This window comes from Malaya genurostris, chromosome 2 (genome assembly GCF_030247185.1).
Source record: "Malaya genurostris strain Urasoe2022 chromosome 2, Malgen_1.1, whole genome shotgun sequence".
Classification (NCBI taxonomy): Eukaryota; Metazoa; Arthropoda; class Insecta; order Diptera; family Culicidae; genus Malaya; species Malaya genurostris.
Genome location: NC_080571.1, coordinates 351,187,047 through 351,259,135, shown reverse-complemented (window position 1 = coordinate 351,259,135; position 72,089 = coordinate 351,187,047). Strand labels below are relative to the sequence as shown.

At 40.5% G+C, this 72,089-nt stretch overlaps 1 protein-coding gene and 1 long non-coding RNA gene across 3 annotated transcripts; one reads left to right on the top strand and one right to left on the bottom strand.

Moving 5' to 3' along the window:
• Positions 1 to 50,910: 50,910 nt before the first annotated feature.
• Positions 50,911 to 53,577, top strand: LOC131429399 (uncharacterized). Its single transcript, XM_058593477.1, has one exon. It carries the CDS (start codon positions 50,911 to 50,913, stop codon positions 53,575 to 53,577), a length of 2,667 nt encoding a protein of 888 aa, XP_058449460.1.
• A 159-nt stretch (positions 53,578 to 53,736) lies between these two features.
• Positions 53,737 to 56,715, bottom strand: LOC131432123 (uncharacterized). 2 transcript variants are annotated; one of them, XR_009229789.1, is made up of 6 exons: positions 56,004 to 56,715; positions 55,511 to 55,944; positions 55,174 to 55,426; positions 54,977 to 55,102; positions 54,371 to 54,862; positions 53,737 to 53,877 (listed from the first exon to the last, which is right to left on the bottom strand). It is a non-coding gene; the product is annotated as an uncharacterized LOC131432123 (long non-coding RNA). The 2 variants fall into 2 exon arrangements; XR_009229790.1 differs by having other exon boundaries at positions 55,511 to 55,797.
• Positions 56,716 to 72,089: the final 15,374 nt, after the last annotated feature.

Sequence of the window (72,089 nt, the reverse complement as noted above, 5' to 3'; positions counted from 1 at the left end):
TATAAACCAAAAGCTGGTGCGATTTTCGGTTGGACTTAGCCGTAAAGTGGATCTCAATCGTGTATCAAAAAGATAATTCCATCACCTCGGCCGGAATCGTTGGCAAATCGCAGTAGCGTAGCGAATTATCCTGACGACGCGAAAAATCACCTCGCCTACTCGTACCGTTGCTAGTCAGTCGAAAAGTGTCGTTCCATTTCAGTGTTCGATTGCACTGGCATTGGCTTCTCGGAATTTCCGCCCGTTTGTGTCGTGGCAAACATCGTGAAGGGCGTTTAATCCATCTGGCTTCGTACGATTCCCGTTTATTTCCGGAGCTCAACTGTTTGAATTTAACGCACCAGTAAAGGAGGTGATCAACAAGTGCGTTGCCTGTTTGCAGCTGGGTTCGAGGATGAAAGGAAGTCCCCCTGCCACCTTTCGCTATCAATCGTTTTGCGTTAGGTCGGGGAGAGAGAGTTGGCCATCGGTTCCGACCAATATAGAATTCCTTTGGCTTTGGGTATTAGCCAACCATCCAACCAACCAACCAACCCCCTTTTGGGTCCACACCTGTTTGAAATTTTCCCTCCTCTCGTCTACAGACGATTTTTCTCTCCGGCTACTATGATCACCCTCGTAACAAACCATACTTCACTGGCGACTATTTGATGGACGGACGCCACCCGCACTTTGGCACCCACTCATTCATTTTCCAAACTCGACCAGTCAAAGGGAAATCAAAAAGGCAAACGAATAAATATTGGGAAAAGCTATGCATTGAGGGATAAATGGTTCTGTGTGAATTTGTGACTAGACGTCAGTCTCGGTAGTGTCCTTTGTTGGAGTTAAAGGCTCGCCTCTAAATGTGTGCTCGACTGTGCAAATGGATGTTCATTAATGGAGGAGCTATTCACTCAAAAGGGACAGTGTCCTGTCCCGTTTCCAATGATCAGAAAAGGGTTGCAACGAGTCACTCCACCAAACGACGTGTGCGCTTTGGTTCACTGAATTGAATTTTATTGTCTTTAAATTAATTGTGCGTACCGCGCTTCGTTTCGCCCGATCTGTGTGTGTGTGTGATATTACTGAAGTACCCGCTCCAGCACGACCCTGACCCCAATACTACGCATATGGACGGGAAATCCATTCGCTTCCATGGTACAACCATCGTAGCAGGCCTTGTATTCTCTGCACTTTCTATGTCGACTCGACAAACGCCCACCAGAGAAACGCACCGTAGCAGGCGTGTTTGAAATCCTGCCATGGCAGCACGGCAGGAAAAGGAGAAAAAAAAAGTAAGTGTAGCCGGCGGAAAGGGATATTCCAAATTAAACGGCGGTAATTCAAAATCGCTTTGAAACAAATAGGGCCTGACACTTTTACAACCGGGCGCTAGATTGATTGCGAGGAACCGCTCCATTCATCATGTTCTAACTCTCGGATTTTGGCCCGATGTCCGATTCTGTTTGGACTGTAAGTCGGTTGGAAATTTGGCGGGAATTAAATTGTCGGATTTAGAATATCGATTGGTGTTGTTCTTTCTTTTTGTTTGTTTCTGTTTGTTTGTCTGGCCGCCTGTGCGTTCGTTCGGCAACGATTAAAAGCCGTACGGGCGATTGCCGGAATACTGACTGTTTCGGACTCGTGTTCCGTGTTGAGCATGATTTATCCTAAAATCTAACCATCATATCATGCGGCAAACAGGGCGGTGGCTTTATTTACGACTTTTGTAAACACGTATTGCAAGATGTACTTTGAAATCTCGAAAACATAGAAATTGCGTGTTTATTATCGGTAGAGAGAATAATGTCGACTCTACCAATGCCTTGCCGTCTTGGCTTGTTGTTGGGTCCTGCTGGGGACCGGACGTGGTCGGAGGATCGCGGCAAATTGAAAACGCGTGCGATCACTGATCCGGAGAAATCTTTATGACTGCAATCACATATCGACGGGCAGGCGTGCTTCTCAGATGCGATTGTTATGCGTCGTTAGGGATGCCAATCTTGAAAATCTCGGAAAAGTTCGTTTTAAAATAATCCCGAATATTCCAGGTGTTAGCAATTTTTTTATGATGTTGAAAAGTGGAAATGTCACATATGCTATCAAATTTTATGGTTAAAGGATTCAAATGAACTTAGCAGTAAAACTCATAAACTAGAAATAATTAATTACCGCTAAAATATTTAATAAACGTCACCCGATTGCTGTGAATTGTCAACAATAAATAAAATGCACACTCAAATATTTCATCTTCCACTTGATAAGAGATTCAAAACCATTTTTTTTGCTTATAAAGTGCTCTGAAGAGATCAATCATCTACCAACAATAGACTTTTGCTTGCTGCTTAGGGCAAATAGAAACTTAATTCCAGTTCTCCCCTTTTATCGGTTCAAGCTAATCTAATAAATGCTTTTTTTGTGTAGCTAATTTGAAATTCCTCTCTTTTTATAGGTTACACACGGTTAACTCATTTACTATGACCGGATGAAATAGGGGAAGGTCATCAATCTTACGATTGAGCTGTTACATCTGTTTGGAATTCTTATAGTAATATCATTTTACTGCAATGATGGTAACGATGTTACAATATTATTGATGAATAACGGTTTCGAATGGTGTTGTGAGCAATAAGTCAATTTTCAAATAAAAAAAATGATATTTGTTTCATGACTTTGTTTTTATCCCAGTGCAGGCAGAATAATGTTGGAGCTGGTGAAGAAACTTGTCGAACGAATATTGTTTACTATGGAGGAATGTAGGTAAACGTTATTAACATTTAAAAACCACACAATAAATTCAATTAGTTACATGGCCGAGGACCTACTAGTTAACACTCGTCGAATGAGCTATCAATGAAATCAAAATATTAAATAGAAAAAACAATCAAATCAGCATCCACGACTTTGAATTAAATTATTCGGTCCTTCTAAGGACCAACTAATTGATCCCAATGAATTGATTAGGGGAGACCTGGGCCGAGATTTTCTTTCGGAATTTTTTTATTCTTTCTGGTTAGACTTTTTGCTCTGTCATGGAGATACACCTTTTGAGCACATATGTGAATTTTCTCATTCCTGAAAAAAATCAGGGAAATAGTTTTTGACAATCAAATGCGGCTGGGGTAGGTTGGCCGAGTTTGCTAAAATATGAGAAACACATAAAATACATCAATGGAAAACGTTTATTTGTGAATGAAAAGTTTGCATGCACGATTTTGTATTATGTGGGTACGTAAAAAAATTATTTATAATATCATTTATTTATACTTGGTTTCAACTATTAGTTGACGTTCGACGGGTTTCTAACCAGCGTACATTTACGTTTGGTTTCATAATGCGTTTTGTTTTCTTGCTGCTCGGTCAAAATTGCGATCAATCTCGCTCCTCCGAGTCAGACGCCTTTGGGAGAGATCTGACGGCTTTAGGAAGGCTTACATCTTCTGCAGATTCTATTCTGATTCTATAGTTTTGTTTGGGATTGGGTCGATCAGAGACGAATTCTGTCAGGAACTCTAAATGCTAAAAATTGTAATGGCATTTTAATAATACATTATTGGTATCATCTTTTTGATCGACAATTTTCAACTTTCAATGATTCTAATCTGTTATTTATACATTTCTATTTGTAAATAATTTTAAATAATAAATAATTTTCAGGGGGACGGGTACAGCGTTATGGGTAAGTTGATACCTTTCACGCAACCCGCCTGGGTTCGGTTCCCAAACCCGCGCATAGGGTCAGAAAGTTTTTCTAACCCGCAGAAGCGCTCATTCGCCTTATAATCATCAATATTAGTATAATATCAAATTCCGTTCAAAAAACGGTTAACATTTTACGAATATCCATCTGCCACTTGCTCTATGCTAAAATTACATTTCGGACAACCTACCCCAATGAATGTTTTTGCGTACAATTTCGGTTCACAGACAATGAAACTAAGGTTAAACTGGAGAACGTTATACCATTATGTAGGGCTTTGAATACCCCTTCCAATGTACAGTGGTCCGAAACGGGAAATTAGCGTGACAAAAATATTTTCACTATTAAATATTATTTTTTTGTAGTTGGTGTCTTCACAAAAGTTGTTTGTAATCAAATTATTTAGATTGAAATCTGAAATCTAACTTTCTTAATTGAACTCAAAAACGATTTTGTTGTACAACAAAGTTGTAGGAAATTTTACTTTGAGCAACTTTGCTGAAAAAAACACCTCTCTAGCTTTTCATTTGATCGAGTTACATCAATTTTCCCGAATAAAAGTAGGATGGCTCCTGAAAAAGCACTTTTTTGTTCTAACTTTTTTATGAAACGTTCCACTGAAAAGTTGTCATTAGAAGCGTTGTTGAACTAATCATTGCGCATAATTTTGCTCAACCAAGCTTTTTCATATGAGCTACCAGTAAAAAGTTATGATTGTTTTTTCATAAAAAAACTAGTCATGCTTCAAATATCAATATTCATTAGATGCCAGATCGATAAAAATGTATCCTATGCGGTTCCTGAAAGGTCATAAATTAAGTAAAAATTTAAGAGAAAATTGGAAGAGTGTTATTTTTTAAAATTTTTTAAATTAGTTTTATAAATACCTTCAAAAAACTCAAAAACATTGCATAACTGTAGACTAGCTGACGCACCTTCTAGCGAACGTTCATCTTTAAATTCCGTACAGACTTCTTGGCGACAAGTTTTGACACTTTTTTCCAATCTTTTTCGAACTGTTGAATGGTTTCGGCTGCCGAGACTTGTTTCCTAAGATGTGCCTTCGTTAATGCCCAAAATTCGTCAATTGGTCGAAGTTGTGGGGAATTTGGTGGATTCATGTCTTTTGGGACGAAAGTGACATTTTTCTTAGTATACCATTTTACCGTTGATTTCGAGTAGTGGCAAGAAGCAAGATCTGGCCAGAAGACAACTTAGCTTCGAATCATGGGTAGAAGTAGTTTTTTTTAAACATTCCTTGATGTATATTTCGCTGTTCATTGAAGCAGTGGTGATGAAGGGTTTCGAAATCTTACCGCAGCTACAAATTGCTTGCCAGAACATAGCTTTCTTACCAAATTTATCGACTTCAATCGATGTCTCGGACTGGTTTAACACTTGCTCTTCTCGCACCGTATAATATTGTGTTCCCGGCAAGGATTTGTAATCGAGTTTCACGTAGGTTTCGTCGTCCATGATTATGCAGTTCAAATTTCCAGCAAGAATCGTATTGTACAGCTTTCGAACCCTCGGCCTGATCGATGCGTTCAGTGCACCATTTGTACACAATTTTTCGACGTTGTTCTGCTGAAAGTCCACGCATTTCGAAACAAACTAATGAAAACGAATAAAGAACTGCACAAGTGGTTAGAGAAGAGTGTAAACAACAGGACGCAGCCATTCTAAACCATTGCGAAATGGCAGCGGTTTTTGGTTGCGTCCATACTTTCTGGGACAGTCTTTATGTTCAAATAACAAAAATTGGGAATCTTATCAGGTCTTCTTAAATGGTTGGTATGTTATCTAACAAATCGTCAACAAATTGTAAAATTTAAGGGTAAAAAGTCGAGCCCCATTCACGTCAGTTTCGGGGTCCCCCAGGGATCTCATTTAGGTCCTCTTTTATTTATTTTATTTGTTAACGACATTTCCTTTGTTTAAAAAAAATAAAAATTCTAATATACACAGACGATATAAAACTATTTTAAGAAATAGAGAAAAGTGAGGATGCCTACGTTTATCAAGAAGAAATTCTTTCTTTTTATACCGTTTGCTGTAAATTCTGGAATACCTCGAGGAAGTCACTTAGGACCGTGTATATTTTTACTCTACCCTAATGATCTGCTCTTCTTACTCAAATGTTTCAAACTATCATTTGCGGATGACTTCAAACTCTACCATCTGATCAAAGAACAAGAAGACTTTTTGCAAGCTCAATTGAATACATTCGTTGAATGGTGTCACTCCAATAAGATGGTATTGAACGCCTCTAAATGCTCCGTCATATCATTTTCCCGCAGGCACTCAGTAATAAGATATGACTACAATCTTTCGCAAAATGTTCTTAAGCGTGAATCGTTTGTGAAAGATTTAGGAGTTATTCTTGATTTTAAGAATCACATTGACTACGTGATTTCGAAGGCATCGAATCTCTTAGGCTTCATATTTCGAATTACCAAAAATTTACACTGCTTGAAAACTCTTTATTGTGCACTAGTTCGATCATCGCTTGAATATGGTCGTTTGGTCACCTCATTATCAAACTGATATTGATTGTATTGAAGCTGTTCAACGCAAATTCATTTGGTTTGCTCTCCGAAATCTACCATGGAGAGTCCCATTAAACCTTCCAAGTTATAATGATCGTTGCCGACTGATCGAACTGGATCCGCTGTGTATTCGTAGAAACGTCTACAAGGCTGTTTTCATCGCTGATTTAATACAATCACATATTGATTGCCCTGATCTCCTACGATTGGTCAACTTTGACATCCATCGTCGCAATCTTAGTTCACATCCAATCCCTCGTGCTAGAACTAACTACGGATATAATGAACCATTTCTCAGTATGAGTCGTTTGTTTAACAGTTGCTCACAGGTCTTTGAATTTTCATCTCTCGCGTAATGCGATAAAACGCTTACTCAACGATTCCTTAACTATCCAGTAAATAAATGTGCACCATCTTCATTGGAAACTAATCAACTCCCTCTCATTTTCTCCGTCTTCCACCATCTTTTAGATCACTAACTAGATCTACATGCCGGTTCTAATCCCGTCGTTCGTCCACGCTCACTCACTGCTCCCTCAACTAACCTTCTTCTTCCATCTTTATATCCGCTTTTCTCTTATATCTCGCCTTTCAAGGAAGCTGCTCTGTAATGCTGTAATATTATGTCATCAACTAGTTACAGCGTTAGTGGTTTAGCTTTAACTGTTAGTTTTAATTGTTAATTTTAAACGTAAATGTATCTGTTGGATCATTGTAATCTGTTGATACAAAAGATGAGGAGGTTTTATGCCTGCTAAAGAGATAGAGAGATTGTTATATTTTTTCATAATTAATCCTATGGTTTACTCTTGATTGAAGACAAATAAATAAAAGTTATATACAATATATTATTTTCATATTCAGTTTTCATACATATTATAAAACTGTCTTTCTAACTACTGGTATTAAGAGCAGTTTATGCAAGTTGTATTTCAGAAAGTTTGACTACTTTTTCCGATATCGGAATGGAAAAGTAAATAAATAAGGCCCTAAACTAACAAGACCCATAATTTGGAGCCATATTTAGCACAGTTCCACATCGTCACAGTTTTCACATCGTCGCCACAAATGATAGCTTGAAATTTATATAGCACTCAGCTCTAACTACTACGATTCTAAAGTCGGGTTTCGCAGTGATTGCATAACCTTACTGTATGAGAAATACAAAATGATTTTCGTACTTAAAAAAAAACATTTTGCAAGGCAAAAGATGAATATGTTGGTTTTTTTTTTTAATTCAAGAATATAATGTTTAAGGCACACTGCTTAAGCTCTAAGATGCCAAGGGCTTTTACTAATTTAAAATTTACGACTAACTTAAAACTAGGGTTGTATCATTAAGTAATGTCATATTTGGGTCGCAGTGGTTGACTTTGGCAGATCCAGCCTTCATGTGGTGATCGGCCGGTGAATTGAATATTTCATGAGAGTCTTCCATATGGCGTTGGTGAATATTCATGTTGGCCGCATTCTTCGGTCCGTGTGGGTCCGCGGGAAACACCCCCAGGTTACGAATACCCGGCGGGTGGCCCGCATGCTGTTGATAAGTTTCCGTGGGCGATGATGGTGTTGTTACAAAAGAAAATGAAAAAAAAAAAATATAGCGAAGTAAATATTGCGGAAAACGGAGTAAAAAGGGGATATGGGAATGAAATGACTAAAACGACAGAGATCTAATTAGTTGACATCGAGATGGTGAAGAGACGGGGAGGGGGGAAGCGAAGGTTAGTGACAGCAAAAAGATCTTGTTAGTTCCGATGAAGATGGTGGACAGATGAGGAATCGGAATAATCGGCGGAAGTTAGTGTCGAACCTGCAGTTGAGAAATAATTCTTAGCCACAGTTGAAACAACGTCGATAAATAGGAGGAACTTTCTAAGCCAGATGTAACAGATTACACTTGTATATTAATGTGTTTGAGAAACTGGTATATGAGAAGCATATATGAACTATCGACTCGCCAACACATCCCGAACCGGAACCTCAGTCGGTCTACCTCGGGCCCTGAGGGATTCCAATAGCTCCGATCTGGCGTCGCGATACTCTACGCACGACCACACGACATGCTCGATGTCCTGATAACCGTCGCCACAGGTGCAGAGCCCGTTCTCCACGATCCCGATACGCCGGAGATGTGCGTTGAATGTATAGTGATTTGACATGAGTCGTGTCATAACGCGAATGAAATCACGACTCATGTTCATCCCCTTGAACCAAGGTTTCGTCGATACCTTAGGGATAATGGAGTGTAGCCATCGTCCCAGTTCGTCATTGCTCCATGAAGTTTGCCAACTTTCGAGAGTTTTCTGACGAGAGATACTGAAAAATTCATTGAAGCAGATTGGTCTTTCATAAATATCACCTTCTAATGCGCCCACTTTAGCCAATGAGTCTGCCTTTTCATTGCCCGGAATGGAACAATGCGAAGGGACCCAGACTAACGATATTAAATAAGACCGTTCAGATAAAGTACTCAAATATTCCCGTATTTTCCCCAGGAAATATGGGGGATACTTTCCTGGCTTCATTGCCCGGAGAGCTTCTATTGAGCTTAGACTGTCCGTGACAATGAAGTAATGGTCTTTGGGCAACGTTTCAATGATCTCGAGGGTGTACTGAATAGCAGCTAATTCTGCGACGTAAACTGAAGCCGGATCACTGAGTTTGTAAGAAGCGGTGATGTTTTGATTGAAGATGCCGAAGCCTGTGGACTCGTTGATGTTTGATCCGTCAGTGTAAAACACCTTTTCACAGTTGACTGTTCTAAATTTATTATAAAAAATATTTGGGGCCACTTGAGGGCGCACGTGAGCCGGAATTCCACGAATTTCTTCTCTCATGGATGTGTCGAAAAACACAGTAGAATCAGAAGTATCCAAGAAATGAGCACGGTTGGAAACAAACAAAGAAGGATTAATATTCTGAGCAATGTAATCAAAATACAAGGACATAAAACGGGTTTGAGAATTAAGCTCAACTAACCTTTCGAAATTTTCAATCACCAGAGGATTTAAAATGTCGCATCGAATGAGCAAACGATATGAGATATCCCAGAACCGGTTTTTCAATGGGAGAACACCCGCCAGCACTTCGAGGCTCATCGTATGAGTCGATTGCATGCAACCCAAGGCAATACGCAAACAACGATACTGAATTCTTTCCAGCATGATGAAATGAGTGTTCGCCGCGGATCGGAAGCAAAAGCATCCGTACTCCATCACGGACAATATCGTTGTTTGGTACAGCCTGATCAGGTCTCCTGGATGGGCACCCCACCACGACCCGGTTATTGTACGAAGAAAGTTGATTCTTTGTTGGCATTTTCTTTTCAGATACCTAATGTGACATCCCCAGGTGCCTTTGGAGTCGAACCAGACCCCGAGATATTTAAATGTGAAGACCTGAGCTATGGTTTCACCCCCTAGTTGAAGCTGTAATTGTGCTGGTTCTCGCTTTCTCGAAAATACAACCAGCTCAGTTTTCTCCGTAGAGAATTCGATACCCATTTGAAGAGCCCATGTGGATAAGTTGACAAGAGTATCTTGTAACGGCCCTTGCAGATCGCCAGCTTTGGGTCCTATAATAGACACAACGCTGTCGTCGGCAAGTTGTCTTAGCGTGCAAGATGTGTTGATACATTTATCGATGTCGTTTACGTAAAAATTGTATAGAAGGGGGCTTAAGCATGAGCCCTGAGGAAGACCCATGTAACTGAATCGTATTGTCGACAAATCACCATGCGCGAAATACATATGTTTCTCAGACAATAGATTATGTAAAAAGTTGTTCAAAACTGGCGAAAGACCATGCTGATGCAGCTTCTCAGATAGGATATTTATAGAAACTGAGTCAAAAGCCCCCTTAATGTCTAGGAAAACTGACGCCATTTGTTCTTTACGAGCAAATGCCATTTGAATTTCTGTTGAGAGCAACGCAAGACAATCGTTCGTTCCTTTGCCCCTGCGGAAACCAAATTGTGTATCTGAAAGTAAACCATTAGTTTCGACCCAATTGTCTAGACGAAACAGAATCATTTTTTCGAACAATTTCCGGATACAGGAAAGCATAGCAATCGGCCGATACGAATTGTGATCGGAGGCTGATTTTCCTGGTTTTTGAATGGCGATCACTTTCACTTGTCTCCAGTCATGTGGAACAATGTTGTCCTCAAGGAACTTATTGAATAAACTCAACAAGCGCCTTTTGGCGGGGTCTGGCAGATTTTTCAACAAGTTGAATTTTATTCTGTCTAATCCCGGGGCTTTATTGTTACATGACAAGAGTGCAAGTGAGAGCTCTACCATCGAAAACGGTGTTTCGTTTGTATTTGGTGTCGCGGCGCGGGTGATCTTCTGTTCCGGAACAGAGTCTGGGCATACTTTTTTAGCGAAATCGAATATCCAGCGGTTGGAATATTCCTCGCTTTCATTCGTGGTGTTATGATTGCGCATTCGTCGGGCTGTGTTCCAAAGAGTACTCATAGATGTTTCTTTCGTTAAGCCGTCTATAAACCGACGCCAGTAACCGCGTTTCTTAGCTCTAATCAAGTTTTTAATTTTAACGTCTAACGCCGCGTAATTCCGGTAATTATCAGGTGTTCCATTTTTTCTGAATATTTTGTACGCGGAGGCTCTCTCCGCGTTTAAATTTGTGCACTCTTTGTCCCACCACGGGTTGGGAGGACGGATGTTAGTTTTCGCGCCGGGTACACGTTTCGTCTGAGCTTGAGTCGCGGTGTCGAGAATCAAGCCAGCCAAAAACGTGTACTCTTCCTCCGGAGGAAGTTGTTGAGTTCTTTCAAGTTTCTCAGATATCGAGGTCGCATAGCTATTCCAATCAATATTTCGTGTGAGGTCATACGAAACATTGATTGTCTTCGATGGTTTTGAGCCGCTGGTGATTGATATTACGATCGGTAGATGATCGCTACCGTGGGGATCAGGAATTACCTCCCACGTGCAATCCAACCGTAGCGATGTCGAGCAAAGGGATAAATCCAGCGCACTTGGTCTTGCTGGTGGTGCAGGAATCCGTGTCATTTCTCCCGTATTCAAGATTGTCATATTGAAGTTGTCGCAGATATCATGGATCATAGTTGATCTGTTATCATCGTGAAGACAGCCCCATCCCGTACCGTGTGAGTTAAAGTCTCCTAAAACCAACTTCGGTGCAGGAAGGAGCTCTACGATATCACTGAGCCACCGATGCCCAACCGAGGCTCTTGGGGGAATGTAGATGGAAGCAATGCAAAGGTCCTTACCTTTGATTGTAACATGACATGCGACAACTTCAATACCTGGTATCGAGGGGAGGTTAATGCGATGGAAAGAATAGCACTTTTTGATCCCCAAAAGTACTCCTCCATAGGGATTATCTCGATCCAGACGAATAATGTTAAAATCGTGAAAGTTTAAGGGTATTTCAGAAGTTAGCCAAGTTTCGCACAATGCAAATGCGTCACATTTCAGATTGTTTACTAGAAATTTAAATGAATCTATTTTTGGGATAATACTTCTGCAATTCCACTGTAAAACAGTGATTAGATCCGTGACCTCGGTGGATGATTTAGCCATCGAAAGATACAATCGCTGAAAGAAGGGGCCAATTTGCAGTCAACTGCTTCAAATATGTTTTTACTGTTGGCATGAAAGCAATTAAAATGCTTCTAAGAGGGTCTGAAATATTGAAAGTTGTAAAAATCCAGTCCACAACATCAGAGAACTTTATAAGTCCAGCACCTAGTTGGTTCTCTGGTGGATTTTCAGGGACGCTTGGGGATTTTTTAGTCCCTGGAAGCGGTGGGAATTCCATCTCGGAATTGAGTTTTCCGAGACCAGGAGCTTTTTGCTTCGGTGATTTTTCCCGATTCCCGTTAGCTGTAACTTTTCGAAGCCCTTCGGAAGACACCTTCGAACCCTTACTAGGTAGCTTATGAGAAGATTTATTCATTCTTTTCCTACAGCTATGAGGGACCGCTGAAGATGGACCTTCCAAAGGGTCGTCAGAATCGCTCTCGTCAGTTGACAAGCAGGCATATGGATTCGTTGCATGTTTAGGAGGGGTGGCACTCTTAACCATCTCGGCAAAGGAACGCTTGGAGTGTTCCTTCAGGGAACGCTTCATCCGATCTCCTCGCAGTTTGTAAGCGGGACAGTCAGAGAGGTCATGCGGACCCTCCTTACAGTAGAGACACTTTTCAGCATCCTTACCGCAAGAGCCGTCCGCATGAGCTTCCCCACAGTTAGCACAACGTGGCTTATTGCTGCAATGAGTAGCTGTATGCCCCAGTTGTTTGCAATTGGTACAATTCATTATCCGGGGTACAAATAAACGAACAGGCAAACGAACCCGGTCCAAGAGGATGTAGTTGGGCAAAGCAGTGCCGGCGAAGGTCACACGATAAGAGTCTGATTGGGGATAAGACTTTGTTCCATCCCCGGCGATCGATACTGAATGCAATCGCTTGCAATCCAGTATCTTGACATTCTTAAGTGAGGGGTCTTTAAAACAACCCGCCCCGTACTTAAGAATATCCTCGCAAGTCAAACTCGAATCGGTGACCACACCGTCGATTTCGACTTCACGAGCTGGCACGTAGACGCGGTACTCCAGCGTAAAAGGATCCTTTTGAACAAGCTCATTAGCCTGTTTTGAGCTGGTAAACAGGACCCTGAGCTTGTCTGGCCGTATTCTATCTATACTTTTTATGGTATTATATCGCGAATTCAGGTCCCGCGATATTTTTAAAATATTCAGTTTTTTTTCCTTTGATTTGGTCCGGAAATAGACCGCGTAAGGCCCGGCCGGTAGTGCGAGCCCATCAGGATAGCTCTTTATGCGGGACTTTTTACTGACAAGGGAAGTCTCCATTTGAACATCGGGAGCGGGGGGGGCAGGATTTAAAATAGGCATAGCGGAACTACTTCCGCGCAAAAACAAATGATTCGGGGGGAAATATAATGGTCAAATAAAGAAATAAAAATAAACGACGTAAAGGTACTTAACTAAGATCCAACGGGGGACACCAAGCTGGACTTCGTCGATCGGCGTATCGCCGCTTTGATGGTGTGCAAAAAACCTCCGAGAGGAAAAGGCACACTTATTTATAATCCTCACACAATGGCCGCTTGTTTATAATCCTCACACTTGGCCTTGATCGGCGAAACAATAATCGGCTAACGGTACCGTTTCGATCGACCGCTCGCAATAAGGCACTGTTCTATTATGATGAATATGTTGGTGTTCATGCCCCTTTAGATTAAACCGTGAAGTACTGGTTTTTATTCTGCAGATAGAAAACATATCCTGCTGCTGAGTGCTAAAACATGCATAGTCAGGACTAAAAATAAAAACGCGAGCACACCTCGGATACATTTTCGGTTATGGTGATTAGATTCGGTTGAATATTCGTTGTCGGTTGGATTGGATTGTTGACGAAACCAGGATCCATTATTATACGCCAGGGAACAGAAATATTACCCGATAATGGACTGACGTCGGCATGAGTGCTCCGATACGGTCCAGGGAGACTGAATAGAAAAGTACCATATTGAAACCCGAAAAAATGTTTTTTTTTTCGGAGACTATGCGCCGGTATACAAATGGATCGCCTGAGTTCCTTTCTTAAGTTCTGACCGCTACTTTCGGAACCGGAAACCAGAATGTGGTAAGGTAAGTATGTATGACCATCAACTAATATGGCCAACAAATTATAATTATTTTGATGCTCGTTAAGAAGACTTTTTCTGTTCTTCGCGAGTCAAAACATGGGAGCCACTTCGGACCACTCCTTCTAATGCTATTCGTGAATGATCTACACAGTGAATTATCGTCATTTGAAGTAGTGTATGCAGAAAACTTCAAAAAATATCGCATCATCGTAGACCTTGTGGGTTGTGGTACTCTACAAATGGTTTCAGGTTTGTTTTTGTTACAGCGAAAGCCTGTGAATTTTTATGACTTCAACGATGTGTATTGTTTCTATAATGTTTATATTCAGTATTCTTGCGTTCTTGAATACGGAGCTACAATTACTCTTATCAACCAACATGTTTCGAAAAATGGATAATTATTTCTTCAATAGCTCTTTGTTCTATTGGGAAAATTAACGTTCTGGATAAATCAGTTTGTAGAGTGAACTTTTCTTCGAAGTTATCGCATACGATGCGGCCATGACAATCTCATGGACATTCGATGACACTACATTTCATGTACTTTGATACATTGATGTCTAGTCCTATCCGCTTGGCCACAGCTTTTAGTCCGATGTATGTGTCTTCCATCTTCTCAAAGTTGCGTACTATAATGTCAATATCATCAGCGAAACCAAGTAGCTGGACGGACTTTCTGAAAATCGTGCCACTCGTGTCTATCCTCGCTCTTCTTATCACACCCTCCAAAGCAATGTTGAATAGCAGACACGAAAGGTCATCACCTTGCCGTAGCCCTCTGCGAGTTTCGAAGGAACTCGAGTTTAACCCCGTTACTCGAACAACGCACATCACTCGATCCATCGTAGCCTCGACCAATCGTATCAGTTTGTCCGGGAGTTCGTAGTCTCCGTAGGCTATTCGGTACGATTACCAGTCGATACATTGCCTTCCTTCCTGTCTAGACATTAATGTCGCTGATGACGATTTTAACGGCTCTACGTGTGTTGCCATCATAAGCTTGTTTCAACTGCACTGTAGAACGCTTTATTCTCATCATAGGGTCTCCATTCGTGTGGGCAGTGCACGTTAATGATGCTGTAGTCGAAAAAACGACCTTTCGTTCTCAATTAACTCATATATTTTTCTATTTTAATATAACACGTGGAATTTTCGAGAAATGATTTTTTGATGTTTCGCGTTCACAAAAAGAGCCGGTTTTCAACAGCCTCTACTGAAGAATCTAAGAAATATAGCATAATTTGTCCTAGACTTGAAATGTATGCTTTCTTCTTAGCTTTCAAATAATTGATTCCAGAAAGTAACCCTATTTATTTATTAAATGAAAATAGGTTAAAAATTCTTAAATAAATAAATAATTTGCAAACTTGGGTCTATTTTTTTTAGTTGAAAATAGAGGGGTTGGACTCAATCCTGGCAAATTTTCATAGTAATACTATGTAGTGAATGTAGTGAATTTTCTAAACGCGAGTCGCACGCACGGAGCGTATCGCAGCGCGACTCGCTCGGATTTGAGCAGTTTTGTATTCATTAACATTTCGACTACCAAACCTAAAAAACAATCGGAAGGTATTTTCAAATGGCTGTATCTTCGTTGGTACTGGACCGATTTGCATGAGTTTTGCATCAATTGTTTTTTTTTGAGTATTGAGAAAAAAATGAAAATGCTGGAGCAAGTACTGTAAAATGACCTATGCAAGAGATGTTGAGAAACTTAACATCTATCGCGATAAGCTATGTTTTTTTCAATTTCAAATCATTCATTTCGAAACTGTTTTTTTTTATGAAGATATGTTTATTAAGGTACACCACATAAGTTTTTCGATGCCAAGGGCATTTCTTATAGATATTTGAAACTAGGATAAGATGCTGGAAAATCTGACACCCAGCTGGTGTTCTTCCGTGACTGGTAGATGGGATCGCGTGGAACTGTTCAGGCGACGTTGGAACATTCGATGGTGGCCCGCACGTTGGTTATCGACTGGAGCGGCTCTCCCTGGGTGATGTATTTTGTGCTAGAGAAGAAAGGAATATTGAAACTGGTGATAAGTTATCAGATATTGATTTGAATTGTGACATCCAAAGAATCAAATATTTTCACAAAATTACAAGTTATTCATAAAATTTCGACATTTTATTATAAATTTTTTTTTTCAATAATTCATTACTACTAACACATTTATTGCTCTCGGTAGCCGGCTACCGAGAATACATTGCAATTGTATCGTGTTTTTTTTATTAATATGTGTTTCCAACTAAAATACGAAATTTTTTCCAAAACTCGTGAGGTTAGCTATCAATTCATACATTTAATTCATTGAATGCTGTTTTTTTTCAATAGACAGTCGTAATACTGGCAATGTATCACTCGATCACCATCAATCGAATAACAACGCTCTACGCGATACGAAGTAATGTCGATATCTACTCCCTAGCCAAAATAATAAAATACCAAATGGATCCTCATCGCAGTCTAAACTATATTTACATACGTCGTTATTAAGTACGGTCGCAAGAAATATCTGCCCGATTATAAACTACACGCACGCGTCTTAAAATTGGCGTTTAACCCGGAGTAAAATGGATCCATTGATCAAACGTTTCCCGAAATATCGACGGAGTTTAGTTTAGACCCGATTTTTAGTAAGGAAAAATATAATATGACATTTTAAATAAGATAAATGTTAAATATCTCTAATGTTTCTCAACTACTAAAAAAAATGAAATAAACACTACCGGATGGGTTTGCTGCAGATCAATTTTGGATTTGCTGCTTAAACGATTGACTTGTAAATTTTCACACACTCCGTATAAATCTGATAACACCGACAATGATATGCAGATGGCGCTTCGATCGGTTGATATAGTTTAATCTAGAGCGGTGAATTCGCAGTATCCGTCGCTTGAGAATTTTTTAGTTTTTCGAATCAGTATTATTAAATACGAGTAAATAACACTTTTCACTACGATTTATTAATTTTAGTTGGTTTGACGTAAAGCCGCCAGTCCAGCCAGCGACTGGCACCAGTAAAGATGGTGACAAGAGATTGTAAATACACTCTCCTACTCAGTGCTTGAGCGGAAGATAGGTATAAAGCGAGAAGACTAGTGTTTGATGGACAGAGAAGATGTTTGGACGTAGGTATCGTTCGGGTGACGGCCAGGATGTAGACCATGTTCGATGTACGTTCTACCATGTCTGACTGCGTTTTAGAGTGTTTTTTAACAATGTTCAGAGTGGCGAAATGGTAGCGCGTTTGCACGTAATGCATAGTTCGAATTAGCCGTAGTCCGGATTGGCAGACCTTGTCCAGTACTTTTTTTGTAATATCAAACAAAATAAACATTTATTTAAGTCGAACTCATTCAAACTCTTCAAATTAAGTCCACATAGCCAGAGCCCGGAACGAAATCAAGATTGTACTTATAATAATGTTGAAAATGTAACCGTGATTCTCAATTTGGTGCGGAGATTGACCTTCTGTTTCGGTAGAATTCGAGTGCGGTCTACGATGTAGAGGAAGATGGGGAAAATGCTTCCCTTGTTTTTCTCAGGTGCTACTAATCTTTTGAAGGAAAATGGCAAGTGAAAGTTTAATTTATAAAACATAGTTATAAAATTGTTAATTAAAAATAAAATAGAATTATACTCGATTTTCATGGATTTTGAAACATATTTCAGTTATGTAACCGAAGAATTCCTTTGTCAATCTTCCGTTTCTTATAATATAAGGAGTGTATCGATAAGTAGTTAGCAACATTCAAACAGTTATTACTCTGAAATGGCTTAATTTTTTGCGGTGACATGTTTGTTTACATGTCAATAACAGCTGCGCAATCGATTGGTTTCGGTACGGTTTATAGTTTCAATGATGAGTCGAATTGATCCGGAAACGCGAAAGAAAATTCTGCACACTTGGTGCTCAGAAAGTGGTGTCACGTACAACGAAATTGCAAAACGGGTGAAAGTGCACCACACCAGTGTCAAAAATATTATCGAGAAGTTCGGTAAGACCCTTTCCATTAAGGATTTGCCCCGATCCGGTAGGAAAACGGGTCCCAGCCAGCCTGGCCGGGACTTAAAAGTGGTTGAGTACATCAGGAAAAACCCATCGGCGTCGACGCGGGATTTGGCCAAGCAGTTCAACACCAACATCGGACTGATTCAACGGATCAAAGTTCGGAACTCCCTGAAAACGTACAAGAAACAGAAGGTGCCGAAAAAGTCCCTGGTACAGCAAGTTCAGGCCAAAACAAGAGCGCGAAAACTGTATAACCGGATTCTACAGAATAAAGACGGAAACATCCTGATCGACGACGAAGCCTACGTCAAGGAAGACTCTCGAGCGCTGCCCGGACCGCAATATTATACGAAATCGGTCTACCAGGACCTGGACGACGCTGACACCACGGTGGCGATGGAAAAGTTTGGGCCGAAGGTGTTGGTCTGGCAAGCAATTTGTACCTGTGGTTTGCGGTCGTCGATTATCTTCACGAAGGGCACAATTAACGCCAAGGTGTACGAGGAAGAATGTTTGAAGAAGAGAATGCTGCCACTGTACAGAAAGCATAAGGCTCCTACTCTCTTCTGGCCGGATTTGGCTTCAGCCCACTACACCAACTCCGTTCTACAGTGGTTGCCAAAAAATGATGTACAATTCGTAGAAAAGGACATCAACCCACCGAACTGCCCGGATCTTTGGCCAATTGAAAGGTATTGGGCAATTGTCAGCTGCCACCAGGAAAGTTACAAAAGTAACTGTGCAGAATTTAAAGAAGAAAGTCAAGTGCGAACGTTTCACAGAAACTAGGATTTTCTTCAATATAATCAGTGAAATGCATAAAAATGTAATTTTTCTACAATATATCGAAAACTGATGTCAAAATATGTTTTTGTTTCGCTTTTTTAGTCAATAATCAATGTTGCTAACTACTTTTCGATAGACTCCTTAGATCACTTATGCCCCATGACTAGTAGTCAATTGAAAGAAATGTGTTTATAGAACGTCATTTTTCAGGTAACATTTGATAAATCGGTCCTGTGAAAATAACCACATTTGATGCATTCTATTATTACACGGAAAATTAATAATGCAAATTACATAGTAAAGAAACGATAAACCGTGTTAGAATAAGAACAATACCCCGTGATCATGTTACTTGTGCGAGCTCACAATGAATAATTATTCGTTTAACTGCTATGTTGTTAAAATGCCAAATGATTTTCCCTGGCCCATTCTTCATGTCCGGCTTACTATAATTGATTGAGATATCATCGTCTCTGTTTGCTGCTAGTATCATTCAAATTGAACTCTCCCCCGTGTGCAACGGAACAGCAAACCGAGAAAAAAAACATGACATCCCCACTCAGCACACTTGGCACTTGGTATTCGTATTCGAACACCATCGCTAGCGCACAGTGGTCCAAAATCAGTACGCAGGTGGACAAACTCGTTCTTTAAATCTACTTTCTAACCATTCTGAGTCAAATCGCTAAATTTACTCCATTTCCAGTATCCTCCGTCTCTATCAATCAAAGTAAACGATTAAGGTAAGGATAGAGAGAAAATGTTGATACTTTACCTATTTAACGGAAGGACACCGACTCATTAGACATTTTCACAGATGTCACCAATGTTTCGTCTTCTTTTCAATGACCTACCGATGAACCACTGTGCAGTGCACGGAATCAACTCGATCAGAACGAGTGCAGATGGAACTGCGAGGGAATAAATTTCGTTTATTTCATGCGTGCAGAAAATTCTTGCCTACCATCGCATCAAAGGGCATTTAATCGTGGTCAATTGGAAAGAAAACTCGAACCATTCTCGAAGTGCATTGCCGATGGTTGAGGTGAAAAAGTAAATAGTGGCAGCGAAGCGGTATTCGGTTTTCAGCACTCACGTGTTAGCGCAGAAATATGCACACTCAGTGGTCTCGGCGGCTGGTCTAAAGTGCATTGGGAGGGCAGAGCAGAAAAAAAACAGGTAAAAAGGTAGCATATTTCATGAAATTACATTTCTACGCCGGGATAAATGTGAAGGGCATAAGCAAATAATATTTCATGCAGCTAATTGCTCTTTCGATCCGTGCTCAAAAAACAGCGAATGTGTGTTCGAACTATAATTTTTTTGTTCTGTTCTGCTGATGTATTAAACAGTTAGTGTTTAATCAATACGCAGCTTGATTTATGTTGCAATTGTTGATCTGGTTCTGGTGTAGGTCGGGTAGGAATTAAATACGCACTTCCGGCTGTGTGAACTGGCAAGTTGGCAATCGGCGCATAGCCGGAAATGAGCTCGCAAAGTTGTTCCGTAAACTATTTTATTGTATTGCTGTTGTGGGTGCAATCGTAAGCACATTTCGCGTAACCTTTTGCACTCATTATCGTTCTGATGAGTGAGCGCGTTCCTAGGTGTAGCCGTAATTTTTTTTTTCAATTTGGTGCAACAGAACATGTAAAACACGCGAAAGCCAACTGCCATGTAAACGTGCGCAAATCGGTAAGTTTTGCTATGCTAGCTTTACCGTGCGTTTGCAACAATGTAGCGATCCTGGGAAAGGCAACGAAGCGGAAGGATCAATAACGGACAGTACAGTGAAGTCTTGTACAGTGCGATGTTCGTTCTTACATATAAAAAAGAGCCACAAAAATTAACTCCAAATGGCTCAACGTGAAAATTGTGCACATAAGGAGTGTATCGAAAATAAGCAATCCACATACTTTTGTGTTGTACGCATGTATTTGTGATGGTTTTTTATGCTCAGATCACAGCATGCTGTGCGTTTGGCTATCAGCTTTCGTTTGTTTACTTGTTTGTGCAGTTGAAATTCTGTGTTTTCAAAATATCGCATATTGAAAAGGAAGTGAAAATTAAGGTTCTGGACACATGGCTAAATGAGAAGGATATTACTATGCGAAAATTGGCGAAGCGGGTCGGAATTCATCATGCCAGTGTTAAAACCATCATTAATAAGTTTGGGGAACACTATTCTTTGGATGAGCTACCAGGAAGAGGCATAAAACCCGGTTCTTTCAACCCGAAACTGGACCAGAAAGTGGTATCTCTAATCATGAAAAACAAATGAATGTTAATACATGATTTGGCCAAAAAAGCAGGAACAAGTGTCGGAATGATCCAGCGAATCAAGAGGCAAAATCACCTGAAGACCTACAAGAAGCAGAAAATCTCGAAACAAAGTTTAGAACAGAAGAAGCGAGCAGCAATAAGGGCCCGGAAATTGTATTCGCGTCTTCTGCAGTATCCGAATGCATGCGTTTTGATGGACAATGAGACTCATTTAAAGGAGAAATCAAAAACCCTTCCAGTTCCACAATACTTTACTGTCGTCGTTGGTGAGCGATGCGAACAGGTCCATTCAAGTGAAAAAATTCGGTCGAAAGCAATATGTTCTTGTGGTTTAAAGTCAACCATTTTTATACTACCGGGACTATAAATACAGAAATCTATCGATTTGAGTGTCTCCAGAAGAGATTTATATAAGAAGCATAGTACACCTCCACTGTTTTGGCTGGATTTAGCGTCGGTTCACTATGCCAAAACCACGCTCAATTGACTTGCGGAAAGGGGTATAAATTTCGTTGAGAAAAATATCAATCCACCAAATTGTCCTCAGCTTCGACGCATCGAACGTTACTGGGCAATCGTGAAGAGGGTCTTCAAGAAGACTGGTAAGGCAGCTGGGAACATGCCGGAGTTCCAAAAAAAAAAAATTGGCCTCAAGCGTCCAAAAATAGCGATGCAACACATGTCCGGAACTTGATGAAGAGCATTCGATCAAAAGTTCGAAAATTCGTGAAGGAATAACATAAATTTAATCCGGTTTTCATTATGTTCAAGTTTAACCTCGTACAATAAAGGATCAATTTTTAGTTTGAACAAAATGTCGTTTTTTTATAATTTGAAAGAAGCATTTGTGGATAGCTTATTTTCGATACACTCCTTATTTGTGTTGGCAGAATTGACTATTTACATATCTTAGGTTTTGCCTTTCTCACATAGAATGGTTATACAATCACTTGAAAAACCGAGTAGTAGAAATTGGCCCGTGTGTGTGTCATATAATCTGGCCCTTATTACCGTTCTCACTCCACTTTCACATTCACTTCACTTACATGTCACTTCACTTGATTTTACCTATTACCGGTATCACGCATAGTGAAGTGATCACTGTGGTGGAAAAAACTAACTTTTTCAACAAAATTTTGGTGGCGTGATGCTCATAACGACATCAAGTTCATCCAAGTACACCCAAACCTCCGTTTACGAACACTTTTTATACGTAACCTCTTTTTACGTACCTCTTTTTACGAACCAAATCCCAAATAACGTAAACTTTTTTTACGAACCTACTTCGTAAAAAGAGGTTTTGTCATTCATCGAAAGCGATTTCCGACTCCATGGAAACTACTACAATATAGGTATTTTTGGAACGGGTTTAAAGAGTAGATTCCGGAAAATGATGTTTGAGGTATTTTGGAAATCCAAGATGGCGACTTCCGGTTGATTGATATTCCTTGAAAACCCATACAATATGGGTATTTTCGGAACGGAATTGATGAGTAGATGTCAGAAAACGATGTTTGAGGTAGTTTTGAAATTCAAGATGGCGACTTCCGATTTGCTAATATTCCTTGAAAACCCTTACAATATGGGTATTTTCGAAACGGGGTTAATGAGTAGATGTCGCAAAATTATGTTTGAAGTGGTTCTGAAATCCAAGATGGCGACTTCCGGTTTGTTGATATTCCTTGAAAACCCATACAATATGGGTATTTTCGGAACGGAATTGATGAGTACATGTCAGAAAATAATGTTTGAGGTAGTTTTGAAATTCAAGATGGCGACTTCCGGTTTGTTGATATTCCTTGAAAACCCATACAATATGGGTATTTTCGGAACGGTATAGTGTTTTAATGGAATAAAGAGTTAAAGGAAAATGGCAAAAACTTTCAAAAGATAATAATCAACCGAAAGTCTCTTTTTTGCATTTCAAGACCACCTCAAATATAATTTTCCGACGTCTACTTTTAAATCTCTTTCCGAAAGTACCTATATTGTAAGGGTTTTCAAGGAATATCAAGAAACCGGAAGTTGCCATCTTGGAACTAAAAACCACCTCAAACATTGTTTTCTGACATCTACTCATCAATCCCGTTCTGAAAATACCCATTATGTAAGGGTTTTCAAGGAATATCAAGAAACCGGAAGTTGCCATCTTGGAACTAAAAACCACCTCAAACATCGTTTTCTGATATCTACTCATCAATCCCGTTCCGAAAATATCCATATTGTATGGGTTTTCAAGGAATATCAACAAACCGGAAGTAGCCATCTTGGATTTCAGAACCACTTCAAACATCATTTTCCGACATCTACTCATTAACCCCGTTTCAAAAATACCCATATTATAAGGGTTTTCAAGGAATATCAACAAACCGGAAGTAGCCATCTTGAATTTCAAAACTACCTCAAACATCGTTTTCTGATATATACTCATTAACCCCGTTCCGAAAATACCCATATTGCAAGGGTTTTCAAGGAATATCAATAAACCGGAAGTCGCCATCTTGAATTTCAAAACTACCTTAAAAATCGTTTTCTGACATCTACTCATCAATTCCGTTCCGAAAATACCCACATTGCAAGGGTTTTCAAGGAATATCATCAAACCGGAAGTCGCCATCTTGAAATTCAAAACTACCTCAAACATCGTTTTCTGACATCTACTCATCAATTCCGTTCCGAAAATACCCATATAGCATGAGTTTTCAAGGAATATCAAGAAACCGGAAGTCGCCATCTTGGATTTCAGAACCACTTCAAACATCGTTTTCCGACATCTACTCATCAATTCCGTTCCGAAGATACCCATATTGTTAGAGGTTTTAGGCAATCTCAATAAACCGGAAGCCGCCATCTTGGATTTTGAAACGAATCCAAACATCATTTTCTTGCACTTACTCTTCACATCCGTTCCGAAAATAAACATATGATGCGCGGTTTCCACAATAATCACACAAAATTTTTTTTACGAAGTAAATTCCAAATAACGTAAACTTTTTTTACGAACCAAATCCCAAATTACGTAAACTTTTTTTACGAACTACCTCTTTTTACGAACCCCCGTTTAGTTCGTAAATGGAGGTTTCGGTGTAATTACTTTTGCCTCTGAAGCGACTTCAGTAATAAGGACCTAAATTCACTTCTTTTTTCCACCGTGAAGTGATACCCATAATAAGGGTCACAGTCACTTCACTTGGTTTTCACCGTGTAGTAACACCGGTAATAAGGGCCTCTCACTAGGTTTTTTCCGAGATGGCTAAACCGATCTCCACAAACTTATATTCAAATGAAAGGTCTTCCGGTCCCATACGGAATTTCTGAATTTCATCTGGTTCTGACGTCCGGTTCAGAGGTGGTAACATCCTTTCTTCGTGCTATCCGAAATATGATCAACAATTTTGATGAAATTTTTATCAGTAAAAAATGTAAACTTTGATCGAAAATCGTTCATTTCATCTAGTGAATTAGACGGAACTGGAGATCGTAGCGAAGATCTTCCAACAACATCAGTAACAACAAAGCTTCTGCGTGGTATAAAGCCTCAAACGCTCAGGTCGCAGTACTCATTCGCATTTCGGGCGTCGTGGTGAGCAGTCGCCTTTAGCTGGGAACTCAATTTTGGAATAAATTCTAGAACTGAATTCTTAAACTAAATTCAGAACCTGGATACTAGTCCACCAGAATTCTGAGTTTTTCGAGTTTTAAATTTAGTTCTACAACAAAGTCTTTGTTGTAGAATTGAGCTCCAGATTACCAGGTTCAGAATTAAAAATTAATTTCTGGTTCTGGAACTGTTTCTTGGCTAGATTCAAATTCATTAACTAAAAAATTAACTAAAATTGCGGCTCATTTCAAAGTTTTACAGATGGAAAGTTGGGGACGGGTATAGCGTGATGGGTAAGTCGATACCTTTCACGCAGCCCACCCGGGTTCGATTCCTAACCCCGCACATAGGGTCAGAAAGTTTTTCTGGTCCGAAGAGGCGAATGACCATAAGGTTAAAATCTCTATAACTGAAGCAAAAAAAAAGATGGAAAGTTATTTGGGTTTAATTTGCAATGTTTAATTGTTTAATTCTCGCTCTAGTTATTTTACTTTCGTTGAGTTGTGTTTGCTAAGGAGTGTATCGAAAATAAGCTATCCACAAATTTTACTTTCAAATTATGATAATAAATGATATTTTATTCAAACTTAAAAACGATCCTTCATTGTACTAAGTTATTCTTGAGCATAATGATAACCGGAGGAAATTTAAGTTATTCCTTCACGAATTTTCGGACTTTGGATCGAACGCTCTTCATCAAGTTCCGGACAAGTGTTGCATCGCATTTTTTGGACGCTTGAGCCCAAATTTTTCTGAACCCCTGCATGTTCCAAGTTGCCTTACTAGTCTTCTTGAAGACCCACTTCACGATTGCCCAGTAAAGTTCGATGGGTCGAAGCTGAGGGCAATTTGGTGGATTATTATTTTTCTCAACGAAATTTATACCCTTTTCCGCGAGCCAATTGAGAGTGGTTTTGGCATAGTGAGCCGACGCTAAATCCAGCCAAAACAGTGGGGGTAAACTATGCTTCTTATATAAAGGCAGTAATCTTTTCTTGAGACACTCAGATCGATATATTTCTGCATTTATAGTTCTTGTAGTGTAAAAAATGGTTGACTTTAAACCACAGGAACGAATTGCTTGCCATATCAGTACCTTTCGACCGAATTTCTCCACTTGAATCGACCTGTCCGCATCGCTCACATCCTCTCCAACGACGACAGTAAAGTATTGTGGACCTGGAAAGGTTTTTGAGTCCTCCTTTACATAAGTCTCATCGTCCATCGAAACGCATGCATCCGGACACTGCAAAAGACGCGAATACAATTTCCGGGCCCATGTTGCTGCTCGCTTCTTCTATTTTACTTTTTATCTCGAGATTTTCTGCTTCTTGTAGGTCTTCAGGTGATTTTGCCTCTTGATTCGCTGGATCATTCCGACACTTGTTCCTGCTTTTTTGGCCAAATCATGTATTAACATTCATTTGTTCTTCATGATTAGAGATAGCACTTTCTGGTCCACCTACGGGTTGGAAGAACCGGATTTTCTGCCTCTTCCTGGTAGCTCATCCAAAGAATAGTGTTCCCTAAACTTATTAATGATGGTTTTAACACTGGCATGATGAATTCCTAACCGCTTCGCCAATTTTTGCATAGTAAAACGCTTCTCACTTAGCCATGTGTCCAGAACCTTAATTTTCACTTCCTTTTCAAAACGCGACATTTTGAAAACGCAGAATTTCAACCGCACAAACAAGTAAACAAACGAAAGCTGACAGCCAAAACGCGCAGTATGCTGTGATCTGAACATACAAAACCATCCCAAATACACGCGTACAACACAAATGTATGTGGATAGCTTATTTTCGATACACTCCTTAAGTTGTTACACCATGCTTGTCTTGATTCTGGAGCTTTGGATCTGGAAATAAATTCTGGATTTGGATTCAGGACCGGTTTTAAAGAAGTGAATTTTTAACCTTAATTTTGGACACGAATTCTGAAATTGGATTCAAGGCCTGGGTTCTTGAAATGAATTCTAGATCTGAATTCAAGAGCTGAACATGGAATCGAATTGTCGGTCTGCATTTTGAAATCTGAATTCTGGTAATGAATTATGAACTTGAGCTCTAATCTTGAACTTTCGATTTACTCCTGAATTCTGGACTTGGATTCTGGGAATGAATTTTGGACCTGAATTTCAGATTCTGCACTAGAATTCTAGAATTTGATTCTGTATCTGAATTATAAATTTGTACGCTGAAGCTGGATTCTGGTTCTGGGAATGAATTCAGGATCTTAATGCCGAACTTTTATTCAGAACCTGGATTCAGCATCTGATTTCTGGACTTGAATTATGGATCTGAATTGGGAGTCTGGGTTCTGAGCCAGAATTCTAGGACTGTATTCTGTATCTGAATTCCAGACATTTTAGTTCTTCATTTAGGATTCTGTAAATGAATTCTGAATCAGGAACTGAATTTTAGATTTGGGTTCTGGTTCAAGCATCTGGGAATGAATTCTGGACCTGGGTTTAGAACTTTAATCCAGGGCATGGGTTCTGCATCTGATTACTGGACCTCTAATGGAGTCCTGGGTTCTGGAAAGGTATTATAGAACTGGATTCTGGGCATAAATTCATAGAATCTGCACCAGTACTTGGATTCTGGAAATGTATTTTGAACCTGAATTCTGGATCTGGATTTCGGACATGAATCATGAAACTGGACTCTGCACTTGGATTCTGGATCTGAATTCTAATCTAAACCATCTAAACGTACAGAGGAAGATCAATCAAAATCAACAAAACAGCAGAGAGTTATGGGAAATTCTCAAACAGTTGATCAAGCCTACACATAGTGCATCGAAAACCATAACTTTTAACGGTATAGAAGAGCACACAGAACAAATTGTATCTGAAAAGTTCAACAGTTATTTCATAAATAGTGTTCAGCAGATCAATCAAAGTATTGAATTGGTAGGTGAACCTGTTGAAATAACACAGCCGATGAATAACTATTGTAGACTTGATGAATTTCAACCAATCACTTTTGAACAATTGAAAAATATTTGTTTCAATTTGGGAAAATCGACTGGTATTGACAATGTAAACTCAAAAGTGATACAGGATTGCTTTCATGTTATCGGACACGATCTACTGGATTTGGTAAATGAATCGTTGTACACGGGACACGTACCAAAAGTGTGGAAAGAATCTCTGGTGGTTCCTATCCCCAAGGTTACTGGAACGGATAAAGCCGAGGAGTACCGTCCCATTAACATGCTGCACACACTGGAAAAAATTCTGGAACTTGTTGTTAAAGATCAGCTGATTAACTATTCGAACTCTAACAGTTTGCTAATACCGGAACAATCGGGATATCGTAAGGGTCACTCTTGTGAAACCGCTTTGAACCTAGTATTGGCAAAATGGATGGAGAAAATCGAAGCCAAAGAGAGTATCTTTGCTGTGTTCTTGGATCTGAAGAGAGCCTTTGAAACAATTTCAAGACCTTTATTGTTGCAGACATTACGGCGTTTTGGCATCGGGGGAATGGCACATGAATGGTTTGAAAACTATTTATGTGGTAGATCTCAAAAGACTGTTTTTAACGATGTAGTGTCTAGTTCCCTCGGTAATTCACTTGGTGTGCCTCAGGGAAGTGTGTTAGGTCCTATTCTATTTATTATGTATATTAATGATATGAAGCGAGTTTTACGTTTCTGTGATATAAATTTGTTTGCTGATGATACTGTTCTGTTCATTACGGCTGAAGATTTCAATGAAGCTGTTGCACATTTGAACGAGGATCTAAGTTCGCTGGTTCGATGGTTAAAATTTAAGCAACTGAAACTAAACGTCGCGAAAACTAAATATATGGTTATTTCTTCTGTTAGCACCGGTCATGACGCCAATGTGGAAATTGATGGTGAAACTATTGATCGCGTTAGAGAAATGAAGTATCTTGGAGTCATAATTGATGAAAAGTTAACATTCAAATCTCATATCAATAACGTCATCAAGAAGATTGCCAAAAAGTATGGTGTATTATGTCGTTTGAAAAATGACTTAACGACCCATAGTAAGATTCTTTTGTATAAAACAGTCATTTCACCACACATTGACTTTTGCCCATCCATTCTGTTTCTTGCTAATAACACACAAATCTTGAGATTACAGCGACTGCAAAATAAAATCATGCGATTAATTCTAAAATGTAGTAGATATACATCGTCAGGTTTTTTACTGAACGCATTACAATGGCTTTCAGTTAAACAGAGAATTTACTACTTAACCATGGTATTTATTTTCAAGATATTAAACGGCATGCTGCCTCGATATTTGTGTGATCGAATTGAAAGAGGAACTGATTTGCATAGGTACAATACTAGAAACGCATCTGATGCTAGAACACCAAGCTTTCTGTTAGCCAGATCGCAAAACTCATTGTTGTACAAGGGAGTAAGTTTTTTCAATTCGATGCCAAGAGAAATCAAACGCGCAGCGACATTGGTGGAGTTCAAAAGGTTATGTATTTCACACATAAAGTCCGCTTTGTAAGCAAATATTTAGTTAGTTAGTTCAAATTTTTTAGATTTTTTTTTTTTTTACGTATTACGAAGATTGTAGTTTCTTTTTCTTTTTGTTTATATATATATATATATATATATATATATATATATATATATATATATATATATATATATATATATATATATATATATATATATATATATATATATATATATATATATATATATATATATATATATATATATATATATATATATATATATATTATTGTGAGACGAATTAAGTTACTATGTTCGGTATGATGATGACGGATTTTTAGTTTGTTTGAGAGTTAAAAATAATGAGCAGTCTACAAACGTTTGAGCCTCGCGCGCGAAGCAGGTAGTGACTATTTGGAAAGCGAATAGGACTGGCCGAAGAGCCTTAGCATTCAGTGTGTTAAGTTTGCTCTTGACCTTGATCGCAAGGTTTGATTAATAATTTAAGGAATTGATTCGGGAGATTAATTGGGATCGACAGTTGTTGATGGAATTGAGCTTGGCTCTGCTCATCGGCAGTCTCGTTACTCAATCGTTCCTGATGTTTGTAGCGATGAACTGGTCCGGCGGGAAGGGCCAGGTGAATTACTGTCTGATACTGGTAAAGATATCGGGTTCGATTCCTGATGTGATCAAGGATCTTCCCGGGTTGGAAATTTTCTTGATTAACCCTGGATAGTAAATCCGAGATATTTGAATGTTATTTTGTGGTCAGTCGTTCTTTTGAAGAAGAATCAATACCTGCTAGATTAATCAGATCGTTTTCTTTTGTTTACTGGTTAAGATATGTGCAAAAATATTAATTATCATTTAGATAACTCGTTCTGCTCACACCTTTGTAGGGGTATGAGGTGGGACCATCATCATCAACGTACACTTTGGACCTGCTTTGTGGGCCTATATTCTAAACTAAATTTCAGAGTAGAGCTCTGATACAGGATCCTGAATCTTGATTCTGAACCTGAATTCTGGAAATGGATTTTGGGCCATAATTCTGGATTCTGGACATGAATTCCAGATCTTAAAAATAAATCTGGATCTGGTTTCAGTACCTGGATTCTAGACCAGAACTCTACAACTGGATTCTGTATCAGAACTCTGAACATGAATTCTAAATCTGTTCTCGAATGGGATTCTGTAAATAAATTTTGGATATGGACTCTGAGTTCTGGACTTGACTTCTGAACTCTGATTGAGAACTTGGATTATGCATCTGATTTCTGGACCCGAGGCGGTCGCCTCACTCGCCTCACCATCACTACGATACTGCTTTTTAGAACCAATCAAATATTCCCAAAGGATTTTGAGAAGATAACCTCTACTATCTAAATCTACAAAGAAAAACTATTTCATGTTATTTAATTGTATAGTAACATAGAATATGTTTGTCGTCAATAATATATATATTTCTGATATTACATCCTTCAAGATTTTATCTGATCAACAATTCTTCTCCATGTAACTCGATCCATGGCTGCTTGCCTCCAACCACGTCGGCGCCCGATACTATCCAGGTTTCGCTCCACTTGGTCCAGCCACCGTGAACGCTGCGCTCCTCTTTGTCTCGTACCTGCCGGATTAGAGGTGAACACCAACTTGGTGGGGCTGTTGTCCGGCATTCTCACGACATGCCCCGCCCACCGTACCCTTCCAGCCTGGGCTACTTTCCGGATACTTGGCTCACCGTAGAGTTGCGCTAGTTTGTGGTTCATTCTTCTCCTCCACACTCCATTCTCCTGCACACCACCGAAGATCGTTCTCAGCACCCTCCTTTCGAAGACTTCGAGTGCTTGCAGGTCCCCCTCGAGCATTGTCCACGTTTCGTGCCCGTAGAGAACCACCGGTCTTATCAGTGATTTGTACATGGTGCACTTCGTGCGGGGGTGAAGTTTCCTGGATCTCAATGTTTTGTGGAGTCCATAGTAGGCACGACTTCCGGATATAATGCGCCTCCTGATCTCCCGGCTGGTGTCGTTGTCCGCAGTCACCAGTGAGCCAAGATAGATGAACTCGTCAACCACCCCGAACTCGTCGCCGTCGATCGTAATACTGCTGCCCAGACGTTGCCTATCGCGTTCAGTTCCGCCAGCCAGCATGTACTTTGTCTTAGACACATTTATCCTCAGTCCTACTCGTGCCGCTTCGCGCTTTAGTCGGGTATACAGATCTGCTACCGTCTTTTTGTTTCTACCGATTATATCCACGTCATCAGCGAAGCACACGAATTGTCCGGACTTCGTGAAAATCGTGCCCCGCATGTTGAACCGCGCTCTTCGCATAACTCCTTCAAGTGCGATGTTGAACAGCAGGCAGGACAACCCATCACCTTGTCTTAATCCCCTACGTGATTCGAACGGTTCCGAGAAACCGCCCGCAATCTTGACACAACACTGTACACCATCCATCGTAGCCTTAATCAGTCTTGTCAGCTTCCCAGGGAAGCCGTTCTCGTCCATAATTTTCCATAGCTCTACACGGTCTACCGTGTCGTATGCGGCTTTGAAGTCGATGAACAGATGATGCGTCGGGACCCGGTACTCACGGCATTTTTGGAGGATTTGCCGTATAGTGAAGATTTGGTCGTTTGTTGATCTGCCGTTGATGAACCCGGCCTGATAACTCCCGACAAATCCATTTACCAGTGGTGATAGGCGCCGGAACAGGATCTGGGATAACACTTTGTAGGCGGCATTTGACACTGTGATTGCCCTGTAGTTTGCACAGTCCAATTTGTCACCTTTCTTGTATATCGGGGTGATGACCCCTTCCTTCCACTCCTCCGGTAGCTGTTCTCTGTCCCAGATCTCTTCGATTATTCGGTGCATGCATTCCGTCAGTTTCTCCGGTCCCCTTTTGAAGAGTTCTGCTCCTAGACCATCCTTACCAGTTGCTTTGTTGTTCTTGAGCTGTTGGATAGCCTCCTTGACCTCGTTCATAGTGGGCACTGGTACATCTCCGTCGGCTGTAACACTGACATAATCTTCCTCCTCCAACGCCTGATTGTCCGCCTGTGCACTATTCAGATGTTCATCGTAGTGCTGCCTCCACCTTTCGATCACCTCACGTTCGTCCGTCAGGATGCCACCTTCCTTGTCTCTACACATTTCGGCTCGCGGCATGAAGCCGTTGCGAGAGTCATTCAGCTTCCTGTAGAACGCCCGTGTATCCTGAGAACGATACAGCATCTCCATATCCTCTCTCTCCGACTCTTCCAGGTGGCGCTTTTTGTCCCGGAAAAGGCGAGTTTGCTGCTTTCGTCTCTGTCGATACGATTCCACGTTCTGACGGGTGGCTTGACGCAACATCGCTGCGCGTGCTGCATTCTTCTCGTCCAATATCTCCTGGCATTCGCCGTCGAACCATTCGTTCCGTCGACTCCTTGGCACGTATCCCAGGACGCTCTCCGCAGCATTGCTGATGGCTGCTTTAGTTCTGGTCCAGCAGTCCTCCAGGGGAGCATCATTGAGCTCCTCCTCCGCTAGTAACGCTGCTTCGAGATGCCGCGCGTAGGCAGTCGCGACCTCGGTGTCCCTCAGTCGGTCCAGATTATACCGCGGCGGGCGCCGGTATCGTACGTTATTCACAACGGACAGTTTTGGACGCAGCTTAACCATCACAAGGTAGTGGTCCGAGTCGATGTTAGCGCCCCGATAGGTTCGTACGTCGATAATGTCCGAGAAATGCCGTCCATCAATCAGGACGTGATCGATTTGTGTCTCCGTTTGCATGGGTGATCTCCAGGTGTATCAGTGCAGGAGGCGATGCTGGAAAAACGTGCTTTTTATGGCCATGTTCTTGGAGGTGGCAAAGTCGATGAGTCTTAGGCCGTTCTCGTTCGTTTGCTGGTGGGCGCTGAACCTTCCAACCACCGGTCTGAACTCCACCTCCTGGCCAACCTGAGCATTGAAATCGCCGATGACGATCTTGATGTCATGTCTTGGGCAGCGATCGTATTCACGTTCCAGCTGCGCGTAGAATTCGTCTTTGTCGTCATCGCTACTTCCGAGGTGGGGACTATGCACGTTAATTATGCTGATATTGAAGAACCGGCCCTTGATCCTCAACCTGCACATTCTGTCGCTGACCGGCCACCATCCGATCACACGCTTTTGCATCTCCCCCACCACCATAAAAGCTGTTCCCAGCTCGTGTGTGTTGCCACAGCTCTGGTATATGGTGTGGTTCCCGCGAAAGACCCGCACCGTAGACCCCTTCCAACACACCTCCTGCAGCGCTACGATGTCGAACTTGCGGTCTTTCACTATATCGGATAGTAAACGCGTGCTTCCGATGAAGTTGAGAGACTTACAGTTCCACGTACCGAGTTTCCAATCTCTTGTCCGTTTTCCAATCTTCGTCCGTCGTCAATAAGTCATTCTTTACATTGCCGTTTCAACCTTCCGAGCGAACGGACGTGATTTGGATTTACTGCGAAAGCATTGAAAACCAGTTGTGTGTGTGTGATAAAGTGGTCGGACGATATTGTGTGATAGACAATAGTGCTTTTTCCTCTGAGAGGTTTTTTTTTCGCATTATATAATAGAACAGTGCCTTATTGCGAGCGGTCGATCGAAACGGTACCGTTAGCCGATTATTGTTTCGCCGATCAAGGCCAAGTGTGAGGATTATAAACAAGCGGCCATTGTGTGAGGATTATAAATAAGTGTGTCTTTTCCTCTCGGAGGTTTTTTGCACATCATCAAAGCGGCGATACGCCGATCGACGAAGTCCAGCTTGGTGTCCCCCGTTGGATCTTAGTTAAGTACCTTTACTTCGTTTATTTTTATTTCTTTATTTGACCATTATATTTCCCCCCGAATCATTTGTTTTTGCGCGGAAGTAGTTCCGCTATGTCTAATTTAAAACCTGCCCCCCCCCGCTCCCGATGTTCAAATGGAGACTTCCCTTGTCAGTAAAAAGTCCCGCATAAAGAGCTATCCTGATGGGCTCGCACTACCGGCCGGGCCTTACGCGGTCTATTTCCGGACCAAATCAAAGGAAAAAAAACTGAATATTTTAAAAATATCGCGGGACCTGTATTCGCGATATAATACCATAAAAAGTATAGATAGAATACGGCCAGACAAGCTCAGGGTCCTGTTTACCAGCTCAAAACAGGCTAATGAGCTTGTTCAAAATGATCCTTTTACGCTGGAGTACCGCGTCTACGTGCCAGCTCGTGAAGTCGAAATCGACGGTGTGGTCACCGATTCGAGTTTGACTTGCGAGGATATTCTTAAGTACGGGGCGGGTTGTTTTAAAGACCCCTCACTTAAGAATGTCAAGATACTGGATTGCAAGCGATTGCATTCAGTATCGATCGCCGGGGATGGAACAAAGTCTTATCCCCAATCAGACTCTTATCGTGTGACCTTCGCCGGCTCGGCATTGCCCAACTACATCCTCTTGGACCGGGTTCGTTTGCCTGTTCGTTTATTTGTACCCCGGATAATGAATTGTACCAATTGCAAACAACTGGGGCATACAGCTACTCATTGCAGCAATAAGCCACGTTGTGCTAACTGTGGGGAAGCTCATGCGGACGGCTCTTGCGGTAAGGATGCTGAAAAGTGTCTCTACTGTAAGGAGGGTCCGCATGACCTCTCTGACTGTCCCGCTTACAAACTGCGAGGAGATCGGATGAAGCGTTCCCTGAAGGAACACTCCAAGCGTTCCTTTGCCGAGATGGTTAAGAGTGCCACCCCTCCTAAACATGCAACGAATCCATATGCCTGCTTGTCAACTGACGAGAGCGATTCTGACGACCCTTTGGAAGGTCCATCTTCAGCGGTCCCTCATAGCTGTAGGAAAAGAATGAATAAATCTTCTCATAAGCTACCTAGTAAGGGTTCGAAGGTGTCTTCCGAAGGGCTTCGAAAAGTTACAGCTAACGGGAATCGGGAAAAATCACCGAAGCAAAAAGCTCCTGGTCTCGGAAAACTCAATTCCGAGATGGAATTCCCACCGCTTCCAGGGACTAAAAAATCCCCAAGCGTCCCTGAAAATCCACCAGAGAACCAACTAGGTGCTGGACTTATAAAGTTCTCTGATGTTGTGGACTGGATTTTTACAACTTTCAATATTTCAGACCCTCTTAGAAGCATTTTAATTGCTTTCATGCCAACAGTAAAAACATATTTGAAGCAGTTGACTGCAAATTGGCCCCTTCTTTCAGCGATTGTATCTTTCGATGGCTAAATCATCCACCGAGGTCACGGATCTAATCACTGTTTTACAGTGGAATTGCAGAAGTATTATCCCAAAAATAGATTCATTTAAATTTCTAGTAAACAATCTGAAATGTGACGCATTTGCATTGTGCGAAACTTGGCTAACTTCTGAAATACCCTTAAACTTTCACGATTTTAACATTATTCGTCTGGATCGAGATAATCCCTATGGAGGAGTACTTTTGGGGATCAATAAGTGCTATTCTTTCTATCGCATTAACCTCCCCTCGATACCAGGTATTGAAGTTGTCGCATGTCATGTTACAATCAAAGGTAAGGACCTTTGCATTGCTTCCATCTACATTCCCCCAAGAGCCTCGGTTGGGCATCGGTGGCTCAGTGATATCGTAGAGCTCCTTCCTGCACCGACGTTGGTTTTAGGAGACTTTAACTCACACGGTACGGGATGGGGCTGTCTTCACGATGATAACAGATCAACTATGATCCATGATATCTGCGATAACTTCAATATGACAATCTTGAATACGGGAGAAATGACACGGATTCCTGCACCACCAGCAAGACCAAGTGCGCTGGATTTATCCCTTTGCTCGACATCGCTACGGTTGGATTGCACGTGGGAGGTAATTCCTGATCCCCACGGTAGCGATCATCTACCGATCGTAATATCAATCACCAGCGGCTCAAAACCATCGAAGACAATCAATGTTTCGTATGACCTCACACGAAATATTGATTGGAATAGCTATGCGACCTCGATATCTGAGAAACTTGAAAGAACTCAACAACTTCCTCCGGAGGAAGAGTACACGTTTTTGGCTGGCTTGATTCTCGACACCGCGACTCAAGCTCAGACGAAACGTGTACCCGGCGCGAAAACTAACATCCGTCCTCCCAACCCGTGGTGGGACAAAGAGTGCACAAATTTAAACGCGGAGAGAGCCTCCGCGTATAAAATATTCAGAAAAAATGGAACACCTGATAATTACCGGAATTACGCGGCGTTAGACGTTAAAACTAAGAACTTGATTAGAGCCAAGAAACGCGGTTACTGGCGTCGGTTTATAGACGGCTTAACGAAAGAAACATCTATGAGTACTCTTTGGAACACAGCCCGACGAATGCGCAATCATAACACCACGAATGAAAGCGAGGAATATTCCAACCGCTGGATATTCGATTTCGCTAAAAAAGTATGCCCAGACTCTGTTCCGGAACAGAAGATCACCCGCGCCGCGACACCAAATACAAACGAAACACCGTTTTCGATGGTAGAGCTCTCATTTGCACTCTTGTCATGTAACAATAAAGCCCCGGGATTAGACAGAATAAAATTCAACTTGTTGAAAAATCTGCCAGACCCCGCCAAAAGGCGCTTGTTGAGTTTATTCAATAAGTTCCTTGAGGACAACATTGTTCCACATGACTGGAGACAAGTGAAAGTGATCGCCATTCAAAAACCAGGAAAATCAGCCTCCGATCACAATTCGTATCGGCCGATTGCTATGCTTTCCTGTATCCGGAAATTGTTCGAAAAAATGATTCTCTTCCGTCTAGACAATTGGGTCGAAACTAATGGCTTACTTTCAGATACACAATTTGGTTTCCGCAGGGGTAAAGGAACGAACGATTGTCTTGCGTTGCTCTCAACAGAAATTCAAATGGCATTTGCTCGTAAAGAACAAATGGCGTCAGTTTTCCTAGACATTAAGGGGGCTTTTGACTCAGTTTCTATAAATATCTTATCTGAGAAGCTGCATCAGCATGGTCTTTCGCCAGTTTTGAACAACTTTTTACATAATCTATTGTCTGAGAAACACATGTATTTCGCGCATGGTGATTTGTCGATAATACGATTCAGTTACATGGGTCTTCCTCAGGGCTCATGCTTAAGCCCCCTTCTATACAATTTTTACGTAAACGACATCGATAAATGTATCAACACATCTTGCACGCTAAGACAACTTGCCGACGACAGCGTTGTGTCTATTATAGGACCCAAAGCTGGCGATCTGCAAGGGCCGTTACAAGATACTCTTGTCAACTTATCCACATGGGCTCTTCAAATGGGTATCGAATTCTCTACGGAGAAAACTGAGCTGGTTGTATTTTCGAGAAAGCGAGAACCAGCACAATTACAGCTTCAACTAGGGGGTGAAACCATAGCTCAGGTCTTCACATTTAAATATCTCGGGGTCTGGTTCGACTCCAAAGGCACCTGGGGATGTCACATTAGGTATCTGAAAAGAAAATGCCAACAAAGAATCAACTTTCTTCGTACAATAACCGGGTCGTGGTGGGGTGCCCATCCAGGAGACCTGATCAGGCTGTACCAAACAACGATATTGTCCGTGATGGAATACGGATGCTTTTGCTTCCGATCCGCGGCGAACACTCATTTCATCATGCTGGAAAGAATTCAGTATCGTTGTTTGCGTATTGCCTTGGGTTGCATGCAATCGACTCATACGATGAGCCTCGAAGTGCTGGCGGGTGTTCTCCCATTGAAAAACCGGTTCTGGGATCTCTCATATCGTTTGCTCATTCGATGCGACATTTTGAATACTCTGGTGATTGAAAATTTCGAAAGGTTAGTTGAGCTTAATTCTCAAACCCGTTTTATGTCCTTGTATTTTGATTACATGGCTCAGAATATTAATCCTTCTTCGTTTGTTTCCAACCGTGCTCATTTCTTGGATACTTCTGATTCTACTGTGTTTTTCGACACATCCATGAGAGAAGAAATTCGTGGAATTCCGGCTCACGTGCGCCCTCAAGTGGCCCCAAATATTTTTTATAATAAATTTAGAACAGTCAACTGTGAAAAGGTGTTTTACACTGACGGATCAAACATCAACAGGTCCACAGGCTTCGGCATCTTCAATCAAAACATCACCGCTTCTTACAAACTCAGTGATCCGGCTTCAGTTTATGTCGCAGAATTAGCTGCTATTCAGTACACCCTCGAGATCATTGAAACCTTGCCCAAAGACCATTACTTCATTGTCACGGACAGTCTAAGCTCAATAGAAGCTCTCCGGGCAATGAAGCCAGGAAAGTATCCCCCATATTTCCTGGGGAAAATACGGGAACATTTGAGTACTTTATCTGAACGGTCTTATTTAATATCATTAGTCTGGGTCCCTTCGCATTGTTCCATTCCGGGCAATGAAAAGGCAGACTCATTGGCTAAAGTGGGCGCATTAGAAGGTGATATTTATGAAAGACCAATCTGCTTCAATGAATTTTTCAGTATTTCTCGTCAGAAAACTCTCGAAAGTTGGCAAACTTCATGGACGAATGACGAACTGGGACGATGGCTACACTCCATTATCCCTAAGGTATCGACGAAACCTTGGTTCAAGGGGATGAACGTGAGTCGTGATTTCATTCGCGTTATGTCACGACTCATGTCAAATCACTATACATTCAACGCACATCTCCGGCGTATCGGGATCGTGGAGAACGGGCTCTGCACCTGTGGCGACGGTTATCAGGACATCGAGCATGTCGTGTGGTCGTGCGTAGAGTATCGCGACGCCAGGTCGAAGCTACTGGAATCCCTCAGGGCCCGAGGTAGACCGCCTGAGGTTCCGGTTCGGGATGTGTTGGCGAGTCGGGATAGTTCATATATGCTTCTCATATACCACTTTCTCAAACACATTAATATACAAGTGTAATCTGTTACATCTGGCTTAGAAAGTTCCTCCTATTTATCGACGTTGTTTCAACTGTGGCTAAGAATTATTTCTCAACTGCAGGTTCGACATTAACTTCCGCCGATTATCCCGATTCCTCATCTGTCCACCATCTTCATCGGAACTAACAAGATCTTTTTGCTGTCACTAACCTCCGCTTCCCCCCTCCCCGTCTCTTCACCATCTCGATGTCAACTAATTAGATCTCTGTCGTTTTTAGTCATTTCATTTCCATATCCCCTTTTTACTCCGTTTTACGCAATATTTACTTCGCTATATTTTTTTTTTCATTTTCTTTTGTAACAACACCATCATCGCCCACGGAAACTTATCAACAGCATGCGGGCCACCCGCCGGGTATTCGTAACCTGGGGGTGTTTCCCGCGGACCCACACGGACCGAAGAATGCGGCCAACATGAATATTCACCAACGCCATATGGAAGACTCTCATGAAATATTCAGATCACCGGCCGATCACCACATGAAGGCTGGATCTGCCAAAGTCAACCACTGCGACCCAAATATGACATTACTTAATGATACAACCCTAGTTTTAAGTTAGTCGTAAATTTTAAATTAGTAAAAGCCCTTGGCATCTTAGAGCTTAAGCAGTGTGCCTTAAACATTATATTCTTGAATAAAAAAAAAAAAAAAGTCATTCTTTAATATAGATGCGGCTTTAGATGAAAGCGAAGCAAGAATAGTTGCAAAAATCACACATTTATACTGATACGAATGATTATCTATATCCGGAAGTATGAAGGAAGGATGTCAGGTGCTGAAGTAATTCGTGTCAACAGTTCTGCTGCTTTCTCAATACCGCTCGGGAAATTGAAAATGGAGTATTTTACCACTCTGAAGATCTTCTTTGAAAAATCAAAACAGAAACATGGCAAAACTAGGTTCGTCTTATTTTGATTTCGATGATAAACTGCATACGTCTTCAGTATGACATTTTTTTTTCGCTCGAGCCGAGAGACGAAATTTACTCAAAATTGATTTTTAAAAAGGTGGAATGTATTTTTGCGAAGTCTGTTGAAACAGAAAGGCCAAATTCCACAAAAGGAATGCAATGCCAAGACTTTGCTTTGATTTAGTTAGTGTCTGTTTTACTATCGAATAAAACGTGTCGTAAGGCCACTGCATTCAACCACTGAAAATATTGTGTATTTCTATGGGTTGGTTTTGCGCGATACGCTTTGTGCTATGATTTGTTCAATCCTTGTGTTTGGTATTTTGTGTGCTTTAGTTTGGCACTGATTTTCACCTTGAAATGTTCATACCAAACATTTGAAATATATTGCTTCGTTAAATACAACAAGGGATATTCACGATTAAGTTCTACGCATTCTTGTACAGGGTAAATTTTGAAAAGGTTCCCCATAGTAGTGTATGTGTAGACATGTTGGAACAACTTTTTTTTTTATTAAAAGTTTGAGATCTTTGAAGATCACGTATTATTGTTTTTAATGTGTAAAACCGTATTCTATTGTCTCTATTGACTTTTTTCAGCTTTAAGATGCCTAAAATTATTTTAGCTGCAACTTATTTACTTCTAAATTAACACTAGTCAAACTGACAACAAATATGGACTTTGAGTTGAACTTAAATATAACATTATTTCTACAAAAATTGAGAGGCGTTGTTTGCATAATTTGATTTTTTCGATCCATTTATTTTGTTCTTGAAAAACTGTTTGATTTTTTTATCAGTGTATATTTCTTAGAGTGTTCAAACGATTTCTTATAACTTCTGTTCGTCACCATGTTTTACAATTAACAGTTTTCGAGATATGAGAAAAGTGCATTTAAAGAATTATTCGCCTTTTTTCAAAGTCGCTCTTGAGTCGGATTGATCTTTCCTTTCCTTTGAAAATTATTTGTTTGTTATACTGAAGACATGTGCAATGCTTCATTGTAATGAAAATATCCGAAGTCTGATGACTTTTAACGCATTTCTGGACTTGCTTAGCTGGGTTGTGTCGTTTTTGTTCGATTGCAAACCTAATCTGGCTTCAACGCCGTTCAAATTAAGTTCGAGTCAGTATCGAACCTGATTCTTATGTCGGCTTTCGCCATACCCTCGTTGCTATGTACGAATCCAATTCAGTTTAGCGAAAATCGTTCTGTGTTAAAAAAAACTTTGGGACAGTTTCAGGTTTATTAAGCGAAAACGATATTAGAATCATTTAGCTTCAATCGAAAACGATATTTCAGCCAACTCACGAAACACTGTTTAATTTTGCTGTTAGATAATTGTTCTTAAAAGATTTTTAGGTAAACGTAAGAAACAATCCTTTGGGTTTTCATAAATTATGTGAGTTTTCACGGGTAGTTGTTTTAAAGAATTTGTTTAAATACAGGTACAAAAAAATTAAAAAATACAGTATGTCATATATCATCAACATATAATTACCAAGCTTCTATAATTGGGGTATTCATGACAATTAACTTTTAAACTGCGTAAATTTGAAAAGCGTGAAATTGGTGAGAACCAGTTGAAGAGAGTGAAGAGAGTTTAGGTGATCGCAACAGTTATTAAGCTGTATTGATTAAGTATTTTATTGCCATTTTCAGTAGTACTTTTGAAATATATTGATATCTATCGACGTTGTTTATTTTTAAAGGGAAAATTTGACATTTCTGAAAAGTTTGTCATTTTCTGAAACTGTTGCTTCCATTAGTAATGGACTGTTGATAAATAAAAAACGTTCCGTTTATTTGGAATGTTATGCGAATATTTTAGATTCGCGATAGTTTCGAAGCTACATTATTAATACTAATAACTAAAAGAAACAACTCGAAGCGAATGTGGTCAGCAGTCCTCAGTAAACCGTGCAGTGCAAGACCGTACTGTAGTTACATACAAACCCAACTGTTTGTTTTATATTTTCCGCATACAGCATTGAATGAGTTGCTAGGGGGGTCGTTATGATCATGGCACACTTCTTTTTCGCATTGTGACAAATTTGGTAACATCTGACAAACCGTCAATTTTCTCGTTCAACAGTTCAGACATCCCGGGGCTAGTTATCGCCAACGAGAAAAACCAGCCGTACTTCTGTTGCCCCTTCGTTCAATAATTTTAATGCAATGAGCTCATTGAGCAGATGAGACAAATTGTCTTTTCCATAATCATAAAGTATTCAGCGCGATGAAAATGTGCTCTAAACTGCCGGATCATGTTTTGTGTCTTTGTGCTTCTTGTGTTTTCTCCCACTTTTTCCTTTCGTTTCATAGCACTTTCCATCATAAATAAAAGACCATAATTGAAACAAATGATACAGTGAGAAACAATTTCTACTTGGTTCCGCGTTTAGCTGCCGTGTCATTTCGCGATGAGAGAAATATATATTCTCCGGTAGAAAGTCTAAATTGCTCTTCTTGAAGCATTCCCATAAGTGTTTTCACGCTCGTTGACGTCTTCAGGTGTCCTCTGCTGGCGTAGGCAGTTTTTTTTCTATATTCATCCTGTTATGGTTCGGATCCTGTGACATACATCCCAGCCACGGGGAAAATAATTAAATTTTCATCCCCGAGTCGGAACAATCGCCGAACGGCGGCCAACTCCGGCTCAAGCAACCGTATGACAAGTGTTAAAATTATTAAATTTATATTACCACGGGAATTAAATATTCCAACCGAAATCACACAAAAGCACATCCTTGGAATGAAATGGAGGCGACGAAGTAGGCTCCGACTGTCAGAGCGTCCATCATCCCCGAACCAGAGTAGGCCAGGCCGGGTGTTGGTTTGTCGTCAGGTGTGTTTTCCGCTGGGCTAATGCACTTAATGGCACTCGGAGCACGGGCCCAGTCAGTCCCTCGGACTGGAGAGGATTCTTGGGTTGGAACGGAAATAAAATTGTGCAATTTCATACCTACTTTGTCGTCATCCGTGAAGGGGAAACATAAACGCCCGGCCGAAATTTGTGGTCACATTAAATTTTCCTCCGCGAGACGGAAGGGGGAACGAATGTAAGACGCGTAACCGAAAAAACGAGGCAAATTCCCTTTGTTCCGGGTGAGAACACGTAGCTGGTTAATAATTGATAGGATGATTCTGAGTGTACATTTTTTAATTTCAGTCCGAACGAAATTACATTTGCTCTTCGTTGTCACCGCTGTTGAGTTGTAATCATTTTCCTGGATGAGACGAAATTCAGCTCGAGGTGTACTTGCTCAAAATATTCATGAGAGCGGAACCGGTTCGTTACGCAACAAACAAGAATGGGTTTAATTAGTCTAAGTAAAAGTGTGGATCTGTTATAATAAGGGACATTTGTGGATGAAATAGTGAACGCATTTTCATACAAACGGTTCGAACTGATCATTGTTGGCAGAAGTTTGTGGACTAACAAACAGATTTTTGAATTAACTATTGAAATGTTGAAAAAATTAAACAGCAATGCTAAAATACTGTAGTCTTTTTATGTGTCGCATTAAAAAAATTGCATTACTGAATTCGCATTAAAAAAAACCGTAATTCTCTGAAAATTTGGAATCTACTGCGTACAAAAGTTTTGTATAATGAATGTGGAAACCCCCAATCATATGGCTATTTTTCAAACGGACGTAAAGAATAGGCCCACGAAAATAATGTTTGGGGTCGGTTTAAAAAAAACCGGAACGTTATTTGAGATTTGGTTCGTAATAAAAGTTTACGTTACGTAAATGTGGGTAATGTAAAAAAGTGTTCGTCATCGGAGGTTTGGTTGTACCTGAATCAGATATTTGGGTTCCAATCTTGAATTAAGTCACTAAATTTAGTTCCAAAATATAGTCAAGAAACCAGTTCCAAAAATTTAGAATTAGGACTCAGTTCCAGGGTCTTAGCTTTCAATTTTTAACCTGTATACTGGAACTAAATTCTGAAACTCATTTCTAAATTTTAAATAACGTTCAGGGTTCAGGTTGACCAGAATTTAGGTGTTGGCTCAGTTCACTTTCACATCTCATTCAAGTCAGTCGATATAACAGAACCGCTCACGTTCGGAACAGAAGAAACCAAGTACAGTATTGTGTAGTGAACAATAGAACGATCTCGAAATAAGTGAACCAAACGAACAAAAGCTACCGCCGGTACGAGAGAATACAATTATTGTTGACTTCAGACAGTGCAAAATTCGACCTTAGATACGAGAACTTGAAGCTTTGCTTAAGGAGCAAATGCATCTTGACATTAAACGTGTGCATTTACTTCAATGCAATAAGACGAATAATGTTAAGTTTTTGCAATGACTGAGCGGAAATATATATATTGGAGAGGCCGAGTGAAAGAAAAACTAACAGAAAAGATGAATTTTTGGAAAAAGATACGCTGAGAGACAGGACTCGAACCTGCGTTCTTATGCATTCCGTGCATACGCGCCAATATATATTTCCGCTCAGTCATTGCAAAAACTGAACTTAGTCATGGCGGCTTTACGTCAAACAAAAAAAAAAAATAATAAATCGAATAATGTTGTTTATATCCAGTTCTATGAAGAGTTGGATGCAATTCAATTCGCTAAAGACAATAACAATGTGCACTATGTCGAGCATGAAAATATCAAGTACAACATTCCAGTATATATGGAAGATAGTGCTACAGAAGTGCGTGTGCATTATCTTCCCTCAAGCGTCATCAATCCTTATATTCGCAAAACTATGTCCCAATAGGGAGAGATTCTCTCTATCGAAAAAGAAAAGTGGAAGATTTTTTTCCCCGGTATTCTAAATGGCGTACGTTTATTACGCATACACTTGAAGAAGCCTATACCTTCTTATGTGATTTTCGGTCAAGATACAAGAATTCCGTGCAAATCACTTGTTACCTATGACAATCAGATGGCTACATGTCAATATTCACACCAACCCCAACCAACCCCAGTACACCTGTAACAGCCACCAACAACAATGAAGCATCACCGCTCAACAGAGCATAACAGGATTCTATCAAAATTATATGTGATCTTAATATTTATATCTCATTATGTTATAAATATGATTCCAAATCAGAAGCAAACATTCAGATATTATTAAGATTATAGCAAGTCCAGATATTATATTAAGGGCCGTTATATTTCAGGTAAAACTATACTAGATAATTGAGAAAAAAAAGCGGGTGGGTAATGTCAGAGACATAACTGAATGTCGTGAATACGAAAAAACTGGCACACTCCCATAACTTTTCCGAATATCAGTTAGTTGATTGATTGTATGAATTGTGCAAGCTTTCCCCTTTTTCACTAATAGAGTTTGAAGCGATGCACCAACATTAAAGTACAAATTAGTTACATTAAACAGCTACTATTCTACAACTATAAATTGCAAACTTCAAACAATTCCTTTTAAATTTGCTAATATAGGAGGCTAGGTACGACAAATTTGTAGTTTATTTTTATTGAAGCTATGAAGTTCGAAGATAACTGATTCTTCTCGAAATTTCAGTACGAGACAATTGCAATGGCTTGGTCAGAAATGTATCGACGATCTTCGGTATGCAAGAGTAATTTTAATAATAATAATGATAAAAATAATAATAATAATAATAATAATAATAATAATAATAATAATAATAATAATAATAGTAATAATAATAATAATAATAATAATAATAATAATAATAATAATAATAATAATAATAATAATAATAATAATAATAATAATAATAATAATAATAATAATAATAATAATAATAATAATAATAATAATAATAATAATGATAATAATAATAATTATTATTATTATAAAGATTTATATGTATATATGGCAACCCTGTTTCGCATGGCATATTTTCACACGACCCCATACTAGTATGAAGATGTATTCAACATCATCACTTCCACTTTCGCATTGCCGTTCGTAATTGAAGGTGTTAGTGATGGTGCAAATTATTTGAACGTCTCGTGTTTGTCTTGTTTCGGCAACAGTTGCTCAGAAAATGGCAGGAAAGCGACAAAATTCAACTAGTTCTTTAGGATGATCTTTAGCACTGAACAGTGCTTTGAATGGGCCTTGCTGGACTTTTTGTCTGCCTTTCTATCGGTTTTCGGTGCCATCGTGCTGACGGTGTCTCGTGCGTTCAGAGTAGCTGCTTTAACTTAAATGACGCTATTTCTCACATCACATTTCGTTTTATACCAGCTACTGGCAGCGGTGTACGGACAGCCCTTTGCCAAAATTCCTTCTCTTGTTCGCAGAACGGGAAACAGTGAGACGACAGGTCCTCGATGTTGCTCTCGTGTGTCTTGTTTCGGGAACAGTTGCTCAGCAAATGGTAGGAAAAATGAACCACTCAACTTTTATATTTTGGGTCGGCATCTCTAGTGCTGATATGGACTTTCTCGAGGAAATCGACCCGAAGCTTCTGGGAGTCAAAAATTGACTGTCGATATTTGTTCTAAATAGAATCATATTTCGACGTTTTATATATTTCTAAGACATTTTTCAATCTCATCAATTTGAAAAAAATTTATATCCCAGAGTCGATTTTTTTTCGAGATAACTTTAAGTCTTTACGATACATGATTTTCTAAGATATTTGACATAACGAATTGAAAAAAGGATACAGCTTCGGAAAACGTTGAAAAATCGCAAAAGAAGAACTTCGTAAAACACCTTCTATTTGAAGGTGGACCTTGTTCGCAGTTCATCTTTTTTTCTTGTGTCTTGTCAAATTCAAATATACTAGCAAATGTTTGAGCAATAATAATAATAATAATAATAATAATAATAATAATAATAATAATAATAATAATAATAATAATAATAATAATGATAATAATAATAATTATTATTATTATAAAGATTTATATGTATATATGGCAACCCTGTTTCGCATGGCATATTTTCACACGACCCCATACTAGTATGAAGATGTATTCAACATCATCACTTCCACTTTCGCATTGCCGTTCGTAATTGAAGGTGTTAGTGATGGTGCAAATTATTTGAACGTCTCGTGTTTGTCTTGTTTCGGCAACAGTTGCTCAGAAAATGGCAGGAAAGCGACAAAATTCAACTAGTTCTTTAGGATGATCTTTAGCACTGAACAGTGCTTTGAATGGGCCTTGCTGGACTTTTTGTCTGCCTTTCTATCGGTTTTCGGTGCCATCGTGCTGACGGTGTCTCGTGCGTTCAGAGTAGCTGCTTTAACTTAAATGACGCTATTTCTCACATCACATTTCGTTTTATACCAGCTACTGGCAGCGGTGTACGGACAGCCCTTTGCCAAAATTCCTTCTCTTGTTCGCAGAACGGGAAACAGTGAGACGACAGGTCCTCGATGTTGCTCTCGTGTGTCTTGTTTCGGGAACAGTTGCTCAGCAAATGGTAGGAAAAATGAACCACTCAACTTTTATATTTTGGGTCGGCATCTCTAGTGCTGATATGGACTTTCTCGAGGAAATCGACCCGAAGCTTCTGGGAGTCAAAAATTGACTGTCGATATTTGTTCTAAATAGAATCATATTTCGACGTTTTATATATTTCTAAGACATTTTTCAATCTCATCAATTTGAAAAAAATTTATATCCCAGAGTCGATTTTTTTTCGAGATAACTTTAAGTCTTTACGATACATGATTTTCTAAGATATTTGACATAACGAATTGAAAAAAGGATACAGCTTCGGAAAACGTTGAAAAATCGCAAAAGAAGAACTTCGTAAAACACCTTCTATTTGAAGGTGGACCTTGTTCGCAGTTCATCTTTTTTTCTTGTGTCTTGTCAAATTCAAATATACTAGCAAATGTTTGAGCAATTTGAAAATTAAAACAGCGAATTCCATTACTTCCATAACTGTTAAAATAAAGTTCTTATTGCATTCAAGAAACAATTGAATTCAAAGATCTCCATTGCCCTTAACTATAGAACTCTGATATAATCGATGTCAAATTCATCTTCCGCAATGTCATTGACATTTGAATATAGATTTTAAATTGCTATTCAACTCAAATCACTATTAGATTTCAATCATTGTATGCACGTCACCTATGAAATAAAACATGACTTGAATACGAATAAATCTGCCTCATAAGAAGGCAAATTACTTCTTATCTTCCACCCCGAGCACGGCTCTATTCCGCCTGAATCGATATCACTCAGACGTCAATGTCTGCGCTGACAGCCCAACAATTTTCAAAAGAGCATTCAGAGATCATTCACGTTTGAAGCTATCATTTAATTCCATACAACTCGAAACCGATCGGAAAGCCATCTCGCGCGGCACTCAAAGCCAGAGCGAGTAAATTAAAAAAAAAAATCGATCGATACTCCCATCGATTCCATTCTGAGACCGATCAAAGCAGGCTTAGCGCGGGATTCGATTGAAATCCATCTGCGTCTGTCGGAATCGAAGTTTTTCACAGTGTCATTCTTTCATGCCGACCCGAGCCTGTTGGTGGTGGTGAAGTCAATGTCAAAGAAGGCGCTTTTGTGAAGGCGCCCAGTTTTGATGATTGAATGTGAATCGATTTTTGGAATACCAACTGTTTCAGTGCGGGGAACAAATCGAACCGCCGGCTGCATCACATACAATGTGATTGAAATGTTGTCCAAGCAAAGAATGGGGCTTCCATTTGACGTAAGATCCACACACATTTGTGCTGAAAGAAGCTGAAAGGAAAGGCTTCGAGGAAAAAAAATAGCTGTATCACTTTTCATTCGCGCGTTATGCCACCCCTTCTCCGTTCCGGTCGCGAGTTCAAATCTCATCCAAATGCTGATAGATGTTGTTTCCTTTTGTGCGTGTATCTTATTTTTTTCACACTCTTTTTTCTCCGTTTGGAGGCCTGCTGCACCACAAAGAACAGAAAGCCCGCACACCAGCCGAGGATGGAACGAGGAGGCCGGTCCCGAAAGGCTTTGTGTTTACGTCTAGCTTGTAACGTTTATTTTATTATGTGGAAGGCTTAATAAATACATACACAGTGAATTAATAATGATATAATATAATTGATTCAACAATAAACATCAATCAAATCAATCTGATTCCACAAAACACAAGTTCTGATGGGAAAGAGTGTATCATCCTACCTTTGCCGAAGCGGTTCGTGCATTAGTCCAATGCGCGGTCTGCCGGGAAGGATACGCGGGGGTAAAAGGCGCCTTTTATCGTACCGAAACCGATTGGAATACAATAATGAAAATCACAATATGAAAAGGCTATTGCAACGGGATAATGTAGGTATTGCTTCACGTACCACGCGATGGAATGGTTCACAGGGTGTAGATGGCAATAGAACAGAATCCGCGCGAGTTGAACAATTTGCCGAGGTGAAGTTTTCCAATCGTGGCTTGCTTCGATGCTGTTATTTAAGGAAAATTGTAATTTTTAAATGTGTCAAATTTTCGATACGTGAAATTGATCGAATAGGAAATCTCGCATAAGAAACCAAATTCTTGTTGGCACTGATATAAACACAGAAAAATTCTTACCAAATCAAATAAACGTCACTTTAATCGAAAATTGAAAGCTATCTGCGGAGTAAAACTGAATCAAATTATTCAAACTATAATTTCTAAACTGCACTCAATTATACATTCAAAATAGATTGAACAACGAAGATCCACGAAGTAATTTACAATCAATCCTAATCCTAGAGATTTCACTGTGGGAAGTCACTGAAAAATGGGTGTGCTTCAGTCAATACTCACTGTGCTAATATGGAAGGCGCTTATAAACTTTTTCGTACGTTTTGGGATCAGTTTTACACCCATTTCTTCCAAGAAGAAATTTTGGGTTTCTCTGGAAGCTTGTTGAGAAATTAACACAGTGACAGCAGTATTGTGTCAAGCCAATTTTGTGGATTTTGAATAGATTTTAGAAGCATTTTTCATAATGGATTTTAACAAGAGGCACTACCCAAGTAGCAAATGTAACTAATCGAAATTTAAAAATGTTCGGCAATTGTTTTAGAATTATTATTTATGTTATCTATGTTAGGAAAGATTTTTAAACATATTAAAATTGATTGTGCAATTTATCATTGTTGAGTTTCACAATACTGCCGAAAAAATCACTGTCGAACTACTTTCAGTACGTATAAATCAACTATGCAGCTGATCACCAACTTGTCCATATTGCACTAACAGTTGTAGAAGTTTTGCAAAAATTTTCGCATCGTCATGTAAAATGTAAGTAACTACACCAATTGTGCAACTTATAAAAAAAATCCAAATGGTTGTCATAATTGTATTGGACACAAAATATGTCGAAATTATTATTCATCTCTTGTGGAAGAAAAATTAACAAAGTGATGCTCTCCTAAAGATAAAAACTGATAAGCCGAATTAGAACCTTGCTGTGAAAAAACAGTTTCTGTTAAGTCTGCATAGTTTTGGCTACCTCATAAAATTGTAGGTCAGTGTGAGTAGTTTTCTTCATTTTTAGAAAAACAATGATATGAAATCCAAAACATACAAAAACTTTATGCAAGTTTTATCTATTTGAAATAAAAACAAAACTTACAAAGATGAGAATATTGTTGGCGAATGTACTTCCATCTAGATGAGATGTTCAACTACGAAGTGAAAATTTTCCTCATTCCCTTTTATTGGCAGCGGTTGCTATGAATAATTGTTTTGTTGGCAACACATCGAGTCTGACTGTATAGTAACGGAAATATCATGGCACCCCCCGAGAATAAAGCGTAAAAAACGGCGCGAAACTGCGTGCCATCTTAAGCAATTTTTAGTTTAGTTCGAATCTTCATGGTGACATGTAGCATATTTAAAACCAAAATAAATCTATATAGTAACGAGAAAAGTGTAGTATTTTTAAATTCATACAGTCCACAACGATACAATAACAATTGAAATCGGACATTTGGTCCTTCGAGCCGGATGAGATCCGGAGTGCAAGTTGAAAAATAATGCGTGGAATCGAAAAGCAATAAGCTCAAGGTGTTATAAAAAGACTACACAGTTGTCCGATGAGGCCAGCTGTACTCGATCATTCTACCACGGAAGACGATGAAGAGATCAAATTAGATCAGGATTCAGTATTTTCAACTCCAAAGTGTGCGAAAGGTGGAAAAATGGCGGAACTAAAATTGTTAATTTCCAAACGTGCAACAGTGAAGGGAAAATTGACGAGAATCCAAAGTGCAATAGTAGCAGCGCAAGAAAATGCTACAGCGATATCTACAGCGCAGCTTCGCGTTTATTCAAAAAATGTAGAGAAATATTACAGTGAATTTAATGAGGTTCACGATATAGTTATGCAAACGGTGCATGACAATCAGCGAGATGCACAGGAAGTAAAGTTGATCGAATTCGAGGAACTTTACAACGAGGTACAAGTTGTCATCGAAACACTTCTGGATGCCAATCGAGAACGTTCAATTCTTCCAGCAGGGGGACAGCATAATGGTCAACAGCAGGTTGTCATCCATCAGCAATCTCTTCGAGCTCCTTTGCCGACATTCGATGGGCGGTACGAAAACTGGCCTAGATTCAAATCAATGTTTCTGGATTTAATGCGAAACTCGCCAGACTCCGATGCAATCAAACTGTTTCATTTGGATAAGTCACTAGTAGGAAGTGCAGCAGGAATTATCGACGCCAAGACCATACAAGATAATAATTATCAACAAGCTTGGCAAATCTTGGAACAACGATATGAGAACAAGAGGTTGATTATCGATGTTCATATTCAAGGGATCATGCAACTCAAGAAGATGGCTAAGAAGTCATCAAAGGAGCTACGCAGCTTGATTGATGAGTGTTCCAGGCACGTCGAGAATCTGAAGTTTCACGATCAACTACTTCAAGGCGTGTCGGAGCTCATGGTAATCCATATATTATCAGCGGCTCTTGATCAAGAAACACGAGAGCTTTGGGAGGCTACAATTGAGCACGGTGTCCTTCCAAATTACGTGGATACTATGGATTTTCTAAGGAAACGGTGTCTCATATTAAAGCGTTGTGAGTCTGCCGTATCAGCACTACCTTCCTTGAAGCAAGCGTCTTCTAAGGTAGCACCATCGTCTAAAGCATCCAAAATATCTGCTGTAGTCGCCACATCCAGTGAGATTGTATGTGAACTGTGTGGCGGAGGTCATCCTAATTTCAAATGTTCTGCGTTTATAAAGATGAACAATGAACAACGTGTGGCAAAGGTGAAGGATGCCAAGGTTTGCTTCAACTGTTTACGCAAGGGCCATATGGTCAGAGCTTGTCCATCGCAGAGAACGTGTGTAAAATGTAATCAGAAGCACCATATCATGCTCCATCTAGATCAAGTGGAAGGCTGTGTATCGTCAAACGAGAAATCAAAGGATAAGGCTTCAGATCATCGGGAGGTCGCTGGGAAGGCGGATCCTGAATCTCCAGAGAACGAAAAGGTGTCAGTAACCACGTCTTGTGTCGGTGATGGTTTTCTGCGTTCTTCTAATCAAGTACTTCTTCAAACAGCGATGGTTGATGTTGTCGATGTACACGGTCGGAGTCATGCATGTCGTGCACTATTGGACTCAGGTTCACAAGCACACATCTTGTCAAAAGCGATGGCTCAAGTTCTTGGTTTACCAACTCTAAAGTGCAACATAACTGTAGTTGGTGCTAACTCAATGAAAACACAACTGAAAAGGGGATTGAATTTGAATTTTATGTCAAGATACAGCGATTTCCAAGACAGCATTACCTGTTTGATTTCGGATAAGCCAACTTCAATTGTCCCATCTGTAGCAATTGATGCTTCATCGTGGAATATTCCTCCCGAGCTACAGCTAGCGGACCCACTCTTTTATAAACCAAGCGAAATAGATTTGGTATTAGCTTCTAGTTATGTGTGGGACTTGCTGCGAACCAAAAGGGTGTTACTAGATAATAGAACTGCATCACTACGTGAAACAGATCTAGGTTGGATCATTACAGGTACATACGAACCATACCATCAGGCTTCTCAGACTGTTTTGATAGCTAATGTTGCTGTGCAAGATACGTTACTCGATCGTTTGGATAGATTTTGTTCAATTGAGGAGGTGGAGGAGCCTCAATCTTCCAACACCGAAGAACAAGAAGTTGAACAATATTTCGTAGAAACGTATCGCCGGGACGAATTTGGTCGATTTATAGTCAAGATGCCGTTTCGAGAAACAGTTTCGGAGCTTGAAAGCAATCGAAATCTGGCATTGAAGCGATTTCTTGCTTTAGAACGAAAACTGCTGCGGAACCCAGAATTGCGAAATCAATATATTGAATTCATGGGAGAGTATGAAAGGCTTGGCCACTGCAAGGAGATAACAGAAGAAGATGACACTCGAGGGATGTTACGGTACTACTTACCACACCATGCAGTATTTAAGCTGACTAGTTCTTCAACAAAGGTAAGAGTGGTATTTGACGCCAGTGCTAAGGAGTCGAAATACTCCCTCAACGATGTTATGAAAACCGGTCCATCGGTTCAGAACGATATATTCACCGTAAATCTACGTTTCCGGCAACACGTCTTCGGTTTTTCTGGAGATGTTACAAAAATGTTCAGACAGATTTTGATCGATCATTCACAAACTCGATTCTTAAGAATCTTCTGGAGAGAGGATTCAGCGAAGCCATTGCGAGTACTAGAGTTAGTCACTCGCCCTTATTCTGCATAACGTCGTATTGGTTTTTCGATCGAATGTGGTTCGATCGAATCTTAGTTACCTTTGATTTTGCTAGCGTTATGGAGAATACAAATGAAATACGAGCGAAAAAACGATACGACGTTATTAAGAATAAGGGCGACTGTTACATAAGGAACAGCTGCTGCACCGTTTCTCGCGTCGAGATGCTTAGTACAGTTGGCCATAGAAGAACAACAACGTTATCCAGTTGCATCTAAAATGGTTCTAAATGATGTATACGTAGATGATATGCTGTCTGGAGCTGACACAGAGGAAGAAGCTGCACAGCGCCTAATGGAAGTGAAAGAGTTATTCGCCCTTATTCTGAATAACGTCGTATCGTTTTTTCCCTCGTATTTCATTTGTATTCCCCATAACGCTAGCAAAATCAAAGGTAGCTATGATTCGATCGAACCACATTCGATCGAAAAATCAATACGTCGTTATTCAGAATAAGGGCGATTGTCTCAAATAGCAAAATTGTTCGATCCTTTGGGACTAATACAACCAGTTATACGCCCTTATTCTGAATAACGACGTATTGATTTTTCGATCGAATGTGGTTCGATCGAATCATAGCTACCTTTGATTTTGCTAGCGTTATTAGGAATACAAATGAAATACGAGGGAAAAAACGATACGACGTTATTCAGAATAAGGGCGATAGTTTGCGGAAAAATGATTATGCAAAAGCTATGGTCTTCTAAATTGAGTTGGGATGATGAGCTTCAAGATGATCTTTTAGAAGAGTGGGTTGGTTTCCGTAAGTCTTTAACTCACTTACATTTGATCAAGGTTCCAAGATGTATGAAGTTACCATCTGTTGTACGATATGAAATCCATGGATTCTCAGATGCATCAGTTGCAGCGTACGGGGCCTGCGTATATTTACGGAGTGTTCTATCGGATGGATCAGCAGTGATGCATCTCATGTGTGCCAAATCTCGGGTGGCTCCATTAAAGGCTACGACTATCCCAAGGTTGGAGCTTTTGGGAGCATTGATTTTGGCTCGGCTTGTTGTTAAGGTGATTGAAGCATTGCAAATAAAATGCTCAGTGATTTTATTGTGGTGCGATAGCCAAATTGTTCTGGCCTGGTTGAAAAAACCACTCGGGTCTCTTGAGGTATTTATCCAAAACCGAGTTGTGCAGATTAACAATCTTACCCACAGTTTCTCCTGGAAATACGTGAATACACGACAAAATCCAGCGGATGTTGTGTCTCGAGGCCAGCTGCCAGCTATGCTAAGCGGAAATTTGCTCTGGTGGCACGGACCTGAATTTTTAAAACAAGAACACTATTACGATCCAGAATTTTCTCCGATTCAGGAATTGGATATTCCTGAGTTAAAGGTATCAGTGGCGACTACGAGGATGATAGAAATTTTACCGGTTTTCGAAAGGTTCAATAACTTCCGTAAGCTTCAACGTGTTATTGCATATGTGCAGAGATTCATTCGCAATTGCAAACGCAAGCCGACAAAGCAATTCAAAACGACAGCATATTTGAGTGTTTCTGAAATGCAAGCTGCTATGAAATGTATTGTTCGTGTAATTCAGAATATGGAATTATCTGACGAAATTTACCGTATTGAAAGGGGACAACCACTGCGTCGATTGGCTAATCTTAGTCCTTTTCTTGATGATAATCATTTATTGCGTGTAGGCGGTCGTTTGCAGAAGTCGGTCCTACCATTCGAGACTAAACATCCACTCATCTTGCCGAGACATTCAATAACAGAAATGATTATTAGAACCCTTCATGTTGAGCACTTACACGTGGGACCCTCGGGATTATTGAGTATCATTCGGCAAAGTTTCTGGCCCCTGAGAGCTTTATCTACGATCAAGAAGGTTACACGGAGTTGTATTTCATGTTTTCGAACGCAACCTCGTGGTATTCAACAGCTTATGGGTACATTACCTGTAGAGCGTGTTAATATTGCATCTCCTTTTGAGTATACTGGCGTAGATTATGCCGGTCCGGTTAATGTGAAGCAAGGAAAACATCGCCCGAAAATTATGAAGTGTTATATTGCCGTATTCGTGTGTATGACAACGAAAAATGTGCACTTAGAATTAGTATCAGAACTCACTACTGCCGCCTTCATCGCAGCACTGGAACGTTTTATCAATCGCCGAGGATTAGTACGAAAATTATTCTCGGATAATGGATCAAATTTTGTGGGAGCTTCGAATGAACTTCATCTGCTGTATACACAATTTCAAAATGAAACACATCGTCGTACTGTAAATGATTTCTTAGTTTCGAGAGAGATAGAGTGGCACTTCATCCCTCCAAGGGCGCCAAATTTTGGTGGTTTGTGGGAGGCGGGAGTTAAAAGTGTCAAAACGCATCTGAAGAGAACTCTAAGAAATGCAACACTGACATTCGAAGAATACTCCACCATACTTACACATGTTGAGGCCATTTTGAATTCGAGGCCACTGTTTAATCTTTCCCAAAGTCCAGATGCCCATTTGCAAATTGGTAGACCATTGGCTTGTATTGCAAAGCCAACTTGCAAGGAAATTCCAGACAATCGACTCTCCCGGTGGAGATATCTTGACAAGCTTCGTGAACACTTTTGGGGGCGTTGGTCCCGAGAGTACTTAACATCACTACAGTCGCGTGGCAAATGGACAGCTGTATCACCAAGTGTACAACCCGGAACAGTGGTGCTTCTAATCGAGGACAATCTTCCTCCAATGGTATGGAAGCTTGGAATTGTAACTGCTACTTATCCGGGACCAGATTCTTTGGTACGTGTGGTAGACGTGAAGACATCGAATGGAACTTTTCGACGTTCTATTAGCAAACTGGCTCCTCTTCCAACACGGGATAACTTAAGCTTCGCAGCCGCGGGGCAGGATGTTGGCGAATGTACTTCCGTCTAGATGAGATGTTCAACTACGAAGTGAAAATTTTCCTCATTCCCTTTTATTGGCAGCGGTTGCTATGAATAATTGTTTTGTTGGCAACACATCGAGTCTGACTGTATAGTAACGGAAATATCATGGCACCCCCCGAGAATAAAGCGTAAAAAACGGCGCGAAACTGCGTGCCATCTTAAGCAATTTTTAGTTTAGTTCGAATCTTCATGGTGACATGTAGCATATTTAAAACCAAAATAAATCCAAATTGTGTTTATTTTTCATCTTGCTGAAATAATGAGCAGATCTGACATCACTTTTGAACGAAAAATTAAGTTCATTAAAGTTACTCTCATGATACTGTTTGTGCAACTTGTTTGTACAACTCCTTCTTCTTCTTTCTGGTTGGCGTCACCTCACTTGAGATGACGCCGAATTGATGGCACAGCAACTAAGGCTATATTGCCAGTTAATTTTCGTTTATAGTCCAATGGACTTTATTTTCACTTGACTACAAGCGAAAATCTCGCTGTATGGCTGCGTCGAATCGTCAAAGTACGGCTGAAAATCCTTTCTTTGTGGCGAAATACTCGAATTTTCTCCGGACTAACACGATGCAACGTGCTCACCCGTTGAGAGTTTCACCGAAAGTCTTGTATTCCGACAAAAATCGATGCAATCTTCAATTGAATCGATTCGCTCTCTGTATTAGTTAGTAAGTTAGTATATAAGTTCCTTTTCCCCATTACACAATACAAGTAGGTTTAGAATTTTCCCTACACAAAAATCTCAGAATTGCGGAAGTAAATAATGTCCTCATGGTAATAACCAAATCATATATATAATAGGGCTGAAAATTCACCACTTGTGGCTGAACACCCAATTTAATTCTTAACAATTTAATTTTAACTCATATTGCAATAAATAGTTATTAAAAAAACGGAAGTCTTGTACAACTCCAACACATAGACTTGCCAAAATAATACCTACAGTGTGTATCACAAATGTCGGGCCCGTTAAGATGCATCTTTATACTGTATTGTAATTCAACTAGTTTATTTAAAATAAAAACAAAACGTATAATATTTCTCTCTAAAATATTCGCATGTTAAAGTATCCCTTTATTTAGATAATATAAATCATTACGTTGCGTGAATCATTTTCTATTCAACTCACTGTTACCACCGATGCCATATTGGAAAATATTGAAGAAAAATTCATTTCGAGAGTTTTCAATAAAACATTAGTTTGATCAAAACCGTCTGGAAATTTTGAGTATGTTTGAATATACATATTTTAAACACCATTCCAATGATTCTCTTTAAAAATAATAGATTGTGATTTTCACAGAAGTTGGTGTACAATCATCAAAACACGTTAATTCAAAGACGCTTGACAATTTCATGCGTACGAATACATGTTTCACCATAAAAAAGCAGTTCGTTGTCGATTTTTCATTTACAAAAACACGAAAGATCAATTCTACAACATGTAGCATTATCATTTTTCATGTGCAGGTTATTTTACAAGATCCATTGTTTGGGTTAAGTACAGTTGTATTGAAAATCAAATGTGAAACTTATTTATTAGAAATTAGGTTTGTTATGTTTTTGTAAATGCCATTCCATTTCTTGTTTACAATAGGTAGTAGTTTTCACGAGTTTCACAATTGTTTTTTCGGTGATTCTATGACTGCCTCTGTGATGGGATCGACGCATGAGTTTTGCATCAGTTGCACAATAATTGTGAATAAATGTTCGTAATAACGGAAGAACTTAAAGATATGTTGCACAACACAGAAAATTGCGCTTTTTCCATAACACAACAGTTACTAAAATAGGGATATAAACTAACTTGATAAATTGCACAATCAGTAGAAAAATACAGGACAGCAACTTACCATGCTACCCAAGTAGCATGCTACCCTCTGTTTAAAACATGTTTGTTTGGTATCATGTCTATCGTTTAATTTCGATGTTTACTCTTTAGTTGTGAAAATTGCAGCAATGGCATCGCAGCAAGAGAAACTCGCTAACAAATTGTTCAGTGTGACCAAATCAATTGTCATTAATGTCATGAAAAACGTGTTTGAAGAGCATTTGCCGGGAGCAAGAAAGCTAGCCAGAGGCCATAAAAACATAAAGTGACCAGTTTTTTTAAAATAACTATTTATTGGAATATGAGTTAAGATTAAATTATTAAGATTTAAATTGGGTGTTCAGCCACAAGTGGTGACTTTTCAGCCCTATTATACATATGATTTGGTTATTACCATGAAGACATCATTTGCTTCCGAAATTCAGAGATTTTTGTGTAGGGAAAATTCTAAACCTATTTGTATTGTGTAATGGGGAAAAGGAACTTATATACTAACTTACTAACTAATACAGAGAGCGAATCGATTCAATTGAAGATTGCATCGATTTTCGTCGGAATTTGCTTATAATATTATGTGACATTACATCTAATGGTTCTATATTTGTGAGTCTGTGTAACTCATTTGTACTAAACCGGGGAGGACGCTTCAAAATCATTTTCAGAATTTTATTCTGAATCCTTTGAAGCGTTTTCTTCCTGGTGGAACAACAACTTGACCAAATTGGTACTGCATAAAGCATAGTTGGTCTGAAAATTTGTTTATAAATTAACAATTTGCTTTTTAGACAGAGCTTAGAATTTCTGTTTATAAGAGGATATAAACATTTAATATAATTATTACACTTTGGCTGGATTCCTTCAATGTGACCCTTGAAAGTGAGTATTTTGCCATACGTTAAACCTAAGTATTTAGCTTGATCAGACCATGTCAATTCCAAGCCATTCAATTTGAGAATGTGATTATTGTTTGGTTTAAGAAAAGAAGCTCTTGGCTTATGAGGAAAGATAATTAATTGCGTTTTTGCTGCATTTGGTTTAATTTTCCATTTTGACAGATAATCACTGAAAATATTTAAACTTCTTTGTAGGCGACTGCAGATCACTCTTAGATTTCTACCTGTGGCTAACAGACTTGTGTCGTCACAGAATAGCGATTTCTGACAACCAACGGGTAGATTTGGAAGATCAGAAGTGAAAATATTATACAAGATTGGAGCTACGCTCGAACCCTGCGGAACACCGGCTCGTACGGGTAGCAATTCAGATTTACAATTCTGATAGCTAACCTGAAGAGTACGATCAGTTAAATAATTTTGAATCATTTTGATCAAATAAATAGGAAACTGGAAATCAGACATTTTTTCTATTAAACCTTTGTGCCAAACTCTGTCTAATGCTTTTTCTATGTCTAGAAGAGTAACTCCAGTGGATAACCCAGAAGATTTATTTGCTTTTATCATGTTCGTTACCTTGACAAGTTGATGAGTAGTTGAATGTTCATGACGAAATCCAATCTGCTCTGGTAAAAAAAATTGAATTCTCATTTATATGAGACATCATTCTCAACAAGATAATTTTTTTCAAAAAGATTACTGATGTTTCTGCTGGGTTTTTATCAGGTTTGAGGATAGGAATTACTTTAGCGTTTTTCCATCTTTTAGGGAAGTAAGCTAATGAAAAACACTTGTTGAAAATTTCAACCAGGAGTCTCAAGGCAACATCGGGAAGAATTTTAATAAGAATATTACAGATTCTATCATTACCAGGAGCCTTCATGTTTTTAAGTTTCCTAATAATTGACTTAATTTCATCAAAATTCGTCTCAGTAATGTCATTTGGTAATAACATTTGAGTTGAAATATGATCATATTTCAGTGAGACTTCATTTTCAATAGGACTCACAACGTTCAAATTAAAATTGTGGACACTCTCGAACTGCTGAGCAAATTTTTGAGCTTTTTCGCTATTTCAAATGGTCTATTCTTGATTGACGACAAATAAATAAAAATTAATATGAATTTAAATGTGGCAACCCTGCACGCTACACAAAATTGAACATAGCACGCTGTGTGCTAGGCGGTGGTTTTTTCATTTTCCGTACCGATTTTGCATCATTATGTCTGACAGTTTGAAAGTTTTGATAGTGGTCGCCCTATAATTTCGGAACCGGAAGTCGGATCTGGATGAAATTGCACAGTATTTTCTAAGACATTGAGAGATTCAATTTGATCCATGATTTGTGAAAATCGGTTTACCCGGTGCTAAGGTGAGTTCCATTTCTGAAACTTTTCTTCACTATTGCCGGTGCTTTTGGAAGCGGAAAACGGGGACTAGTAGTCCCAAAGTAGATTTAGAGTTTTTATTGCAAGTAACCGTTTTGTACCGAAGCGCACATGAACTGCTATGCACTAACGGGTCGAAGACGAAACGTAAAATAAACAATATTTAGCAATTGTTGAGCAAAAGCTAAATAAAGAACGGGAAGTTCGAAAGATGAAGGTATTTCGAGTTCGTGGTATTATTCGCACATTATTACATCAAATCAATTCTTCCGTCCTAATTTCAAGTGAATCGTACTTGGTCGCACTGACTGAAACTGCGAAATACAATAACAATGTCATGAACCAAATGGCTTGTCATCCTTCGCAGCAATACCGAACTAATTCTTGAAAAAAAAAAACAAATTGTTAACATCCCCCTGGCCCTCCGACTGACCAAAACACATCCGATGATGACCGGTTTTTTGTTTGTGCGCCGCGTACTATAAATAACAGAATAATCATTATCGGCCAATCTTAAACAGGCGCCAGTCAATGGTTTCGGTTACAAATTCGTTTTGCTCCCGCTTAATTCATGATGCGAACCGCTGCCGATCATCTATTCCTTAGTTAAGTCACGGTTCATCACAATGAAAAAAAAAAATATCGATCAGATCAGCAAGATGTGGAGTAGGAAATTAGTTTCATTGGCGGCTCGTTGGAACCGCTGGGTCGTGCGGTCTAATTCAGTAGGAGTTCATAGAACAGCGGTGGCGCTTTCGGCAGGTTTGCCGCTTACGAGTTAATATTTCAACCAATAATTGTATTGACCGCCTCCCATGATGGTATTCGAGCAGTTCAGGTCATCGCCATTCCCCCCGGCTCATCTACAAAGCAGGCGGCGCTTTTTATTTCCACTACTGGAAAAATCATTAGGCTGTGTTTCGGTGAACGTCAAAGGAAATCAGATCGAATAGAGAGAGAGAGAGAGAGAGAGAGAGAGGTGCTGAGCAAACAAACAAGAATGAAAAAAAACAACGCCGACTGCGATTATGAAAATTTCAGCCACATTTGTCTATTCATTGACAATCATCTTCGGTTGAATGGTCGATTTCATGCGTCGCCTCAATCTGGTCTGCTTAATCGACATTTAATGAAGTTCACAACCATTCACCGGTACAAATTTCGAAGCCGAACATAACTGTAAATACAATTTTCTAGCTTTCACGAAAAATAATCAGTCAATTTATTTACAGAAGAAAAAAAATATATCAGCAAATAGGTGTTTTCCCATTCCCATTTCAATCCGTTCTCTGTCATAACAAGAAAGGAAAGCAGCACCGCGGCAAACGGCTAAGGAAAAACTTTCGTCATTATACCTATATGATATGCATAAAGCGGCATTGTGCCATATTCTGCTTCTTTGTTGGACCAACAATAGACGATGGGGAATTGATCAATAGTTTGCGGCGAAAGAAGATACATTTAGAAACCATCTTACCCCAAACATACATCACGAAAGGCTTCGCGTTTTTTTTTTCTTCGCGGTACAATCGATCCGGGGCCCTCTCCATTCACGTCAAACCTTTACCGCAGAAGAAAAAAAAGCCTAATCATTTACTGATGGATTCGTGTGCTTTGTGCTACCTTTTATTCCTATTATTTTCGGATCGATTCAATTCAATTTCAATCGATTCGAAGGTTATCTGTCCTTGGTACCTTGTTCGAAGTCTATCGAGCGTTATGGGATTTGTTTGCGATGGGTGATAAAAAAATGTGTAGTTGTTATTTTCTTAGATTCGTCAGTTAATAATTACAATTAGCAATCGTCAGCCATCAGTCATCAGACTGATTTTCACAAACTTAGGTTTTATGGTTCCATGCAAAGCATGAAATTTCATGCGGATCCGACTTTCAGTTCCAGAACTACTGGATTAAGCATTAAAAATAGTATGCCACCACCCGAACCGAATTTCGGCTATTCCGGTCCTCGGAATCCGGTTTCGGAAATATTGGCACATACTGCAAAAAGGATCTTTCTCACTTTTCTTTAAAATCTGTTTTCACAAACGTTCAGATTCAATGGGAAAGTTTTACAGTTTCATACGGAATTCCTGAATTTGCTGTGGATACTACTTCCGGTTCCGGAACTACAGGGTAAACAGTATTTGTAGATTTTGCTAGATTACGTTCGAACTAACTTTCCTGTTTCTTTTAGAATTGTATGAATGGTATGAGTAGTATGAGAAAGGCATTATTACACCACTAGGTGGATTTTCACTTGTTTGCACTCATGTTAAGTTGTGGTTGTTATTTAATGAGACAAACTGAACGTTTAAGGTTTTCCACGAAAAGTTCATTTTGATGTAAAAGAATAATTCTATATATTCTATAATAGCTGTACATAAATAGTTACAACATAAAACAGCTAATGCTTTTACATTTACATACCAGAGCAGTATAATCATATGAAGTTAACTGTGATGTGACCTTAGTGCTTTTTCATATTTGCGTATCGAATATATGGCTTATATGAAATGTTTAAAGTAACAATTCGACCATTAAAGGCATACCATCCACAGGTCATTTTTATCGTAATAGCAAGATGCCAAATCCGTTCAAAAATAAGCCGAAATGGGGACGGATATAGCGTAATGGGTAGGTCGATGCCTTTCACCCTGTCATCTGGGTTCAATTCCCAACCCCGCACATAGCGTTGAAAATTTCTATAAAAGGCACAAAAAAGGTCGAAATTTTTATATTCCTGGAGGAAAGATGACAAACGCAATTTCAAGAACATTTGTACATAAATCTACTGGCTGATGCTCCCAGGAACAGACTGCTTAAGGGCGGGTAGGGTCTAACACTTTTGAAAAATCATTTATTATTTTCTTTATATTTTCCTATAGTAAAACATTTGAAGAATTTTCTGTGAAAGTTTCAAGCCTATTGGAACGAAACTCTGGAAGTTATGGACCTTTATCTATGGCTATCTCATTCAACGAAGAAGCAAGAGCTCGGCGCACAGGCCAAAGATTTCTAATTCGATTGACTTCAAAACTTAACAACACATTCTTGAAATGTTTCGTTTCAATAAATTATAAAATAAAAACCTGTCTTAATCCACCTAGTGGTGTAATGATGCCTTTCTCATGTACATATAATATTGTGGTATTCTATTCAAAAATTTTCTCTTCGATTTTTGAAAGAAACCAAGTGATTGTTTATGCATAACATCTATATATATAAAAATGGATGTAAGTTTGTATGTTTGTAACGCGATAACTTCGGAACTACTGAACGGATTGCCACCAAACTTGGCACAGGTACTTCTTGTAGTTCAGAGATAGTTTAGGGAGTATATTTATATGGGAGGGAGCGTAGCAAGTGTCATAAACAAGGGGGGGTCAAGGAAAAATTCATATAACTTGACAAGAATCGATACGTTTTGAAGACCGTAGAATCATTTTGCATACCTTAGATATGACTATATGGGGGTGGATGTAGCAAGTGTCTTTAAATAGGGGGTGTAGTGTTTAAAACGGCATAATTCCGAAACTACTAAACGGATTGCCACCAAACTTGGCACAGATACTTCTTGCTCTTCTGAGATGGTCATAAGGATATTTTAATAGGGGAGGGAGCGTAGTAAGTGTTCTTAACAGGGGGAAATCATGAAAAAAAATTTCTAATTTGACGAGAATCGATACTTTTTTAAGACCATAGAAACATTTTGCATGTATTAGATATGATTATATGGGGGGTGGATGTAGTAAGTGCCTTCAAAAAGGGGGGTGTAATGTTTGTAAAGGCATAACTCCGGAATTACTGAACGGATTGCTATTAAACTTGGCACATGTATTTCTTGCTCTTCAGAGATAGTCATAAGCGTATTTTTAAGAGGGGGTTGTGTCATTAACAAGGAGGGGTTATGAAAGAATCATATAACTTGATGAAAACCGATATTTTTTGAAGATCTTAGAAACATTTTGCATATCGTAGATATAATTTAATGGGGGAGGGATGCAGTAAGTGCCTTTAAAAAGGAGGGTGCAATGTTTGTAATGGTATAACTTCGAAACTACTTAACGGATTGCTATCAAACCTAGCACATGTACTTCTTGCTCTTCAGAGATGGTTATAAGATACAGTTATTTCTTGCTCTTCAGAAATAGTCATAAAGGTATTTTTATAGGGGAGGAAGCGTAGCAAGTATCATTAACAGGGAGGGCTATGAAAAAATTCATAAAATTTGACAAGAATCGATAATTTCTGAAGATCATGCAAACACTTTCCATACCTAAGATATGATATATATGAGGAGTGGATGTTGCAAGTGCATTTAAAAAGGGGGATGTAACGGCATAACTCCGACACTACTGAACGGATTGCTATCACACTTGGCATAGCTGCTTTTTGCTCTTCAGGAATAGTAGTAAGGGTATTTTTATGGAAGAGAGAGCGTAGCAAGTATCCTTAACAGGGGTCATGAAAAAATTTATTCAATTTGACGAGAATCTATACTTTATGAAGACCATAGATACTTTTTGCGCTACTTAGGGTATTCGTGTGGGGTGGATGTAGTACGTCCCTCTAAAAAGGGTATGTAATGTTTGTAACGGCGCAACTCCTTTTTTTTAAACAAGAGAGTGGCAAGAATTTCAAGGTCGTATTTTTCTTTAAACAATTTCAAAGAATCTGGTTCCATTTTGTTGGGAAATGTAAAGAACTAAGGGAAAATAATCTTTATCTGTCTATGAACGCGAGGGTATTTAAGTCTCAGCATAACTACGAAACAACTAAACGAATCGCCACTAAACGAATTTTGGGGCAGCAGGGACTATGTCTAAGGGCTTGACGACCCCTCCCCCGGCAACTGCGAGTTGTAGGGCTTGCCTAGGATGCGGTGGGGTTTGGCAGCGGGCTCTGCTAATCCTCTACAAAAAGCTGCATGTATCCGCAAGCAAGTCCTACCAAAGCGATCGTGTGCCGCTCAAAGTGCACAAGCCCAACGGGAGTGCCGACTCGGCACGTTAGGACTAACGCCAGTGAGGTCCTAACTATGGCATACTGGCTACCATACCATCCATGGATACGATACGGTAGATCGGAATATATAGATAAACTAGGGCTGACAGCTGCGGTATTCTACTCCTTCAGTAAAGCAGGGTGGAACCGGCTTGAAATGGCGAGTAGGCTAATGCCGCAGCTGCCTTCCGTCCCATAAAACCGTGGCAGGCCTTATGGCACGCCGTCCCACTTTCAGTCACCCGGTTGGGATGACTGGGTGGAAGTAGGTTCAGATGCCCTTTTCCTGATTTGCGCTGATCCGGCTCTGAGCGTAAAGCCAACCCTCGCATGGCCTCACTGCACCGCATAGGTAACCATGGGATCATGATAGCGACTACTTTCGGCTGGGTTTGACGGTAGCCATAAGGGGGACCCATATAAAACATGAGTTCTACATCAACAACATCGGCGTCGAGTAAGGAGGTAAACCCTTTCGCAAGAGGGGGTTTGAGGAGATCTCCATCCAGAACGGGTGCGAGAGAGGAGAGCGAGGCAGTAGCTGAGGAGACGAGTGACAGCAATGTCCATGTCAAACCAGCGAACCAGCCTGAGTCCCAGGAGCAAGGGAAGGAAATAATCAAGCCAAGTATGACAGCGGTCATAGATCAACTCGACGCGATTATTGAATTCGCGCAGGAGAAATCCAACATCAGCAAGGAGCTGAAGGCGAACTTGCTGAAGCTACGTAAAGCCGTGAACGTAGCTAAAAGGGACCAAGAGGCGTTGATAGTGCGGCTAGAGGGTGGCGGAAAGTCGGAGAAGTGTTCTCAAACAGAGCCCTTCACCTTCGATACCGACAAAAAACAGGAGGCGGTCGACTATGCGCTCCGGCTCACGATTGAGCGGAATAAACAGCGCCGGAAACGCGCCAGGGATTCTCCAGGCAGTAAACGCCTGACTCCCAAGGCCAAAAGGAGCAAAGACCATGGCGGAAATGATGGGGCGAAGGAACGTGGCGAGGGGCTCAACCCAAACCTCGGCACTCGAACCCCGGATCCGAGCCATGTAAGCGAACCCGGCGAGAATCCATGGGTGAAGGTCGCGAAGAAGAAAAAGGTCCCAAAAGAGGCCGGGCCCATTCCCGCGAGGAAGGCTAGGGACAAAGGAGAGGCTTTGTTGGTTAAGGCCGACAAAGAAAAGTACGCCGATGTGCTCAAGGCCATGCGGAGCGAGGCAAAGCTAGCCGAGCTTGGCAAAGAGGTTCGCAGCATCCGTCGTACGAAGACGGGAGAGATGCTGCTCGAGCTTAAAAAGGGAGCTCAGGGCGGAACGGAGCTTGTTGCGCTTGCCCAACAAGTCCTGGGCGATACGGCCGAAGTTAGAGCCCTACGTAACGAGGTTGCACTCCAGTGCAAACGGTTGGACGAAATCGCCACCGCAGAAGAACTTGCCATGGCCATCAAGGAGCAAGGAGGTGTGGATGTCTTACGGGAATCCATACGCATGAGGAAAGGACCACAGGGCACCCAGATAGCTACATTTAAGCTATCGGCCACGGATGCCAATAAGGTCCTCAAAGTGGGCAGGCTAAAGGTCGGATGGTCGGTATGCCCAGTGACCGCTTACCAACCGCCGGTGGTCGACATGTGCTTCAGGTGTTTCGAACCTGGCCACAAGTCGTGGAATTGCAAAGGCCCAGACCGGAGCAACCTCTGCAAGCGTTGCGGCGGCGAGGGGCACAAGGCGTATGCATGCGAAAGAACGCCACGTTGCATGCTATGCGCGAGCAAGAAGAAGGCCACAAACCACGTCATGGGCGGACCTACTTGCTCAACAAGTGGAGGGAGTAAAACAGCATGCAAGTAGTACAGCTGAACCTAAATCACTGTGCAGCTGGCCAGCAATTGCTGCACCAGTCAGTGACGGAATGGGGCATTGATGTCGCGATTCTTTCGGATCCCTATCACACACCGGTAGATAACGGGAACTGGGTGTCTGACGAAGCCAAGACGGTGGCGATCTTGACGACTGGTCGATACCCAGTGCAAGAGGTGGTGAAAACACAAGCGGAGGGAGTAGCCATAGCTAAGGTAAACGGAGTTTACTATTGTAGCTGCTACGCACCACCGAGATGGTCAATAGACCAGTTCACTCGGATGGTCGACATGTTGACCGCAGACCTGGTGGGTCGGAAGCCGGTGGTGATAGCCGGAGACTTCAACGCCTGGGCAACGGCTTGGGGCAGCCGCTTCACCAATAGGAGAGGACAGACGTTACTGGAGGCTCTCGCCAAGTTGGACGTCGTGTTAGCGAATGATGGACTGAAAAGTACCTTCCAGCGGAATGGAGTCGAGTCGTTTATCGACCTGACTTTCTGTAGTCCCGGCCTAGCTGGAGATCTTAATTGGAGAGTTGACGATGGCTACACCCATAGCGACCATCTAGCCATTCGCTACACGATCGGCCAATTGGCGAGAAGCACAAGGAGGAGAAATACTCCCAAAACTCTAGCGTGGAAGGTGGCTAACTTCGACCGCCAAACGTTTTGCGCTGCCCTCGAATTAGAGGAGCACAACGCGAACCTGAGAGGGGACGAGTTGGTCGCTATCTTGTCACGGGCGTGTGACGCGACCATGCCTAGAAAGGCTCAACCGAGGACCAATAGACCACCGGTCTACTGGTGGAACGAGCAAATTGCACGCCTTCGCGCATCCTGCCTCAGGGCTAGAAGAAGGATGCAAAGAGCTCGATCAGCGGAGATGAGGATGGAGAGGAACACGGCGTTCAAAGCGGCGAAGCTAGCACTAAACAAGGCCATCAGCGCAAGCAAAAGAGCCTGTTTCGACAAGCTATGCGAGGGAGCCAACTCCAACCCATGGGGCGATGCCTACAGGATGGTGATGGCCAAAACGAGAGGGGCGCTAGCACCCCCTGAACGTAGTCCGGCGAGGTTGAAGGAAATCATAACGGTTCTCTTTCCCCACCACGACACGTCCCCCTGGCAGCCAGCTCCGCTACCAGCGAATGAAGTCGTAAAGGTGACGAACGAGGAGTTGCTCACTGCGGCAAGATCGCTCGATACAAAGAAAGCCCCGGGGCCAGACGGTATCCCGAACGTGGCTCTAAAGGCGGCTATAATGACAAAACCGAACATGTTCAGGGAGGTCATACAGAGATGTCTGGACGAGCGTATGTTCCCAGACATTTGGAAAAGACAAAGGTTGGTACTATTACCGAAACCTGGGAAACCCCCAGGGGATCCTTCGGCGTATAGACCAATCTGTCTGATAGACACTGTGGGTAAGCTCCTTGAGAAAATCATCCTCAACAGGCTAGCCCCCTTCATAGAGGAGGCAGGAGGACTGTCTGGTCAACAGTACGGGTTCCGCAGAGGCAGGTCGACGGTGGACGCCATAACATCGGTGGTAACCACGGCGGAGGTAGCTATACAGCGCAAACGACGAGGGATCCGCTACTGTGCGGTAGTAACGCTAGACGTCAAGAACGCGTTCAATACCCGAGTAGCAATCCGCAACTAGTTCTGATGCGACTAAGTCCAAACTATGTTGCAACAAGAGCACGAATATGTTTTTATGTTATACTGGTTAAAACAAGGTGACATCAATGTTTCTTCATAACACAACTAGTTTCGAAATAGTTATTTAGGTTTTAAATCACCACATCTTTTTGTCATATTGAATTAATTATAATTTATAAGTTATCGTTACTTAATCCAAACATATCTTTAATAACAACTATGCTTCTAGTTACTAGTTGAAAATAAGTTTATTTGACTCCAATATTAGCAACCCGTAACTAGTTCTGATACCACTTAGCCCAACTATGTTGCAACAAGAGCACGAACATGTTTTTTATGTTATGCTGGTTAAAACAAGATGACGGCAGTGTTTCTTTATAACATAAACATTGAACTACCTATCATTTGTAAGTTATGGTTACTTGATTCTAACATATCTTTAATCACAGCTATGGTTTTAGCTACTAGTTGAAAAAAGGTTGCGAAACCATTATAAATACGTAAGCGTATATGTAAATCGTTACGGTTAATTGATGTAGCAATAACTTAGATATTATAAGATTATAACATACAATTTCTGCATTGATTCAGATAGTTATCGGTAGGTTTTTGCAACAATATGATAACGAAAATGTAACCAAAAAACCTTTATTGGCTTTAATATGGCGAACACAATATGGAGTCTCAAGAAGTGTATGAAACGTAAATAAAACCAAGATATTATTTTTTTTTAAACTACTTTTTGACGAAAATAATGAAAGGCTGAATAGTCATTTTTGTTCTATGCAGTATTATGAACTCGAAGAAAACAATATAGGGATTAAACATCGATTGTTTTAATATTATAATTCTCATGATATATGAATTTAAAATGATGAGAAATCACTCTACTTGGAACAATTTTGAGCATTCTGAACTTAGGGTTATTTTGTTGTTTATTTTTTATATCTTTATAACCAGATTTTGATTGACGGCGCATAAAAAAACAGTTAAGTAAAATTGAATTCCGCTCGACAGTGTTATAATCGTTGTGAAATTTGTACCTTGCATTAAATTTTTAATTTCAAGTACTATACTGTCTTTTTATTGTTGACAGGAAAAAAACATTATGGACTCATTCAATGTTTATAATGTCAATAGGAACAAAGTTTCAACTAGTTTACTTGAAAATAAGTTATATTCAAGTTCTGGAAAATAAGTTATTTTAGTATGGCATTACAACGTAACGACAACTTATTTTTAACCGACATAGAAACTAGTAGAAACTGCGCTTTTTGAGTCACGCAAGTGGTTAGATGTTAGTAACAATAACTGAAATATCTGGTTGCAAACTAGTCACAAATAAGCTAGCATAACAAAAATTGTTACTTGGGTAGTGCTTGCTGGGCAGACATTGCTGATTCCCTACTTCGACTAGGAGTACCGGAAGGGCTGTACAAGATTCTGGAAAGCTACTTCCAGAACCGAGTATTGCTCTACGAGACCGACGAAGGCACACGTAGCACTCCAATCACGGCTGGAGTACCACAGGGATCTATCTTGGGCCCGATCCTGTGGAATATAATGTACGATGGAGTACTGAGGTTGAGGCTCCCTCCGGGTGTCAAGATAGTCGGGTTCGCGGACGACGTCACACTGACAGTCTACGGCGAATCCATCGAAGAGGTCGAACTGAGTGCATCACACTCAATTTGCTTGGTGGAGGACTGGCTGCGTAGCAGGAAACTGCACTCGCGCACCACAAAACAGAGGTGATGGTGGTAAACAACCGCAAATCGGAACAGGAGGCGCTGGTACATGCCGGAGATTGCGTGATCCCCTCCAAGAGATCACTGAAGCAATTGGGTGTGATGCTTGACGACAAACTCAGTTTCAGCAAGCACGTTGAATACGCCTGCAAGCGCGCATCAAAAGCGATCGCGGCGCTCTCACGATTGATGGCCAACAGCTCGCCTGTGCGCTCCAGTAAACGAAGGTTACTGGCAGGAGTGGCAGTTTCGATCCTCAGGTACGGCAGCCCGGTATGGGCGTCGGCACTGAATGTGGAACGCAACGCACAGATGCTGGAGAGTACGCATAGACTGATGTGTCTTCGCGTAATCAGTGCATACCGCACTGTATCGAGGGATGCGGCCTGCGTGGTTGCAAGCATGATGCCTATCGGCCTGATAGTGAAGGAAGACGCGGAGCGCTACAGCATGCGAGGAGACAGGAACGCCCGTAGGGCCTCCAAAGCCGCTTCTCTACGCAGATGGCAACAAGAGTGGGACAGCTCAACCAAGGGCAGGTGGACACATCGGCTCATACCTAGGGTCTCGAGCTGGTTAGATAGACCTCACGGAGAAGTGAACTTCGGCCTGACGCAATTCCTCACAGGCCACGGGTGCTTCAGATGGTACCTCCACAGGTTCGGCCACGCGACATCCCCTGTATGTCCTGGCTGCCCAGACGAGACCGAGACGGCTGAACACGTCTTGTTCGCATGTTCCCGTTTCGCGGCTCAAAGGAGTGAGCTACTGGAGGCATGCGGCAGGGACACCACACCGGAAAACCTGATCCAGAGAATGTGCCACTGCGTAGAGAACTGGAACGCAGTGTCGACCGCGGCATCCCAAATTGCGGGCATATTGCAGCGGAAATGGAGTGCGGATCAACGCGTACCGTAGTAGGCTCAAGAGGGATCAGCGAATAAACGTCGGTCCGGGAGAACCTTCTTCGTCGGGAAGCTCTTCGTCGGAGTAGTCTAGATCCATCGTCGGGGACTAGACGAGTAGTACGTAAAACTGCTAGGATCGTCGGGGCGCCAGTGAACCGGAAGCTATCCTCCAACCGGAATCACTGGATCGACCCAGGCATCCTCTCGGTCGGGCGTTGACGGGTATCGAAAGCGTCGGTTTCGGGAGGGCCTCCTTCGTCGGGGAACTCTCAGTCGGTGTAGGCTAGAT

Bases quoted from the DNA above. Each gene is read 5' to 3' on its own strand.
- LOC131429399 (XM_058593477.1), top strand. From the start codon at position 50,911: ATGAGGCCAGCTGTACTCGATCATTCTACCACGGAAGACGATGAAGAG.